The sequence below is a fragment of the Apteryx mantelli genome, chromosome Z (genome assembly GCF_036417845.1).
Source record: "Apteryx mantelli isolate bAptMan1 chromosome Z, bAptMan1.hap1, whole genome shotgun sequence".
In the NCBI taxonomy this organism is placed as follows: domain Eukaryota; kingdom Metazoa; phylum Chordata; class Aves; order Apterygiformes; family Apterygidae; genus Apteryx; species Apteryx mantelli.
The window spans coordinates 59,443,956-59,516,044 of record NC_090020.1 but is presented as its reverse complement, the minus strand read 5'-3'; the positions used below and the strand labels follow the sequence as shown (position 1 = coordinate 59,516,044).

The 72,089-nt window shown below is 41.9% G+C and overlaps 1 long non-coding RNA gene across 1 annotated transcript; it reads left to right on the top strand.

Moving 5' to 3' along the window:
• The first annotated feature begins 32,933 nt into the window (after nucleotides 1-32,933).
• On the top strand, nucleotides 32,934-67,970 carry LOC136995348 (uncharacterized). Its single transcript, XR_010886929.1, has 5 exons — nucleotides 32,934-33,227; nucleotides 61,307-61,426; nucleotides 64,032-64,121; nucleotides 65,671-65,974; nucleotides 67,375-67,970. It is a non-coding gene; the product is annotated as an uncharacterized lncRNA (long non-coding RNA).
• Nucleotides 67,971-72,089: the final 4,119 nt, after the last annotated feature.

The following is a 72,089-nucleotide window of genomic DNA, read 5'->3' as shown; positions in this document are numbered from 1 at the left end:
GTCATTTGCTATCGGCAGACTTTTCCCTTTTGAGTTGCTTTCAGATAGCAGATAGATTGAGTGTATCGGGTTTCCCACCACCAGGCATGTTTTATGGATCATCCATTCACTGAGTCATGTAGCTCTTTTGAACTATTCCCCATTTTTCAACAACAATTTTAAGTGGGAACACCAGATTTGGATATAGTATTGCATTTGTTCATGTCAAGTTATAACAGTAAGTGGGCTAGCTTGAGTGGCTTAGAGATAAAATATCTGTTTTTTCCATATGTTCATGTTCAGCCTAATCATCCTAATGACCCTGGCTGAAATAATAAGACTGTTACTGGTATTTAATTCATTTATTTTTATTTACCAAAGAACCCATCCAACTTTTAGACACCTGTATAAATAAGACTTGAGAAAAAAGATAAATGTTTTGGCTCCATTTGTTCTGGTTCAAAAAAGTTCATTCTCCATTGAGAAAAAAATGTAAATGTGTGTCTTAGTTTGCTCTGCAAGTCAAGAAATCTTAATTAGAAAGATGAGGTCCAAAATATTGGGCCTTCCACAGTGACTTTCCCTTTTAGTCCTGCTCGAAGGATTCTCTTTTCAAATGCAAGAAATTGCTAGCCCCAGAGATTTTTATCATCCTAAGCACCACAGCATTGCAAAAGAGAACTGCATGATCAGTTATGATCAGCAGAAGGGACAGAGCTGCCAGATGGCAAAGAATCACCTGAGTTTCCTATGTTGCTGGAGGAAGACTCATTAACATAATTATTGGAGACATTGAGCCCTGGAGGAAGACTTATACTGAGACATTTGACTTCTGGATCCTGTTGTTATAGTGTCTCACAGCACTTCATTCTTACGCAAACATACCACTCTGACTGGGGACAGGACAGGTCTGTTGCTTAGTATCTAAGAAAGTCAATATTCTACTGTGTAGGTGGTTTCTATTCACTTCTTGCCAAAAAAAATTATTAAAAAAAAAACTTCCTGGTTTTTTTTGGCAGTGCAGCAAGTCTGTTTCTCCCTATTTTCCATTGTTATGGCTTTTAAAGAGGAGGGTGGTAGAGGAATTTTGCATAGGGAGCGAGGTTTTCTGTGTGTGTTACCTATTATTAAGTCCCCAGCCAGCAACAATGGTGAGTATCTCGGTTCAGCAGGTACATTTTCCAGAAGTCAGCTGCAGATTGGGGGAACAAGTTTTGTCTCTGCAGGACTGTACACCTGCTTCTGCTCAGAGAATTGGTTGCATTTCTCCTCCTTTCTGTCCTTCCTATAACATCCCCCTCCTTGTAGCTAGTTCTCTATCTCTGATAGGTTAGAAGTAGCAAAAATCTAGATGATCACCTAGTCTATTATCCTGTCATTTAAAATTGCTTCCTCCAGCATATTTTCTCATGTTTTGTCTGTCTGGGGTCTCACAAACCTTGCAATTGGAGGCTAGAGATGATTGTGAAACCCCAGAGAGCAGCTTTCTCCCCTTTCATCTACTCCAGAAGTTCATCTGCTCTTAACCAAAAGATGTGTGTCTATAAATATATCTATGTGTGTGTGTGTGTGTGTGTGTGATATATATATTTGTATATTCTCTTTCAGGTTTCTCACACTTATTTCTAGGGGAAAAAAAGAGCCAAAGGCATAGTTCTTATAGATTTAATTAATAAAACATATGCCTGACAGAAGTTCACAAAAACATCTGTTATTTCATTTTGAGAAATGCCAAGTCTGCAGTATGAATGGCGTCCTGGCCTGCTTCCCGCCTGGATAATTGCATTCTTCCTACCTGTGAATGCTCCTGCCATTTCAGTTGGATGCAGCATTTCTTCCAACCTCCTTTGCCAAATTATTCTGTACTATTGCTGTGTATCCTTAAATGGCCACCATGTTTCAATCCAAGCATGACTTTCTGTCCACTCACAGCAGTATCTGATGCTTTGGCAGCTCCAGGGAAAATTCAGCCTGTTGCTGGAATCCATGCAGGTGAAAAGGGTGTCTTCGTCAAATCTTTGCTTTGGGACTGCAAGGTTGAAAAACTGAGAAGACTTGATAGGATCAGGTACAGACCAGGTACAGTCAGCGATGCTTCTGAGCTGGAAATTTCATTTTCAGAGATATTTAGAAACAGTGGCCATGGGAACATGCAGTAAGAAGTATGATATAAGGACAGTGCTAGGCTAACCTGGCTGCCTGGCTTCCAGGGCAGACACTGGCTTGGCCTCCCTGGCCTGGCACCTGGGCAGAAGTAACACCCACAGATCTGCGTGGGGCCATCACTAGGCTTGTCTGCCACAAAGCTTTCCATCAGGCCACCTCCTGCACAAGTGGGGAGACACAGGAACTGCGAGAATTTTTTTTTCCAGATTCCTGAAGGGCAAAATTTGACATCTAGGAAAAAGTGTTTTTTGCTGTAGTTATTGAAAAGATTGAGACTTCAAATGCAAATCAACAACTGAAAACATAAAAGGCCTTAACTCTTCCTCATACCATTCTGTTTGTTCAGGTTCCCAGCTCGCTGAGGGGCTAGTTCTGGAGCCTCTTCGCACTCTGTGGCCTGCATAACACATCCAAAGAGGCAAGAATGCTCTTTCACAGTAATTGGTTCTGACTTCTTTGTGAAAAGAGCAATGAGACTGATACCTGTGTAGAAGAGTGAGCTTACAGCCTAAACAATAGACCAAAAAAGATGGACGGCATGAAGAACCGGATCTGAGAACCTTTTTTACCGTAGATGTTCGCATAATGGTGGAGCTGCTCCGCAGCACACCCCCTGCACACCTCCAAGCCTCACTGGGCGAGCTGGCAAGAATGCAGAAATCTGCCCAGAGTTTGCTGGAGATCTGTTGGAGCTGCTCACAAAAGCTTGTCTTGTCAAAAGTTGTGCGTACTTGTCTTTGACTTCCCCTTTGCCCAGGGCTGAGTGACAGCAGTGTGTGCCAGAGTGCCGGAGTGGTGAATCAGGGCTTTTGAAAGCACTGGGGTAACTCCCCAGACTGTGGGCTTGCCTCTCCTCTGCCAGCAGAAGAGTGGGAATAGAGGGGGGGCTCTTTCAAAGTCTTTCCTTGGTCTCATTTTTTCAGGTATATTCATTCCAAGAAGCAGTAAGGGGCAACCGCTATTCCCATGGCTTATAAAAATACAAGGATTGCAAATATCAGCGTTTCAAGTAAGAATGCTAATCACAAAACTTATCTTCCCTGGAAAGCAGGGAAAATTTTCAAAAGTAATTGTGCTTATTCCAGAACAACATCTGAAGGAAAAAAAATCAACCTCAGTATTTCTCAGAATATAATTTATTTATATTCCATTGTTTTTTTCTCTGTAATACACAAAATTAAAAATTAGGTGGATATTTAGTGTTCTTTTCTTCTTAAATTGGTTATTAGAATGAAATAAAATGCAAAGGGCAACATCTACGTGGATTCCTTTTAGATTCCCAACATCAAATACAGAAACATGAATGATGATAAAGTGGCTCCTAATCAGTCACTAAGCAAGGTTTATTAATAGGCAAACTGTGGGAAAGGTAAACTTCAGAAAAGTTAAGTACCTGAGAAAGGAGGGCAGCTAGCAAACAGAATAAAATACAATTTCACAGTAAAGTGACAAGTTAGTCACTTAAATGACATGAAATTGATTTTTTTTTTCGCTGCAACTGTGCCTTGTTTTTTCTGACATAGATAATGAGGCCCTGAAACTTTATTTCTGCTTGGTTTTGACTGTTTTTTATGTGCTTGGCTTTTGTCTGAGAAATACTAAGAAAGTATTCCATTGTTTTCTGCTGAACTTTCAAGTGTGTGACCTAAATATTTAACAATGGTGCTCTCTCTTCAGAGGTACTCCTAAGTCACTGGTTGCTTCCTGTGTTTATGCATATATCTGTACATAGTGTTTTCCACAAGTGAAGGATATCATATCCAAAGCGCTTAAGTGACTTGAGTTACCTTTACACAGCCAGGTGTGCACAGACATGAGGTCTTCTGCCTCTACTCTGCGTTGGGCTGACAAGATTGTATAGCTGTGTTTGTGTGGTGTTAGCAGAGCTTTATCACTGCTGCTGCCCACATAGGCTGGTGACATCTTCTCTGGCATCTCTGCTCAGCCCTGCAGCAGGCGGTGAAAACAGGTCCTGAGTTCCCAAGACCTGTCAAAAATTAGATTTAGATTCTTAGCCAGCTAAACTTTAAAGACATTTCCCTGTAAACTTCTCTCCAGCTCTTTTTTCAGGCTTTGTAGTGTGCCTTCACTAACTTCAGCCTTCATAGAGTTTACACAGGAAAAGGAAATGTGAGTTTCTAACAAAGAAATTTTGCAACAAATTCCTTTCAGGCTTTCTTCATGCATCATAAATGAGAAAGATGAGGGAAACTGCCTTCTCCCCCTTAGAGCTGTGTTCAGGGCAGGCTAGGTGTTTTGGACACAGAGGAAGGGCAGAAGTAATGACACATAGTACTTCTTTTCTTTTTGCTTTTAATATTCTGTTTACCAACACACACTTCCCCCTCAAAATGCCTTGTAATTTGAATAAGGAAGAAGGGAAGCCAATGTGACTGCACTTTAAATAAAAGCTTCTCGTGGAACACCTGAAGTAAGTGCAAAAGTACACAAGGTTAGTTTAGCTTGAAACAGAGAAGGAACATTTGGAAATAACCCTTCAAGATAGCAAACATAATTTGGATTACCTTTTGTCTCCCTCCCTGTGTGCAAATGTGCACCTTTTAACGGCTGTTTTGCTTTGTTATAATCGGTGACAACATGGTCAACTGGACACTATCCTTTGCAAACCGGAGCCATTCTTTTACGAAGGAGTCTGGCTTCTCCCTTCTCTGCAATACCCTTTTGTCGTGCAATGGACACCTTGCAATGAGTTCTGAAAATGCATGCTCATCCACCTGCCACTGCACCCCAAAACCTCTGGGCCTGGGTGCACACAGGGCCAGTGCTGCAGAAGTAAGTACTATCGCGTGCAACTAGTTAAGGTTAAGCATGTGGTAAGGTCGAATGACTTGAATCTAGATACTGTAAACTGCTAGCATCAGGTCCCAGGAATCTCGTGCATGCCTTTAGATGCCCACTCAAGGGTGCAGTAATTTAACTGTTCAACATGCAGGTTATATAAATGAATACATACTAAGAAAAAAGGAAATCTGCCAGGAAATATTTATTCTGTTAACAAGAGAGTCAGATTTTCTTGCTTCCTGACACACAAGGAGATGTAACTGCAGACGACCACTTTTCTCCAGGATAAGAAAGCCAGGATGCGCTTTCTTTTCGAAGCCAGCGTAGGCCTGTTCCTGCTGCCTCCCCAGCTCGCAGCGCTCGCTCTCCCGCCTCTCCTCCCTTTGGCCTCCCGTGCTGGCGGGGCGACATCTGGGCAGGCCACATTCGGTATCGGGTCTCTGGGTAACCTTTCCTCTGCTGTTCGGGCCCTCTCTGGCCATCTCTTTATTTTGTCCAAACTCTGCATAACCATCTTGCACAAACCGTGCAGGCCTTGCGCAAGGTCATGAGCACAAACTAGGGCAGCTGGGTTAAAGAAAACATTCAGCCACCCTAATACTGGAAATCACTGTGTCATTGGCATTGTACCGCTGCAGCTTCTCCTGCCATCCATGCCCGGAGTGCTCTGCTTACCAGGCTCATGGCAGGGAGACTGATATATCAGACATGCCACAGCATTACTGCGGCTTAGCAGATAAGCGTGTGTCAGCTGAGCCACGGTAATGGGCTCTGCCTCCGAGCGTGCCTGTGTATGTGCATGCTCTCAGCACATGGTAAGCACAAGGTAAAATACATTAGTTTAACTCCCAATAAAAGAATTTTAAGCTAGTGAAATTCATCTCATGCCTGCAGCCAGCTAAGAGGGCAAAATATGCCTAGTTTAAGTATTTCACATGTTAAAATGTGTGTTTGGGCCTCAAATCTCTATATGACTCGGTCTTCAGGTTTCTCCTTTCCCCTCACAAATGCCCTGTGTTTTCCCCAGAGAAGGGATCTATCCACTTAGGATCTCAGCCTGGTCTTACAAATGCTTATAGGTTTTCAGAGGAGGCTAAGAAAAATCAGAGCCATCGTCACAGTGCCCTCTAGCCTAACAATTTTGTGTCCAAGTCGCATTAAATCAGAGCTGATTTAAGACTCTCCAGCAGCACAGGTAGGGGAGCTCAGAAAGCTAAAAGCAAACCGAAGCCATGCCAAGCGTGAGTGCCCCGTGGGCCGCCTCGCCACCCGGCCTTCCCTCCGGTGGCCTCGGCAGTGGCCGAGAGCCCTCGGGTCCTGGAGGGGAGGAAGGTGGGCGCCTGGGTGTAGCTCTGCCCCTGCTGTAGGGGAGAGGGCAGCCGGCACACAGGTTTTCGTCCACACGGCCGTTTGCAGGGCTGCCATGAACGTCCCAGCACGTGAGGCACACCATCAAAGCCCCTCCTTCTCTCGGCTTTTACCTTTCTTGTTTAGACTATGTAATAACCATGATGTCTTGCTGGGAACAGGAAATTATTACCCTTGCAGTTTCTGATCAAGCAAACCATAGGTTATGCAATGAGCGCTGAGGCCAAGTTTCAATTTTCTCTTCAATCATTCACATTTCGCAGTATTTAAAGGTAAAGTACATCATTTGCAGGACCAGATTTTTCCCATCCCTGCCAGTCAGTTAACAAATATTTTCTGTAACTAGTTCACTCAGTAGAAGAGCAAAGAGCCTTGCCTCCCTCTTTAGGTGAGGCTTTAGTGCAGTGTGTGCACTGGATAAATAGCTTCTTCATGGGGTGAAAATTATTATTGGAGGGTATTCTGGAGAAGCACTGCATGGGGGAGTCACCGTTTCCAGTATTCGATGTTACATCACGGCTGGGTCAGTGACCTTTTCAACTTGGCTGGGAATCCACTGAGAAACAGCTGGGGTGTTTTTTCTCTTGAAATGCAAAAAGGAAATTCCTTGCCTTAATGTCTAGCATTGTTAGCATCACTGCAGTAAACTTCTCAGGGATTTTGCAGAACATTCGGTGTTGTTTTTTAACTGTGAAATGCTGATTTGTTTGTCATTTATAGAGGTTACCCCAGGGTGAGCCAACACAGTTTAGTCTTGAGTTACTTTGGTCCTTGAGCCTGTAAAAATGTTGCAGACCTTTAAAATCACAATGGGAAACAGATTACACAGAGACATATTTTGCTCCCAGATGCTGAAGAGTTTTGTGCAGAGGCAACCAAACTCAGTATTTGGAGACTGCAATTTTTCTGTTCTCATTCTCGCTCTGATAAAACATTTGCTAAAGTCAGTCGCTGATATACCAGGGAAAAACCTGCTATTTTCAAGTAACAATATTACAATATATTTCAGAATACAAGAGGTCAAAATGTAAAATGTAAGAAACTGCTATGCGAAATAGCAGCGAAGTCTCCAGAGTGGGACTAGAGACATCCAAGAGCTTTGAAGAAATTAGGGAATGATGTGGCTGAACTTGTAGCAATAACAGATGCAATAGGTAGATTTTCAAAATGTTCAGTGATAGGCAAGTTTGCTCTGGTGAAGTCAAAAGGAGTTTCATTATTTACTCAGCAGGCAGAAATAGGTTGATGGTGTACAATTTGAAAAATCCTAACCGAGACTTCATTAAAGATGGCTGTTATCTGGAGGCCTGGATAGCGATGAATATTTTACTTGTCACATGGAATAAAATGGTTGGTCTTGTGTTGCCTGCCTTACATCTGCTCCTTACAACACCTGCACCAAGCCTTGCTCCTTACCTGCCCCTGTTGCCATGTGTCTTTGCTCCTGGCCAGTTCTGTTTGGGAATACCTGCACAGAGAGGTACCTGAGTTCTTGGGAGATGGAGGAAAAGGTCAGTGTGAGTATTCAGGGAGCATGGAAAGGAGCAAAGGAGCATGTGGGCAGCTGGAGCAAGAGCTGTATGAGGAGTGAGTTTGCTTAGAGTTTGCCTCCTCACTTGCTTTCTAGACTAAGGGAGAGAGCACTGGCTGTAGGATGGACTGTTTATATTGGGATGGACAAAGTCATTTTATCACTTATCATTTAGCCGAACTGGAATCAATGAAATGCAGGGAAACTCCAGTACCCAGTCCCAGCAGGGAGCTGTGCCTAGCTAGACCTGTAAACCACAGGTGAATGGCAGCCTCCCTGCCACTCTGGTTACTCTGCCCCTTGCTTAGCACCATGTGCAGGTTCGCTCTTGTTTCTGCAGCTCTGCCACTCAATATCTAAGTTTCTCTGATACTGGGATTCTTCTTCACACTTGCAAAACATAAGTGCCCTTAGATTTAATGCTTCCATGTTCCCAACAGTCCTGTGGATTTTGTATCTCTGAGAGTGACATCCGTTCAGAAAATCCTGTGTGAGGTTGTCTCCAGACCTCTGAGTCTCTCCCTCCTGTTGGGGGACAAAGATTTTCCCCCCTGTTTCAAGTTGGTGGAAAAATTCTCACCCTCAGGAGAAGACTGGCACCATCTTCTAAACCTCCATGGTCTGAAGTGAGATAAGGTTTGTCAATGTATCACAATTGCTGAATTTGTGCTGACTATTGTTTCTCTTTCATTCTACCTTTAGGTAAAAGGCTATCACACTAACTTACTCTGTCTGTGGCCCTGGAACAAGAGCTCCTGCTAATTCAGACAATTCCAAAGAAACAGTGTGAATATTAAATTAATCAATCACAAGCATACAGAAAAAAAGTGTCACAGCAGACATCTTAGTCAAACCATCTGCTCTGTGTGCATCAAAAGTGTTGGCAAACTGTTAGAATGTAGCAGGAAAAGGATAGAAAACAATAATGAAAATAACATAATATAATTAAATAAACCAGTGACATGTCCTCTCTGTTCATTCCTGGTCACCCAGCTTTAAAATATTAGTGCAAAAATAGTAAGAGCCCAGAGAAATACATGACAAAAATGCTTAGAGGAATGGAAATGTCTTTTGTGTAAGGAGAGCCTAGAAAGTTTATTGATGCTTAGATTAGAGAAGAAAGTAAGTGACAGCATGACAGAGGCATACAAAGTAATTAATTCTGTAAAGAAGGTAACCTTTCTCATGAAATAAAAGCATGGAGACATGAAACTGAATAACAAGACATTTAAAACTGATAAAACAATACTGTTCATATAATGAATAATGGATGAGTTAGGCATCTATACAATCAATGGGAACAGTTAGGTTCTGTTAGAAAAGGAAAGATATATAAAGGGGCTTAAATCTTTGTGATTCAAGGCATAGACCAACGATAAACTGAAAGTGTTAAGGAGAAATGTACCCATATGAGCAGGTTATACTCTTAATATCCTTTTTGAACAACTTTTCTGAGAAGAATTTGGGCACACTTTGAAGCAAGGTACCATAATGAATAGGCCACATCATACCTTGGATAGGCCTTCATCACTACTGAAGGTAGCTATGTCCACGTTGCCTGTTGTGGTGGGGAATAGCAAGACCTGAACCGTATATAAACAGAGTAACTGAGGCACTGGAAGTAGGTGAGGTACCAAGGTGCCATATCTAGGATTTCTGTGGCAGAAATACCTGTGGATATGCATGGTGAGCCAGTGATGCCAAGAGGTATTGGCCTTAATGTGCATGTTTCACCTGGGACAATGACTGATAGACGGGCTTTCCACACGGCATAGGCAGTAGATTCAATCTCTCCAAGATTTTCAGCTCTATGGTGGCCTCTGATCCAACCAGACAACCAGGAACCTAGAAAAAAACATCATTCTGGATGGAAAAAGGAGCCAAATCTGGGGAAGCTGAGATGCATGGTAGCCTTATCTAGACTTGGCTGCATAGAGTGTTGTGGGGGCTAAAGTACTCTACTGAGAGCAGACATCTGTGGAGATGCATTCTCAGATTTTTCTGTGTGAGTAAGGACAAAAATTTCTAACAGATGTAGCACAGCAAGTAATTGTTCAAGATCACTTTACCATGCCTGACATTCTTGTATAAACTACATGCACTTGTTTATATGAAAAACCTAGAAGCATTTCTTGACGACATGCTGGTGAAGTAATTTTGTTCAATAACTGGAAATGATGTGTACCTTTTGTCTTACTCCAGACAGGAAGTTGTACAGTTGCTTGTCAATCTTATCATCTCCTTTTCTGAGGTGCAGTTATATGTTAACTAGAACTGATTGGAACTTTTTTACCCCTGACAAAACGGTATTTTGGTAAGTGTTTCCATAAAACTTCTGCCTGGAAGATTTATGAAAAATCAGATGACATGCTTTCTACCTGCACTCTTCAGAGTATTGTTCTGGCCTATAGGAAACCCAAATTCCAAGTCCTTGATCTGCCTGAGAGGTATTGTTTCATTCTAAATGAAGTGGCTGGAGTGTTCCAATGTGAGTCAAGGGGTATCTCCTGTGCCTGCATCTCCTGTGTCTCTGATAGCCAGTGGTGCCACAGAACACCTGCACACACAGTCAGAAGTTTCATTTTCACTCCAGTATGAAAATCATATTTCAAGAATCATAAAAGTTGCCAAAGAAATGGAACAGTACTTCTCTGGGCACTCTGGATGATTTGTCACCATTTACCACTCACCTCAGTATAGTATAGATGGCATCTACATATCTGGTTCACCCAGCTTGACACCTGGCAGAACTCTTTTCCCAAATGTCAGCCTTTTACAAGAGAAATCCATGAGGTAGTTCCTTGGGCTCTTGGATGAGAGCTAGATCTCTCCAATTCTGCAAGCCCGGAGATGCCCTGGGTGTCATGGTGCAGCTACTGATTTTGCAAGGGTTCACAGAATCACTGAGTCTGAAGATCATCTAGTCCAATCCCTTGCTCAAACCAGGGTCACCTACAGCAGATTGCTCAGGACCATGCCCAGTCAGGTTTTGAATATCTCCAAGGTTGGAGACTCCACAACCTCTCTGGGCAACCTGTTCCGGTGTTCAACCACCCTTAGAATAAAAAATTTTTTTCTTATGTTAAAAAGGAGTTTCCTGCCTCTTGTCCTTTCACTGTGCACTACTGAGAGAGTCTGGCTTCATTTTCTTTGGTACAATCCCCCCTGAGCCTTCTCTTCTCCAGGCTGAAGAATTCCAGCTCTCTGAGCCTCTCCTCGGATGTCAGATGCTTCAATCCCTCAGTCACTTCTGTGGCCCTCTGCTGAACTCATTCCAGTATGTCCAAATCCTTCCTGTACTGGGGAGCCCAGAACTGGACACAGCATTCCACATGTGTCTCACCAGTGCTGAGTAGAGGGGAAGGATCACCTCCCTCAACCTGCTTGCAATGTTCTTCCTCATGCAGCCCCAGGATGCTGTTGGTCTTCTTTGCTGCAGGAGCACATTGCTGGCCCATATTCATCTTCCTGTCCACCAGGACCCCCAGCTCCTTGTCTGCCCAGCTGCTCTCCATCTGGTTGACCCCCAGTCTGTACTGGTGCCTGGGGTAATTCGTCCCTAGGTGCCGGACTTCACTCTTCCCTTTGTTGAACTTCATGAAGTTCCTGTCAGCCCATTTCTCCAGCCTGTTGAGGTCCCTCTGAATGGCAGCACAACCATCTAATATATCAACCACTCCTTCAGTTTTGTTGCAGCTATACTGGTGTCCTTGGGGCTTCTCAGGCAGGCCAAGGCCAGCCACACTACTCCACTGTCTAAGCGTTACACCTCTGGAATTAAGGGTGAAATCCTGAGGTTACTGAAATCAGAGAAGGTTTTACCATTGACCTCTACTAGGCCAGGTTTTTTGGTCTTCTTTTCAAAACTGTACTTGCTTTTTGCTTTCTTCACATGTATCTTAAATTCTTTTGTTTGACTGTTGGAGGCCTTTGGTCCCTGAGAAAAGGACACTGGGTCAAATCTCCATGGTTGCTGGGCACCTGGCTATAGTGCTGTTGAGTTCAATGGCTTTCTTCCAGCAATTCACCTATCCATTATGTTTTCCTCAGAGGATCTGAGGAATCGTCATTCCCACTTAGATTATCCATATATTTCCAGAATGCAGGTGAACTGCTTAATTAGAAACATCTTCTGTCTCCTAACAACACAAATTTCCCAGCTGGAAAAAAAGGGGTTTCTTTATCAATAACAAAGCAGATGATTGTTGCAATAGGGTTTGCTTTCATGTATTTTTAAATGAAGTTGTTTAGACTGTGGTCAATGAATATATTTCCTACAAAGCAGAAAGAGCACCAAATTAAAACTTTGTTCTGTGAAATGATTCCCCAAAATGTCTAGCTCTCTCCAGACTCCTTTAGCTATCAGATAATCTGGGCAAAAGCTTTGTCTGAAATCAAGAGAAAGCTGGACTTCTTACCTCTGTCACTCTCTCCCTCTCTCTGTCTACACACACAAAGAACAAAGTTTAATAGATAGCATATGCTGTTCGCTGAGCCTTTGTTCCTGCCCCAGCAGAGTCAATGCACTGCCAAGTCTCACTGAGTTTCAGTGTGTCTCCCCATTTTTGGCTTTGGTTTCCTGCAATCTGAAGCAGTCTCACATAAAACTCTGAAGATTCACAGTACATTTAAATGGAAAATTTGAACCATTGCTCAGGGAGTACATTTTTCAAATCTGACTCCTTTCAGTGACCAAAACTTGGCAGGTCTGCTTACAGTCTGATAAGGATGGATGAGAGAAAATTAAGTCTCCTTCTTGTCTCCATTCAAAACCCTAAGCAATGATCTTTGGAAAGTGACATATCTCATAAAATTAATGAGTAAGCTGTAAAGTTTTCTGCTTTTATTTTTTGCAGAGTTTTTTTTTTTTTTAACAATATTTCAGTATTGAAGACATTAGATCTGCTGTCAAGCTTAGGATATTAAAAGGGTGTCTAGTCTGTGGTCTTAGAAAGATCTTAGGTATGTGGAAAGATATGGTGTCTTTCCCTCAATGACTGTAATTCTTTAACCTGCCTCCTCCAGGGGAATTTCCCAGGTGAAAAAAAAAGTCTGATTCCTCTATATTTGGCCTGTTACAGTTTGTTATTCTGTCTCTTTCATTTGATTCTTGCTGATAAATTGTGGAAGAATTTCACAGACTTTTAGTTTTATGACTCTTATTAAAGGTCAGATTGATTAAGTCATAGTGTACTGATAAAACTTCATGAAATACTGTGCAAATGTGGAGGCTAGAGATTGTAAACTGAGTTGGGCTGGTCCTGAAAATCCCAAGCGTTTGCTTTTTTATCTCTTCAGGGTAGAGAATAAATATCTGTAACTGCATGGTTTGCTGATGAGTTTTTTTTATATCAGATGTTTTCTACCTGGTAGAGAACAATACTGCATGGTACGTGCTGTTTGTAAAGTCTACTTGAGACAGGCTGAGAATTTTTTTGCCTTGAATTTGACTAATGGAATATATTTGATAAGTCTCCAATAAACCTTTATCTTTGTGTATTGTAGCTGGCACATCAAATGGATGTGAACTTACACATGGATATGTCTAATGACTTGGGAAATGCCCTGCTAGACTAGTAGGATTTTTCAGTCAAATGAATTAAATACCCAAATTATCCTGAAATAATGTTAAGGAAACACAGTTGACAGAAGCTGACAAAAGCAGGGAGATTCAAGGTTGGGGCTGGCATTCCATCCCTCAGACATCACATTGCTCTATGAAGAATAACAAAAATGCAGTGATTCAAGTAAGGGAAGGTCAGTTTGTTAATATTGCATGTCCTGGACTTGGACTCTCAGCCACCTTGCTTTTACAAAACCAAAATTAAAGGCCAATTCAATGAAAGTTAGAAACTGTGCTTGCTGCCAAGGACTTTATTCCAAGATTCTTATTGCAGCAATGAACCTGGTCATGGAGTATCCCCATATAGTCATGGGTTACAGATACCAAGTAATTTCTAGGAGGCACAAATATTTCAGGAGGCCCATGAGAGAAGCTGAGTTTGTGACTCTTCAGTTATTAGGGTGGTTCATAATGTTCTGATCTGAGGTCCTCTAACCTCTCAGAAGAAGGTCTTGGGGTATACACTAGTCATTTCTGGCTCTTCCTCCTGGGAAGCTCCAGGTAACAGTCTCCTCCCCTCTTCTTCCCTCCCTGTGGGCTTGGATTGCTCCACCTGCCTTCATTTCCATCAGCGGGAGGTCTGTATACATCACCAGCACAGTGCAGTAGAAACTGCTGCTACAGGTAATGAATCTGCAGCATGGATCACAGAGCAGACTTGCTTAAGGTGTTAGACCCATACCCAGATAAAAATGTGATCCAAAGACAAGGTTGGGTTTCACTGCATCTTCTTCCCTACCACGACAAAACCAGACTCCTGGTAGCAATGCTGGTAGCCTCAGCAAGTAAAGTTTCTTCCTCTCCATGAACCAGAACACCACCTACACAAATACCCTCAGGTGTGGCCCTCCCTGGACACCTTCCTATGAGCAATGACACGTTCTGAGTTTTTCCTGCTGAGCAAGAATCAGAGCTTTGGTCCTTGGTGGATTGAGTAAGGTCCAGCTTTGTTATTGTGGCATAAGAATGATTCATTGCCTTTGTGCCACAGCAAGATGTGTGAGGAAACCTAATAAATATCCCTATTCAGCCAAAATAATGGGAAGAATGAAATTGGTTGGCACTTAGATCAAAGCTTGTTAGACTTGCATCTAACACTTGACAACCAGAGATAATATCTGAAAGGGGGGTTTCTTATGCCATTTTCTGCATGTGCTGCAGTGATTGTTCATGTGTAATGAGATCATATCTTAGCAGAGAATGAGAAATAGCATTTTTGCCGGTTGTCAAGACCTATCTGAACATAAAGTTTGTTTAAACACATTTTTTTGCTATGAGCTCATATTAAATCTCAGCAAGTTTATCCATCTCTAATTTAGTTATATGGTCATTACATGGAAAATCCACTTCAGATAAAGCAAAGCATTTTCATCCTCTGGTTACACAAGTATCAGGTCACAGCAATTACGTGCAAATATCAGATACTGCCTATGCCACTGCATGGTTAACTTGTACTTGTTCTGCACTAATAATGAGGAGCTTATTCTGCACAACAATGTAGTGAATGTGGCATTGCATCAACAGGATGAATGCAGCGGACAAGTCTAGTGAATGAGCTGAGCCTCTACACAGTGCTTGGTGAAGTGTGCCCAGTCTGGTATATATCTCAAATGACTCCTTCCCGGTGGCTGGCCTTCACAGACAGCAAAAGCAATAGCACAAAGCAATACAATGCTTACACTAGCAAGGGCTAGTGTAAGCCTCCCACAGTGTGTTTGACTGTCCTTACCCTACTGAGTTCATTCCTTTTCTGTGGACTCCCAACCCACCTCCTGTGTGCAGGATGGAGTACATGAGCCACACCTGCTACAGCATTTCAGCCATCTAGCCTTGCCTCACACACACTTAATCACGTCCCTCCTCAGCTACTGCTGTCTTCGTTGCAGGGCTGCTTTCTCCCTTCACTGGGGATGTTGCTGCCAAAGTCATCTTTCTTATTCTGGCCATGACATCTGCCTCTCTGGATGTTGGCCTGTTTCCTTATTGCTGTCTAAAGAAGTCTAATGTCCTAGTCTGGAAGACCTTCTGTTGTGCAGTTCCTCTCCCAAAATCTAACCTGGTTTCTCTACCTTGTTATTTCCACTCAGTCATGCTGGTGGTCTCCCTTTTCCCACAAAAGTCTGCGTCCCCTCTTCCCCTTCTTTTGCTGTCCTCACCGCCTCCTGGCATTTTGGCATTTTGCCCACAAAAAGGGATTGAAGAAAAACAGCAAAAAGAGCCATCCATATGTCTGTGTGCACCTTACTGATACCACATGTTCTTGCTGTTGTCACCTTTGTGCTTTCCCTTCCCCATCTAGCCTGCCTGTCTGTGACCTGCACTGTGTTGCGTGTGTTAGACATATTCATTCTTCGGAGGAGATAGGCTATATTCTCTAGTGCACCAAGCTGACTGGCCAGACATGCCCACGGGAGAATTCATGTCATATAACAATATACTCCTATGGTACAGAGCTGCAGTAGACAAGCAATTCAGTTATGATGAGAAATGACCAGATATATTCAGGAGGTACTTTTTAAACTGCTATATTAGAGTCATGCTAACTGAAAAACTAAAGGAAATGGTAAGGCAAACAAATTTAAAGCAAATCAAATTTTGTAATAACATTGGAGCAGCAAATATCATCCTTTGAAACTATACAAATTAACCTTGACTTTTTTTTCTGGAACAATTGAAAAATAAATGGTAAAATAAATACTGCCATCTGGGCCCACCATGTGAGCATGTATTTTGAACTCCGGTAAAGTTGGGTCCTGACAGAAGAATTTGACAGTGCAAATGCCAGCTGACCATTAGCTAAAGCAGCCTGATCACAATTCTTTTGTTGTTTGTCTCCGTGGCCCTGTTCAGAAAATAGCACAAGCAGTGCCAGACAGAAAGAGAGGCAATAGCAAGCTTCAGTCTGCAGTCACAGCAAAAGCCAGTGTTCGCACTATGCTGACCATAATCAAGGCCATCAATCACTTCTCTAATGTATTCTTCCTGGCTCCAGCCACATCCATATTTACCAGATCAATCAAAATCTGCCTTTTGTTTCCTTTTTCCCCTCAGTGGCTTGAAGAAAACAAAACCCAAAACAGTCAAAATCTAATCATTTATAAGATGTATTATTCACTCCATACAATCAGCTCGCTCTGAGAGAGCTGTTCCAGTCTCCTGGCTGAAGATCCCAGGGAAGAAGTGGGCAGTAGCTCAGGCTCTTCATGTTTTGGACTGTACGTTTCCTTTTAAGTACATCCATTTTATCACTTTTGTGTGTGTGCATGTGTCTGTATGAGCCATAGAAAAAACTCACACAGCAACGCTTTTACATGGTCCCCACCTGACAGCCTTACCCATAATCTTACCCTGTGTCTGTGAGGCAGGGAGATGAGCTTATTCCTGTTTGTACATGTAGGCACCTGCATTTGGTGCATAATCTCTCTCAACATCTTTTTTGGTCAGTGTTTCTAAATCACAAGCCTGTCCGTTACTTGATATAGAAAAGCAACTTAAGGAAATGCAGAGAACCCCAGAGAAAGACGCACCAGATGTCCTGTGTTATAATCATGGCATCCCTGCCATGAAGGCCATCATCTATCACAAAAGGACTGAAATTCAGTGAAGATGCCAAAGAAGGTGTCTTATGAGCTGGAAGGTGGACAGTCTTCCTCCCTAAACAGAGGACCACATCCTCGCAGGGAGGGAACAAACACACACAACCCATATGCTCTTGCCAGAGTCTTTCCTCTCCTTCAACATCAGTCTTACCTGAACTGAGCAAAACCCTGAGATCCCAGCTTAAATAGGAGGTCACAAAGCCCAAGTCTACTGACTGCAGTGATCACCATCAGCATCCTGGCAAGGTCAGGCTTCTTGGAGGCATCATGGGTCTCTATATCCAGACACTTACCTCTGAAAGGTCCACATGCTGAAAGAGTGTCTCTGCAGTTAACACCTCATATTCACTGCCCCTAAATACTTCCAGCAACATAAAAATCATATTCCTATAATATTTTTTCACGGTAAGGACATATTTATATATTTTTCAGCCTTTTTAATTATACATATTGAAACTAGTTTTCCATCTCAGACCCACATTTCCCAAAACAGCCCTCCTACCTTATGTTGTCTCTTCCTACCCCACCAAATATTTTTTGTATATGACCGTCTTCTGAGTGGCCTTGGATGATCCATTTTTTCTTTGTATAAATCTGCTTCTCCATGTCTAAGTAGGATTAATAATATTTACCTGCTCCACTGTGGTTCCTTTTCATAGAACACTTCAGAGATATACAGAACTATGGAAAAGTTTAATGCCACTACTTTTACACAAGTTGCATTTTTCAAAATTCTGTCAGCAGGGCTGATTTTAGAGGGACTCTCAAAATGGAACCTAAACCTTTTCAAACGCCTTCAGATTATTTCTATTTTTATGCAGTATATATATTATTTTCCATTAGAAATAAGTTCTAAAACAGAGCTATCCACATGGTGGTGGTTGGCAGGAGCTCAGCGTTCCAATGTAAAGTGATCTTTTTTTGTCTGCCAATAATGCAATGTTAACAAATTTGTCTTCATATTTATCTGTTGTTTTGTCTGTTTTTAGACTGTATGAAGAAAACAAAACTTGGAACACTGCAGCAACCATAATTTTATGATATCTGATATGGCACTGAAGACCTTCCTTCAGCAACTACCAGTTTGAGGCAATGCAAAATCATATCAAGTAAGTTCCCTTGCATGTTTTCCATCATTGGCCATTTCAAGATGCACCTTCTTTCACTGTCCCAAGAGCTCAGATTTTATTCCTGTTGGCTGGAAACTTAGGTTTGTTCCCTTTCTTATTATTTCTTCTAGCTTCAACATAAAATGCAGGGGCAGCTGAACCCGCTGTGAAGAAATATACATCTTCTCACATCCAGTGTTTTAATTTTCACAGTAAGAATATTTGGTTCTTGTCATTCTAGTGCTTGCAATATCCAAGTCACCATATATTAGTGCTGGACAAAAAGTGCAAAGAAATGGCATGGTTACTGTTTGGTTTGTCAAAACTTTGTGGTTAGAACTAAAAAAGATCCCAGACAGAGATTTGAATTGCCAGTAAGGACTTAGCTTAGGATACAATGAAACTGATTAAAATCATCATTGAATTTGCACAGTTAAAACACAGCTAATTTGACAAAGCAAAAGCTTCTGCAGTTTTGAGTTAGATGACAACCTATACACATTCTAAAAATGCAGACTAGCCATTATCAGCCTGATAATTAAGGTCTTTTGATAAATAAAAAGCAGCTTAGTTGAAAGAAGAGGCTTCAAAGAAATTTCTTGAACTAGAATTTCAGAATTCAGTATTCTTCTCAAATACTCAAATGCTCACTGCTAGAGCAATTCCAGCTCTCTTTCTTGCCTTCTTGTTCTACTGCCAGGTATCTGTTTGGAATAGGATCCTGCATAGATTCCAAAAACAATTGAAGCACAAAGAAAAGCACACAAAGCAAGAGGCTGACATAGCATCAATTTATTACTCACAACTCGATCAGATCAGCAGGCTGGAACTGAAAAGAAATTGTGATTTTTATCCAGATTGATGACTATTTTTATTGTAATATTGATGATCAGCAGAGACTTAGTAATAGTTGTAACAGATGTGGCCTTCCTAACACTGCACATAGGAGTCTTCTTGCCTAAGAGGGAATAGTAATTATCCAGTGTTTTTCAAAACCTCCAGCCTGCAATTGAGTTGTCACAGCCTCCTAGACACTGCTCCAGGCACCACAGATGGTACCACCTGACACACTTGGGGCATATCATTATGAGCATGTGTAAAGCACATGGTCTCAACTAGTTTCCTGATACCTAATGCATGACAGTGTCTCAGGGAGAAATGTCTTTCAGGAGGCAATATGGGCTTCGCGAAGCGGCGATATGATTGAGGAGAATGTTCAAGAGAGGACACATCTGAAAGAAATTGTTAGGATGAATTGCAGCAGGGAACGATCAGCTTCTGTAACAAAATGCTTGTTTCCAGCCTGAAGTATCCAAATTGTTTTTTACGAGACCCAAGTCAATGCTATAGAAGGCCTTTTCTGCTTATTTTTAATGCTTCATCTATTGGATTTGCTGAAGATCATTGTTTAAGCTGAGGGTGAATGCATTAACAAATACATTTAGCAGCCCATTACAAATGATTTGTGTGCCAGGGGAAAAATAGGTTTGTGCAGCTAATAAAAAGAAAACAATTGCAAACGTTCACTTGGAATTTACAACACTTTGTTTTTAGATATTCAGTTTGAGGCAATTGGTTTCCTAAGTCTGACAGTAACATAAATCACCGCTTGAAGCTCACTGGAAGTAAAATTAAGTCAGCCTAGTGAGAAATGGAAAATACAATAAGTATCATAGCATACAATCTTTTAGAAAAACACTTTCAAAGTAATTTGCACTAGTTAGAAATTAGCATTCAGTGCTTGCCTCTCTGATAGCAGCTATGCAGTACTACATGAAGTGGAGCAGAATGCAAAAATGGTTTCACAAAAATGTATTTCACCTCCCTTTCTGTCCACAAACTATTTGCAAGCCATATCAAATTCAGCCATTTTTTGAAATTATTCACACTTCTCTTGGCAAATTGGTTTTCCTATGCAAACATCATATGGACAGTTCACTGCAAAAAAATGGATATTCAGAATGTGAAAAATATGCTGTGATGGTTTCTTGTACTATGAGTTGTTTGGAAAAGTGACTGCTTGGTAAAGGCATATAAGTAGTACCTGGCAAACTGGGTCCAGGTCCTGACATTACTGTGATATAAATGATGTGTAAATAAACTAGGTACATGCATCTTGTGGTTTCTGTGAACTGAAGGACTCAGATACAAGCAATAAACAAAGGTTAGTGTTATACCCATACATAAACTTGATATTCATTGTCTTGTAAATCTTTAAGAGTACAAGATTAGAAATAATATTTGCAAATACCCCTCCTCATGGTGTTTTACTGCTTAAAAATTCTGAGAAAAGCAAAGTTGGAAAGAATATGACCTTGGCCAAGTTAGCTTTCACTTCTATGTCCCACCAGTTGCTTGTCTGTTTTTTTCCCCATTTTCATTCCTACCTAAGCCTGAGTCCATGTGACTAATACATTCCTAGAGTATCCTCCATGCCATCTACGTGAGCAAGTGCATGGCCTGCTAAATTTCATGAAAATTCAAGAAGGCTTGTAAGAAGGGCTGTAAAAGACACATTGGGCCACATTCTAGGTCATTTTATGTTCCAGCTAATCCTATATAAATTAAAGGGATTTCCTGTATATGAAATCTGCGTTAGATTAGTTGCTCATACAAATTGATTAGAAAAAGGATGTCAGTAGTAAATTAGTGTAACTGGCATGAGCATGAATCAGACACTACATAACTGACAAAACTCTAAGATAAACTGGGGGCCTCTTTGATTAATTTGACCCATTTCTTTTTGTTGTGACAGCTTGAAGCTCCAGCTTCTACTTCCAGCTAGAGTGTAAGAGATCTTGGAGTCAAACACCCACCCAGAACTAGGGTCCAGGTATCCCATCGCTCAGGAGGCCATGCCTTGGGCCAGGGGGTCCTGGAGGGGCTGATCCCATGATCTTTTCTGTTGGAATGGTTCTGCTCTGCGTAAAGAAATACTCACTCATGGGAAAAGGGACTTATTTCTGTAGAGTGCTCCAGCCGCTGGATCACAGGCAGTGTCAGCACAGATATTCAGAAAACACTTTAACAAAATAGATTTTCCACTCTCACCATATTCTCATGAATTTGACTCCATTGTAAGATTATCTTGTATGTTAGATCTATAGATCAACGTATCATCACAGTATTATGTTACCATACTCCTCAGTTCCAAAACATATATTTGAAGTAATTCAGTCCTATTGGTCAAGATAGATCTAACCCTGAAAAGGCTTAAATATCAGTATGGCAGCTTCCAATTACTGATTATTTTGAACTTCTTATTTGTGCATGGTAAATTGACATCCATTTCTTCTTCAGATATCAGCTGTCCCTCAAAGGCGTTGGTTACAACTTGTTTGTAAACAGACTGCTGTCAACAGCATGAGGGTTTTCTATGAAAGAGGTAGGCATCTGGAAAGAGCTATGGGAATACTGCAGCTTTCATTTCTGACTGAGCAGTCCATTGCTCTGTGACCCCTGGCTCTTTAGATTCAGATAGGGGACTGACTGTCTCAGAATCTAGTTATTATTTTGGTGTTTCAGATTTTCTGTTTGAGCATGAAAAAAAAATTGTGGAGGGTAGCCAATGTGAAGTAGAGCACTCTTTGAACAACAGAGGACAGTACTCTGGGATGAAATTCAAATAAGATTATTTTCTACTTCTTAGTCTCTATCTCAAAATGAAACTGAAGTTTTGTAAAGAGTTAAAACAGACCACTGAACATTTTTACCACCTGTTTTGCAGTGTTATGTCTCTTGGCACTTATGAGTTATGACCAGAAGTAGCTGTGCTATGAAATGAGCTATCATTATTTCTGGATTTACTGGACATAAGGAGCAAAGTTTTCAGAAGGTTTATGGCACTATTTTATACAGGCTGGACAGGCTAGGGAATTTTAAAAAATGTCATACATATGCAAAGCTTTCATCTGAATCTGAAGGAAGGTTTCCTGAATTTTGGGAAACTTTTTCTTCCTTGTGTTGCAGTCTGATCTTATCACTTTTAATTAGACCATTTACAGCTTGACCATTTCTAAAATTCTTGTTGTTCTTCAACATCTCCTATTTGTGATTTGGGCTGATTTGATGATCTGGGTTAAAAAGAATCAAGATCCAAATTATTCCCAGTTCCAAAGTGTTAAGACACTAATTCTTGCCAAACTACCACACTGGCTTGCTCAATCTATTATAAAATTAAAACCTTGTAGCTGAGCCACCTTTAACTTTGATTCATCATCTATAGTGAATTTCAGCTCTGAAACTTCCCCGGTTTGAGGTTTGAACAAATATAAAGCCAGAAATCTTAATCCCATGTGAAGGGTCATACTTAGAACAATAAATTCTTTCTCTTTATTCTTTTCTAATATGTTGAGAAGTCGTATTGATGTGAGACAAAAATATATCCAAGACCTCCATTTGAAGTTGCAGTGGGAATTTTAGGCAGTCAGAAGTGAATCTCTCAAGCTGATAGCAGGGTTTTGGCTCAGCCAGGCTCTACATATGATAGATCACTGAGAGACTCTTAATGATCACGAGTTCCCAAATCTCAGCTTCAGTCTCCAATGAAAGTCTATCTCTTTCAAAATACAAAGACTTAACAACATTTCCTTACTGCTCATATGGAAAAAATCTGGCACTCTAATCCATGTGTGTGCCTAGTTTGAATCCTGCTATAGTACATCACTTTTAAATGACTTTGTTTCTAGGCAAATCATTTATCCATGCCTGTACGTCTGGAGAATCCTATCTTTCCATAGGACTGTGAGGACACACATGCATATAACCCTTTCCTGCACTATATACCTTGTTCCTTCACACTCAGGCAAGACAATATGATGAAATGCCAAATGATAAATAATAGCACAGTTATATGTGAAACTTGAATCTTCAGTTCCATATTTTATTTTGCCAGACAATCCTGATGCAACCAATTCTCAGCAAGAGAGCCAAAGACCGTAGTTTCCATTTTCAAACTTTTTGTGGTAGGCTTAAATCTCAGCATGATGTTGAAGTCATTTTGCATTTCAGATGAAACTTTAATGCTTATTTTTCACTCTTTTCTTCATGTTGCATATTTTGTAGTTGCAGGAGCTCTTCCACAGATACACTATTGGAATTAGACAGCACTGAAAAAATTGTTCCTGGAAGCAATAATTAAGCAGTGAATTCTGTTGCCCTGCAGTGAACAAGGTAGAGCAAAATCTTCAGAGAATTTTGGTGGGATGAACCGGGGAGCTAGGAACTCCCAGCCCAGAGGCACAGCTCCTGAGAGCTCTTCCTACCAGGAGGTGTGACTAAAATACAGAGATTCACCTAATTAGAATAGTCAGAGGGAGAGCAGAAAAAAGAAATCAGAGCTTCTATTGGAAATGAGCCTGACATCTTCACTCAAAACAGAAAATAACACTTCCTAAAAAGTGCATTGTCAGCAATGCAACACTGTCAAATAAGGACAGGCTTTTGCTCAAAAGAAAAAGGGAAACTAAAAGAATCAGCTTAGAGATTCTTTATCTATCTCAGTTGAGGTGGCTGGATGAGAAAGAGATCAGGATGTGAAGACATTCAGTCTAGTATGATGCATCAGGCAGATTTATGTACCTACTGCAGTGCTTAAATTCAGGACAACAATGAGCAGTTCAGACCTCATACCCTCCAGGACTGCCAGACCCTGATTTTTTATACAGTCAGGGAGAGAAGCAAGTCTTTTGTAGGAATGCAAAAGATTTTCTCAGTTTCTGAAAAGCAGAGTGGCTGCATTTGGGAGTATTTATATTAATTTTCTTTGTGATATTATGGTATTAATTGTGCAAGTAATTAAATTAATCTTGAGATGAGTTTTCAGGAAGGACTTGCGTAGGATCCAGGTAGAGCTCTCATGATTTAGCTCACAGTGCATATGGGAACGAGTTGTTTGGGCAAGGATAATGTTTTAAGTAACTTTTAGCAAGTTACTTGGTCACTCTAATCCATGTTCTTGTTTTAAAGAAGAACAAATTTTCTGTCTCATGACTGAATGTTATTTTAAGGGCCTGCTGAGCTTTTGTAGATCATGTGATACATGTTAAAGATGAAATATAACACATGAGAAATTTCTGCGTAAGACTTCCTCACTGCTAATTTTTGGATTTCACATCAGCCTATTTCCAGTGTCCTGCGATGACATGATGAGTCCACCTTGGCCCTCTGTATTTGATAGCATCGTACAACAATTCATGTGACTTGAGACTTAGCGTAAATCAGTCATACTTTCCTTGTTTGGATTATGTCATTTTAATTTAAGCTAATATATACTTAACTCCAAATGAAAAAGTAAAAGCATCCTTTGGGATGTGCTTACCCACGGAGAAGCTGTGAGTTTAGCTGTTGCTCAGCAAAGGAGGAAGAGCCTGTGTTTCAGCACAAAGTGTTCACTCACAGGGAAATATTTGCTGTTACAGCTTTTTTTCCCTTCATTTTGCAATCGGAGGAAAGGGAAAAGACAGGTGAGAGAGCAGCTGGGCAATGAGGGCTGGGGCTGTACCCAAAAAGCAGTCAAATAGATTGAGTCAGGAACAGGGAGTGCTCTTTGCTGTCATCGTGGTTCCCTGCCAGCCAGCACTGCTCCCTAGGAAGCTGGTGGACAAAGCCTGAAAGGGCCGGCAGAAAGCACAGCTCCCACCTGATCCCCTCTCCCAGGCCATGGAAACTCTCGGCCTGTTGAGAAAGAAAGTTTCTTTGCTTGCTCAAGGGGCTCTAGCCTCTGTCCTCTGGGGACCCAAAATGAATTTGCCTGACCAGCATTTCCCAGTTCTTGGGGTGCCCAGTAGGACACTGTCTATAAATGACTTCTTTAATTAGTATCTCCAGGACTCCCCTACACCATTAATGCCCAGTTAATGGATTAGTTAATTCAGAAGAACCTGAGCAGGGAAAAAACCTGGAAATTGTAACTTTGCAGTATACATGACAAGATTATCTTGAAGGCTCAGCACAAGGATATGGCTAGATTGTGGCTACAGCCACTTGAACAGGTTGGAGGGGGTAAAAAGTCACTGCATGAACAGTGCATCAGAACATGCCACACTAACTGCCAGTGCGGGGGCCTTTATCCCATGGTAAGAGGCAGGTAACTGCAGGTTTCTTATCTGTCAGTGAAAGAGGATGTACCCTCACATTTTTCCTGGAGTAGGAGCTGATGCACAAGCAATTACAGCAGGTCAGCAGATACACTCTAAGTTCACCTTCTAATTCGTCCTGTAGTGAGTCATTCATGTGTCCACACCTTGTGCTTTTACAAGAAGCACTTGAGTGCTTTAGCTCCTGTGTTTGGATTCCTGCTAACATTAAAGGCTGTTTCCCATGTGTTGGCTGTGTATCAGCAGCGCCTAGCTGCTGTAGAGCTCCACTACTGTAGCCCTTGGCAGTGTCAGCTGGGAGCGAACTCCACTGAGACCAGCCAGATGACATATGAGACCTCGGTGGGGATGACCAGTAAATGGGATTGGTGATTTTCAATTTTATAAAGTATTTCATTTTCCTCTTTTGTAATTTCCCCTATTAATTTATCCCTGCACTGCCTAAAGAAGAAAGTCAAGAATTCTTCTTACTCTTTATGTCCTGCTAGAACACCTTGGAGCAATTGTCTGTTGAACTTACTCTTGCAGATCAGGCAAGACTTCTTGTTTGCATACTGACTTGAGTGTTGGGAGTACAGTGCTCTGATTAGATAGCGACAAATTGCTCAGATGGCATCCAAGATCCAATTGCTGTTAAATAGATGGCGCTGTAAATTAGATAAACACGGAACATAAAGATCAGAATACAAGGCCATATCTCTTGAAATAGTTTCTAAGCACCTGCTGAAATAAGGACTGTATCACATTTTTATCATTTACTCCCAAATCTAACTACCAGCTGTAGCTGAAGGTTTGTTCAGGTACTGCATAATATTTTATTTTCTAAAAGAGTTTCAATAAGCAAAAAGTAATGGAAAAGGGAAATCATATGTGATCTGCCCATTCCACCTGGATCCAATTGCATCTAATCAATTGTTTTGGATGGAAATTGCTGAGTTATGGGCATTTGGTATGAGATGACTAATGTCCTTTAGGTGGACTTAAGTTCTGACTCTGGGGGACAGAGATCTGTTAAAGTAAGATCTGACATTTTGCCCTAAAAGTGTAAAAGAGTATTTGAGATTACAAAAGCTTTTACTTGAAACATTCTCAGCTTCCTCAGAACAGATGGGTCTCACTAAGAAAAGAGGCCAAAGCAGTCTGTTAGTGTAACTCATGTTTCTGAATGCAGAGGCAGGTGACTTTTCATTTTCTCTTCACTCACTAAGTTTTCTGCTGGCCAGCACGGTTTCTGCAGTTATCTGGTGTGGCTGTAGAAGTAACTGAGTGAACCTTACCCAGTGCTGTGTTTTGCTCATTAGTGCATTTTCTTTATTTTATTTATTTATTTAATTATAGTGTTTACAGACAATATCCTTCTGAACAGCTGAACTCCATCAGGAATCAAACAGAAGGCCAAGAAAGGCTTGGAGTCAAAGGGCTTTCAGTGCTGAATTCACAACTTTGCCCCAGACTCTGCTCTGACCTGCTGTAATTGCCAGGGAGTCAGGGGGGAGCATGTCCCAGAGAGCGCAGGAAGGCAGAGCTTCTGCTGACCTGTGTCACCATGCTCACAGTGAAAGAGAAGAGAGGAGGTGAGCTTTGCTCTGCTAGGTATGTAACTCTGATGAAACCTCTACTGAGGGCACTGAATGCAACAGCATACAGTGCTCAGTGAAACTTAAAAGGTTTTCTTGTTCAGCTTGACTGCTTTTCTGATGTGCAGCCAAATTATAAGTATCTTAATTGTGTGCATACAGTCCTACTTCTATAAGGCTTTTACCTTCTGTTGGAAATGGAAACATCACAGTAATAACCTTGTGGTGGTGTGTCTGGGTTTCCAATTTCATTTGTAGCCAGTATGAAGAAAAAGATAACTAAGATTTGTTTATTTTTAACCCCTCTGCCTCCAAAGTGTTTGCTTGAATTTTTTTGTGAAGGTCTCCCTCCTTTTTTAACTTTATTCGAGTCATTTCACCCTTCTCTAGGGAATAGGAAACTTCAGCATAGGCTTGACTCCATTCTTGCTGGCATTCAGTGCTCTGTGCACTGTGACTGCATCCTGCTGATGACTGGCTCACCACAGTGCACCTTGGCTGCTCACGCAGGTCTTGGTATACTTTACCTGCCTTTTGGTGGCTTCATATAGAACACTCTGAATTGTACCATTGTGCTGGCAGATGTTTCAGGTTTATGATACAATGTTTTAGTAAATATTCTTACAATATTCTAGTAAAGGACTTTAAGTTCCTGAGAGCTCTTCATCTCGGGCTGTGGTCACACAGTCTCTTTCCACAGCAGCTGTGTTGCCTGAACCAGACTGCCATTTGTACCTACTTGCTGCTCTTTCCCAGACCAGCTCGAAGTTACTGGCCCCTCGTGCCTGTCAAATGAGCTGATAGCATTAGGCCATCTGTGAACATTTCAGTCAAAATAGGCTGGATTAGCACAAGGCTGTTATTTGCACTGTGTAAGTCCATGTGATGGGAACACGCAAGCAGGGCTTACACTTGCAGCCTGCCCGGCTGCATGGAGGAGGTGAGGAGAAGTGGGGGGCGGCAGGCTCTGCAGCTGCCGTGCTGCAGCCCTGCAAATGCCGCCTCCTGGTCATCTGTGCTGCCCCTCGAGGGATGCCCATTTTCAAGTCTTGGCATCTGTACAAATGCTTAGCATGTGTGGGCTTGTGTAGGTAAGGGGAGAGTTTAAATAACAAACAAATTAGCCCTTCTCTATTTTCTTTCTTAATAGTATTCTTTCACATGGAAACTAAAGAAGAGTGCATATAGACTGAAGTCAAAATAGCAGTGAAGACTGCCCTTGTACTAATGTCAATCCCTTTTTGCACAGCCTTTTCAGGTTTTTCTTGCATCCTCTGTGTAACTTTTCGGTGCCCAGACTCACCACTACTGTTTTTCATATGCTATGGAGCAGTCATAACCTTTAATAATTACAGATGCACGAGCATTTTTCCCTAAGGCCAGCAGAAAACAAGGATGGCAATTCACCAGCCAAGGCATTCTGTGTGAAAGAATTTTATATACTGTGTGAAATACATTAGACAGCTCAGAGCTGCAGCTAGAGAGAGATTTCCTTTACATTGGAGAACCATTATATCCTCATGAAATGCACATAATGCATGATGGTTTATGTACCTGGCAACTCCAAATATTTGTAAATATGGACAGATGCATATTCATAATGCTAGAAATATTCATAATGCACCTGTCATCAAAGCAGTTTCGAGTAAATACATAGCACAAAAGTACCACTGGGACTGACTGACTGTGATGTCTCAGCCCTCCTCATCATTGAGTGCACACAGACTTGGGGATGTTCTCCCCAGACAGTAGTGCTTCACAAGGGAGGTTTTGTGTTGTGGTAATGCTGTATGGGTAGGGCACACAGCAATCTCTTGAGCTCATGTAAACTTGCATTGTTTGACTGGGGCATTAGAGAAAACTAGGTTTCTATTAATTTATATCAGCTGAGGATCTGGGCCACTTATTTCATGCTGGATTTTCATTATATTTACTGTAGTATTGCTCTGAAATGTGCAGTTAACTACACAACTTCCTGTTTTAAATTCCATAGTAACTATTTTCCTGCCAGAAGTGGATTGCTCTTAAGAGGATCGTGTCCCTCTGTGGCAATATGCAGTTATGTATGCTCCATTCCCATCCTTATTATTCATGTTTGGTATCAAGAGAGTACAAACTCAAGGGGGGAAATTCTGCTGCTGATAAAGCCAGCAGCAGGCCTTTCAGGCATTCAGGAAAGCCAGGTTCCCATCAGGGTTTTGCATTCCCACCACACCCTTTTGCTTGTCAAGCTAATGAAGCATCTCCACTAATTGCACTGGAGGGGAAAGCACTGGTCTGTCTATAGCCCTAAAGCGCAGTCACATCATTTTTCCTCAAAGCAAGTAGGTCTGGCTATATCCTTTGAATCTCACAGTCACTCCTGCACTTTTAACCCCTGGCTGTAGATATGTAGACTCTATCAGGAGATGCGCCCCTCCTAGGACAGCTCTGGAGCAACCAACAACCCCCCACCCACCACTGCCTAAACATACAGCAGATGAACAGAGCATCTCCTGAGGAAAACGTGAAAGACACAGATCTGTCATCACAGACTTCACCATCACCTCCCCCCCCCCCCCGCCTTTGCTCTTATGCTGAATAGTTCCCTTTGACACGAGGGTAATGCCTGTGGGTGCGATCTGGCAACCTTGCAGATTCAAAGTAGTCTGTGAATCATTTTTATTCTGGGTTAATATTCTTTATTTTCCTTTATTTAATGTGCTTTTATAGTGAATTTCACTTTGCTTTTGTGGCAAGCATAGTCACTACCATGAATAAAACTAAATGCAGACTTATTTCTTTGTGAAATGGAATAAATATAAATGTAGAAAGACAAGCACTTATATGCCTGTATATATACATATATACATACATATGCATACATACAGAAACATGTTTATATATAATATGAGAAAGTATATTCTACTTATCATAGATATCTAGTAAGATAAGATTGTAATATTTAAAGGTAGCTGATTTACCTGTATAAGTATAGTCACTGCTAACAAATCTTTGTGTTCACACATTAGACCTTGCTCATGAAAATATTGTTGGAAGAATTCACTACCAGGGAAATACTTGGTGCAGAACTCTTCAACAAGAAGATTTTTGTAGCTTGATGATACAAAACCTGTAAATGCCTGATATCCTTCCAGTGAAGAGCCTTTCCAGGAGGAGGGGAAAAAAAAAAGGAAATGGCATTTTTTGTGTATTTTCATACAAAATGTTGTATACTATAGACTTGATACACCATACTTGAGATGGATTCTCCTGCAGGGCATATGCATCTCCTCCTTCATAATTGATACCACTAGTCAAACAGCAAGACATCTTATATATGCCTGAGTTATTAGTAAAGCCAGCATGATCCATTAAAGGGTGGGGAATCCACTGTGGAGCTTTAATAGATAAGGAGAAAAAGGTCAAGATGGAAACGTTCAGTAGTAGTCAATAGGGCTACTGGAGAAAGAGGTTCAGAAATGTCCTAGAAAGGCAAAGAGATCACATCATTATACCAGACGATGTGACAGCCTATCCTAAACTGTAGTTTTTTCAGATAGGTGCCCCTAGGCAATGTGGCTGTCTCTTAAGGCATTCCTTTGCAAAGTTTTGTACCAACAAACTATTGTGAGTACTTCCCATTGACCACCAGGGCTCTTCATAAACCTTGAGCCGAAGATGTTTAGAACTGAAAAGGAAATCCCTCTGCAGACCACTTACAGTGGCCCTGAGGGCTGCTAACACCCACATTGCACAGCAGGGGAATTGCTGCCCTGGGGGAAGAGATGGTACAGCAACCACCTCTGACTCACCTGACTACAGAAAAAAGGAAAATGAAGTCTCCTAACTCCCATTCTCAGTGTGAATCTGCAGTTATCTTGCCTACACTGGGCCACGGAGAAAATATGCTGGAGCATTAGTAAAAATCCTATCAAACCTACTGTGCCTATTTTTGCATCCTCGAAGTGCAACAAACCTCACAGCAGCGTTGTGCTAAAGTGGGGAAACATCACCTCCGTCTGCTCCCTCCTGTATTTGTGTAGGAAGGGAGGTGGCAAGGGCTGGTTATTGCTAGACAAAGCTTGACTTGTTTACACTGAAACCTTCAACATACTGCTCATTCCAGTATAAGAGGATCAAAGTAAAGGCATTATTACGTATTTGTGTAGGCCCAACAGTGTGTTAGGCACTTAATTTGCCATCTCGGCCTGTTCCTTTTGCTGTGATATTTCAGGCAGGGATTCCCATTCATCAAGTTGATCCCAGTGTGGGACTGGAGCACAAGGTCAGCTATCACTGGCTCTGTCATGCTCAAAGGCTTCAGTGTTCTGGTAATTAAGACCGTTAGATGGGAGGGTCTCTTTTCCTGCTATTTGATGTAGAGTAGGTGCAGATGAAAGATTTATAGTTTTAATTCAAATAAGGGATTTGTCTTTGACAACTTAATTGTGTTTGCAGAGAAGTTCTGGACCCTTTCTCTTGCCAAGTCATTACGGAAAGGCCTCACATCTTGGATCTACCAGGAAGCTGTTTGGATTAAAGAAATAACCAAAGAGACTCCACATCAGTGCTGACAGAAGCAATAAACATTTGCTTGTCCTCCTTGCGCTTGTAGTAAATATGTTCATGTTGGCTTTAGATGGTAAATTTTCATACTTCAAGACCAAACTAACTTTTTTCTAACTTTTTGCTGTGTCTGTACTCATCTCTATAAATAAAATTTTTTTTTTAGAGATCCTTTATTCAAATCAGTTAATGAGGCTGGTAAAATGAAAGGCTAGACTGAACAGGATACTAAAACCAGGTGCTCATTTATTTAATAAAAATGTAATTATAAATAATAAAACCTGGTTTAATTCTACAAACAGAATTGCTTTTATCTTTAATAATATAAAATTATTGAATACTTCAGTTATTCAGATTTCCTTGTACCTATCTAGTAGGAGCTAAACATCAAAATTGCAAAATGAATTACCTAAAAGCTAGGAATCATTCAAACCGTCTGGCTTGTACACCATATTTCTCAAAGGTCAGTATGTAGTGTTTGACTTCCTGCTAATTTCCCTGGTCACCAGTGTTTGCTCCTGTCAGTAGCTTCTGGGAAAGGTAGGCTGTTACATGCTGAGTGGACAGAGGGAGGAAGATGATGCACTTTTTGTCAGCAGATTATGGAATAACTGCAGATGGTGAGAAACACTAGGTATTGCAGTACCTGGGTGCTGTGCCTGGCTCTGGCAGCTATGACGTATGGTCAGATGGGTGGAGACGACATACCTTGCATGTTAGGTGGCTCATTTATTCTGAAATGGGGTCTGCAAAGGTGCTGGAGCGTCTCAGGTTTGAGATCTGGACACTAGCCCCTGTTCTGTTTGGGATAATCCCTCAGCCCTTTACACAAATCAGCCCTTTTACAGCAAGGAAATGCAACATGGTCCATGGCAAAAAAAGTACTTCCTACCTTTCTCACCCCTCTCCACAGACTCATGCTCAGTAATGTAAGGGAAACAAAGCTAGACTGCTCCTACTTACAAGGCCCTCATTACAGACTGAGGTTTTACAACCGTTGCTGCATTTGTCCTCATAAAAGGAACCAAAGCACAGAGACTTAAAGGCTAACCTTTAAAAAGGCATTTCAGCCCCTCAAGTGACTGATAGTTTCCTGGTGAGATTATCCGGAAGACCCCAACCAGGCATTTTTCTCAGTGCAGATGTGTATCTTCAAGCTCAGAAAAGCCATTTGATAACTGGCCCAGAGTCACACAAGAAGCCTGTAGCAGAGCAAGAACTTTAACCCCAATCTCCCAAGTTCCCAAAATCCAGTATTTCTCCTACATACACAACCTTCTGCCAGCAAAGTACAGCTCAGGGCATACAGTTTGCTCCCTTGCAGCTCTTCTCCAAAGGGAGAGTGGAGGCAGGGAGCTTGTGTATACCGGTGGGAAGAAGCACAAGTGGTATCAGCAGGGACATATTTGCAGGGGAGGAAGGGAGGAGAGGGAACGTAGCCTCTCCAGTACATCCGGTTCTAGCTGTATCTGCTACAATGCAACTTCCCATTCAAAAACAGTAACCCAGGGACAGTGGAGAACAACAGGCCCCATTTAAACAATGGGAGGGAATGCATGAGGGGAAGGAAAGACAGGCACTGGGCCCAAACATCTAAAAAAATAAAAATAATTGCATTTATGTTGGGTGGGGGAGAGAGGGAAGAGTTTTTTGTTTTCATTTGAGCCTGGTTTCCAATTTCTGCCTTACAGAAGAGAAAAGCTAGCTTCCAAGGAATCTGAAGGCATATAAAATGTTTGATGAATGCACTGGGACCCTCCCCATGCAAGCAGCTTTGGCTGTGGCTCACTGGCCTCCCACCAAAGAGCACCAGGACATGTCTGCCGCGGTGAGTTATGATGAGAGAGGCTGACCTGAGGCGGTCCCTGTGAGCTCGCGGGGGAGATGGCCTCGGTCTTCCTGTGGAGCTGGTTTCCTTCTGCTGCCACGTGGGCCGGCTGCACCCGGCCAGAGCACCGGGAAGCCGTGCCGTCGGGGTCGGGTGTTTGGTCTGGGGTGGAAAGAGAAACAGCCTTTTGGGGGGTCGGGCGGCAGGAGGGGGCTGCTTCTGAGAGCCCTTCAGATGCTGTTACTACCATCATTGCTTTAACTAATTGCACACAGATCACTTATAGCACAGTCATTATATAAATCCTCTGAAAGCTGTCACACAGGTTCAACTTGCTCTGTACAGGCGTAGGAAGCAGAAGACTAGTGGGAGTGGGAGAAAGATGACTTTTCAGTCCTTCCCAGATGAGTTCAAATATAAATTTCAAGTATTGTGCATATCCTCTAAGCGCTACTCTCACCAGCTTTCTTTTTCTTTTTCTTTTTCTTTTTCTTTTCCTTTTCCTTTTCCTTTTTTTTTCTTTTTCTGCTGAAATCTTGTACAAAGGAATAAGTATCAAACAAGGGTAATGACCTTCAAAGACTCTCGCATACACACAGACAAAAGTAAAGAAAATTGAAGCGTAAGACAGGGGCACAGGTGCTCAGTCCATAGCAACCTCTTCACCCAGAAGGTGATGTAGCAGTGGTGGCTCCTTTTTCGGGGGTTAGCAGAAGTGACTAGGGAAGCAGAGCAATTTCACAGTATCAGGATGTGACTTTCTATGAAGTAAATTAACCTTCCAGTCTCTTGTTTGTATAAATTCTGCAACTAACCCCTCCTAGTAGCTTATGTTAAGAATAAGTTTCTTAGTTTTACATGGATAATGGTACCAACTACTTTGTATGTGTTATAATCTAGATTCAGCCCATGTATCAACATAACGAAAGGGGTCCCTTCAGTCAAGAAGTGGTTTTCCCTCATGCTCAAGCATTTACCAGCCTGGTTGCAGTGTGACCTCTGCAGGACACAGCTTAAGATAAAGACTTGTCTACCTTTTGCAAAAAAAAGCAGATCTTCAAATAAAGATCTTTCCTCCTCAGTGTGATCTGGAGCCAAGGCCTCCCAGCAGTGTTTACATTCAACAAAAACACTGGGTCTGTGTTCACATGTTTTTTTACCTCAGAATGTCTTTTTAATTTATACATCCATGGATCTTATTCATCTCCCAGCTGGGTCCAAAATCCAACTTTCCTTTGCTTTTGCTTAGTGTTCCTAACAATCTGGCAGCACACACTAATTGTACACACATGGTTATAGGATACAGCTCTATAACCTAGGGAGTTTTACAGCCTGCAATTTTACAATATCTCATCGCATCATTTGGTGGTAGAGCAGAACATGTGTCATGAAGTGATAATGCTCCCATTTAGGAAAACACTACAGAAGCAATGAGAATGCATCCGAGGACAAAGTTGGCTCAAGTGTTTAGAAAGGACTTGAGTTATTTGTACAAGCAGATGTTGACAGAATTTTGAGGCTTGTTATCAGTGTAAGAGAGAGAAAACTTCTGCAGGAGATGAAAGCTTTGAAGTTTTGGAAAGTTTTCTGTCTAGGCTGGTTGTGCTTGATACAGAAAAAAAAAGGTCTTGAGAAAAGGCAACTTTTCACCACCACTGAAAACCTTAACAATTTTTCTCTAAATACCTGAAGGTAGATTTAGGAGCATACTATTAAACATCAAGCTTTGTAAGTACTGGCCAGTAATAATGACAAATTTTCCCAACTGCATCTTAAATCCATTGCTTCTTGTTATAACCTCATTAAGTGAGAAACATGATAGATATTTCTTTAGCGCATCCCTTTATGTTTCTGTAGTCAGTTGTCATCTATCTGTTATTTTCCACATCATTTATTGTATGTGTTACTCTCTCCTGAATTCTAGAGGAGGCCCCAGACAGTTCTAGCACTGCAGATGTGTGATTTTGGCAGGACTGCTCAGTTGCTGTTCCTTAGAGATAATCCTGCCTTGGTGTAGGGCCGGAACTGCTGCAGCAGAGCCTAATTACCTACGAATGCTGAAGGGAGAAGTGCCTCCCCAATGTTGCAGTTGCACTGCTAGATTCTGCTCTTCTGGAAGTTGGCGGGAAAGCTCCCATTGGTCAAAATGATACTAAATCAGATGCAAATCATTTGGAGAGCCTTTTGGAATGTAAATATAATGATTATTAAGCATCTTGATTGCTCTTTAGCAGGGTAAATTAGCCTGCACTGAGGTCTGAGCTGCCATGACAAGGCTATTATCAGTTGCAAACTAATTAATTTAAAGTTAGTTCAGACCCTCTGCATTGTCCCTCTCTTCCTGCAAGACAGTATAGACGTCACACTCTCGCATTCTCTGTCTGGGTTTTAATCAAATGCATGCCTGAAAATGCCACAGTTTATTACAACCCTCAAAGCTGTTTAGCTGTTTTCTTAAATAATCAGAATACCTGGAGCCCTGGATGGTTGCAAACAGCAGGTAACCGTGGACTAAATCTGTGCATATGTTTCTGACAGTAATGCATGTAGAGAGTCACAGCATGTAGATGCCTGCATATCTTTCTGTATTTCCCACACCTTTAAAATCAGGCCAGCCATTTACATCTTGCAAGTATAGAGAAGATGTGCCAGATGACAAAATGAAAGGATATAATAACGTTGTAGACAGGAATATATATATATTGGATTTTCTCTCATATAGATCTGACTGTTATTTATATGGACAACATATTTCTTTATTGGAGAAATAGCAATTCTCACATTACAGAGTGCCATCTTTTAAAATACAGTTTTGATTAATATCACTCAAAAGTTAAACATCAGTTCAGTTCCTTCGAAGGAGGAAATTCAAATCCACTGGGGAAGTCACATACAACATGTGTAAACTCTTTTGCGGATGGAAAATGATGAAACATCCCAGAGCATCATTATTCCTCCCTACTTCCTGAAATCTGTTCCTCAAATCCCCCAAACAACCCAATGGATATATGATTTACAGAGAGGTCCATGGGTTTCTCAGACCATTCACCCAGCTTTGTGAGGAAGTGAGGGATTGCAGCAAACTACGCAAGCAGGTCAGCCAAGGTTCACATCTTGACTTAACTGTAAGTTGATGGTGACATTTTCCAGATATTTATGGAGAGTTCATCTTGGGAGATGCTCATTTTATAGACACAGGGTGGAATTTCCTGAAGCAGGTATTTCCAGTGCCATGTACATTCTTGCAGAGTAGTGAACACTTACATCTCACTTTTTCAAGGAAATTTGAAACATGACAGAACGGCACCATGTTCAATAAGTGGGAGAGGAGAAGGCTAAGACTTTTACTTTATCCCCATCAACAGCTCATCCCCATTCACCACTCTCACATGCATCTTGTGTTAGATAGGCTCCCGAAATGATGCAAGAAGGAGGTGGAAGTGTAGTTCCTTCCTCTCCACACCAGGAAGATGCTGGGATCCTTCCTAGCAAGGGATGGACAATGTCTCTGTAGAGTTAATCCTGAGACAACGGAGCCCTAAGCCGTAGCATGTTCCATAAGGGAGGTCTGTGTCTCCACAGCAGGCTGGCACAAGTCCACCTAAAGCTCTGTAAAGCACCGATAACTGCCTTCTGCTGTGAAATACTGTCACTGTAAATTTTAAGGTTGGTATCAGCAGCAGTTCAGGCAGGAAACTGCCTAAAAGCAAATGGTGTACTTCCAACTCTAAATCTCTTGCTACTCTTTAAAATGCCAGATGGTCTGTTTATCCAGTGGTCTAACTGTGGCTGATAAAAAGCCAGAGGTGTGCATGTTGCTTTGCAGATAATTTAAAAAGAGCAGATCTGAACCATGGATGGCTTCCAGTCTGAATCAGATGTAACTCAACACAGGATGGGAATAACCCAGTTGTGAGTGAAGGCTGGAGAAGGTGAGCACTGAAAGAATGAGAGATCACTTGAGACCCTTCTGGATAAGATTTCCCTAACAATGCGGGTTGTCTCCTTTTTGAGGAGACATTTTGACTGGTACTTTGAACAGAGATGATTTTAAACAGGTCAGGGCTCTGTGGGCATTAACTGGGCCCCCTAAAACACTAGTCCATCACTAGCTGGAAAATGATGGTCATCATTGCAGGTCCTTGACTTCAGTGCATTTGGAAATAATACTTGTTGAAAGATGGGAGCAGTTTTCCCTTGAAGAATATGTTACTGCTGCTTGCTGCAACTGTTTATAAGTGTTTCCAAAAATGATCACCACTCTCACCAGCCCTCTTTTTAAAATCATTCTCTTTCATGATGCTTAAAAAAATTATGGAGGCAGCTTTTCAGATTGTCGTTGCTCTGCTTCCCCCTAGTCTGCACCTACTGAGGATCTGCCTCTCTTGTGTGTTAGTCGACAGTAAATTCTTCTAGAAAGCAGCACAGATGTTGTTGGTAAACCTTGGAGCACACTGGGGTCAGCCTCAATTGACACTGTAGGATGCCACTACAATATATAACAAGATATGGCCTTTTAGGTTTCTATGAAATCTATTAAGGTATTTATAGGAATATTCTTGTAATCTAAACATAAAATCTATTGAGTGACTGATGCTAAAAGTAGCCCATACTTGTAGATTGTTAAGAACAAGGAAGACTGTGTACCAGACACAAGGGCAGGATGTTTCCCATTAGCACCCGCTGACTTGCCCAGGAGCAGTTTGCAATCAGCAAAACTCAGAGCAACGATGCAGCATAAAGATTACCATTCAGCACAGTGAGGGCCAGTGTATGTAGGAAGAAATGTTGTTGTGTGACATTAATGCATTAGCTAGAAAAACCTGCAGCAGGAATAAATTCTTCTTCTCTTTAGGACATCTTTTTTCTTTTTTTCTTTTTTCTTTTCACATGTTGTCACAGGGGTGAAGGGGGGGGGAGAAGGTTATTGTTTATTAGTTAACAGATTTATTGAAGATGGCCATACAGTGTAGTCATAGCAAGCAAATCTTACTGCACATTTGTTAGTGCCCGAGTCTCGGTTTCTTACAACTCCAACGGTTTCTTGTCAGAGGTTCTCTTAACTCCAGGAGAGTAACCTTGAGAGGCATCCCAGCTCAAGGGGAGATCCACTCAAGGGGAGAGCCTGCTGCCGTGCAGGAGAGCTCAATGGGTTCTAGGCTGCAGCGCTATTTATGGGCACGGAGTTTGACTCATGGTCATACAATATTTGGTGTGGAGATGTACCTTTTTTGCTGATCTCATGCTGTATTGGGGAAAATATACCTTTTTGCTGACCTCATGCCGCGTTGGGGAAAATACACCTTTTTGCTAATCTCATGCCCATTTCTGGCCTCACCAGTTGCAACCAGTAACACCTAGTTCCTCCTGGTCAGCCCTGGGCGCAGTCAGTTATTTGCGGTCAGCTGGGGCCTGAGATAAGGTGTTTGTGTGTGTGGGGGGGGATAGCTGTACTTCACCATGCTTTGGGCCCGAGATGTGTCGGGGGGGGGGGGGGTTGGTGCATTCTGCCACACATGTATTTGGCAATCTGGTGCCCATGCAACTTTATAGCTTTGACAAAGGGAACTGAAAGTTTTAATTTAAATAAAATCCTCTGGAAAGAGAAGTGAAGGATTTGAATTCTTCTGACTTTAGCCTGCTGTTGCATTGATGTCACTTTAACTGATGATGAAACTCAATTATTTTGCCTCAACAAAGCCTGAGTGTAATTTACTGGGCATAGTCTTCTGTGTAGAAGAGAAAGAGCACAAATCCCATTATGTGTAAACAAGATTTGTGCACCTACCTGCCATACAGAGTTTTGGAAAATATATTCCCATATGCCTCTGCCCAGAGAGCTCAGTTGTGTTGCTGGTTTTAAAACCAATTTAAAGGCAAAAGCATAAATCTAAAAATGTGAATGTTAGCACTGGGATGTGCAAGCCCTGAATCAGGGGCAACAATGTTTTAGAAAAGAACAAAAGGGATTAACAAAAGGAATTCATGTAGGAATGCCACTGGCTTAAATTACATTACCTCTTTAATTGAATTAGCTGTACTGAAAACTTTTAAACTTTGGAAATCACCATCAAGAATGCATTACTGTATTCAGGGTGACCATAATAGGTTTTGGACCCCTTTCCCTAACAACTTTTTCTCTTCCTTTCTCCTTCTGGATGGGTAAAAAAGGTAGAAGCAGCATCCCTAAGCCATTCTCTGACAAGTCATCCAGGCTGGGAATGAGGGGTGCCTCCCCACTCTTTTCTACCTGCATGCATTCACTGCCTGGATATCTGCTCTCTGTTTTCTCTGAGGACAAGATAGCATGCTGGATGAAAGCATCCTCTGAACTGGATCTGACCTGCAGGCCGCTGACTGGAATACACCATAGCATCAATGTACAAAGCTGTGACCCTTCTCTATACACAGAGATGGCGAAGGCTGTAGCTGTAAAATGCAAATGATGGGCCTTCATTACACATACCAAGATGTAGTATTCTAGTTCCCTTTATAGTATATTCATCTCGGCTTCTCTCTTACACAAACTCAACATTGTGTTATGCTGTCAACAAGCTCTAGATAGTCTGCAGAAACAAACTGCAATGATTTCCAGTGGACAGTGCTTTTAGGAAAGCACATGATTATCCTGTTCGCCCCTCCTTCTGTCTGTGAGCATTCACATCCTAAGCCAGAGGGGTCTGTTAGAAGGTAAGGTGGGAATCTCTGGGGAGTTAAGTACCGCAGTGCTAGTGCACTGAGAAGGATGGATGTACCCAGTGAGTCTGTTTGTCACAGACAGATCCTGCCTCTGAACACAAGTACCGTGCAGTGCTCCACAAGCAGCCTTCTCCCATGGCAGGTAGCAAGAGCCACTCCTACATTTCTCCTGTAGAATGGAGAATTCTGTAACCAGTAGCTGTGGTGGGGATCACCTGGATGCAGTTCATTTCATATTGATGCCTCCAACTGCAGAGATCTGTATCTGAGCTAGGATCCCTTGGGGGATCTGAGGATTCATTTAGAGTCAGTGGAAATCTAGTGGATACAATCAGCCGAGTCTAAAGTCCTTATTGACTTTACTTAAACTAGATGTCTAAACTGAATCAGTATAATTTAACTTCTCTATATGTAGGGATATGATTAGCTAAGAGTATAAAGAGTTTTAGTAATGAAAGATCCAGGAGGAAGACATTTCCAGACTTAGTAATGATGGAGCAGCAATAAGAGTAATTAATTAATAAGAGCAATTTCTTATGTGCCATCATCCCTTTGGGTCCACATCAAGTGGCACTGAGGCCTAAATACCTTCTCACTTGAATTTGGCCAGAATTCAAATACATTTTCAAGTTTGCTGGTGCACAGAAGGGGCATTCACAAAATGGGTGATTGGATGTGTACCCCTTCACCTGCTTGACTGCAAAGAAAATTGGCGGACACAAGTGTTTTCTTTACTGGTTGGTCTTTTGCAAGTGTCAGCTAGTCATTGGCTTTTTCCAAACACCTTTTGTCATAACTGACACTACATCTCATCATGAAATATAGTTCCAAGAGCAGATTTAATTGATGAGGGATTTGTAAAATGGGTTTATTTAATACACTTTGCAGTTTAATCATGGCAAGAAATGCTTCTTTCTTCATGAGCATTTGGCTCTCTGGGCTGAGTGTAGCAAGAACCTTTTATTTCTTTTAGACTATCGGCATTCCTCCCATCTGGCAATCAGGAAAACACAAAATAAAAGGGTGTTTCCAACAAACTCCAGCTTCAGCAAAAGCTTTTTGAAGGTTTTCAACCAACTTTGGGTCTGCATCGTAAAGCAAAAGGAATGGGACAGGAAGTGAAGAGCTGTGCTGTGTAAACAGATTGCTGTTGATGTGTGTTCCACAGCTGGACTTATGGCTACGGTAACTTGTTCTGATGTGATAAAAGTTTAACATCCAGACTTCATGTGCCAGCTGATAAATGACAAGGGACAAATTAAAGACAGTTTTGTTAGCATGAAAGAACACTCTGTATCAGGAGTCTGTCAATTAGGTGCTAGCACAGAGCATTGTCATTATACAAGTGCCTTTTGCCTATAAATGACTGTCCAGCACCTCTATTAGAAACCTGGGTCTTGAGGCTTGATAGTAGGAGGCTCATTTCAAAGTTCATTAGGCTAAAACTTGGCAGATTGGTTGTCAGGCCAGATGTGTATTTCTTTATTTTTCAAAAAATTATATAAAGCAGTTCAGGCACTTTTGATCTAGAATTTGGCAAATAGCACACAATTCCCATGGTTTTATATGGGTGTTTTTATTCCAGTTAGGTTAACAATAGTCTCCTTAAAAAAAAGTGCCTTGTAAGCAGCTAACCATTCAAGCTAGCTATATTGGCCTCCTGCATTTTCCCCTTCCCCCTTCTCAAATACTGCTTGGAAATGGCTGATAACAAAAATACATGAACATGCCTTGTGGCCTTGTTGCCATGCTTCAGTGCCAAACTGAAACCATGCCACCCCATAACAAACCTTGACCTGCAGTGTAATTGCTCTATTTTTCATGGTTTCCTATTCTATCTTGGCCATTTCAAATTGCATTGGCCTGCCACCCACTATCCCAGAGAAGTTACCAGCCAGGTGTCCGTTTTTTAAATGAAACAGGGTTTTAACTCCAAAATGGCATGAGAAATTTAACTGCTTCAAGATGTATCATGTATTGCTAACCAAAGCCTGGAGTACTACCTAATATATGACATCCCCATGGTAATGTCAGCAAATGCTACTGCAGTGCAGAAATAGCTGAAGCTGCTTACAGTAAACGGAATGAGAGGGAAGATTATAGCTGTACGGGTGAATTTCACCTCTGGAAGTTTTCAAAATAAATCTTCAATTAGAGCTAAATTTTTGCTGAAACATGTCAGAGATTTCCAGAGGATTTTGTAGACTGAACAATATAATCTGTGATACAATGAAAAAAGATGTTGGATGGTTAAAATGTATTTTCAGTGGACTACTAGTCTTTTAAAGCAGTGGTGAGTAAGCCTCAGTAGAGTCAGAGTTTCATACTGACATCTAAAAACACAGATTTTCTCCTGATACTTTTGAAGGTCTCTCTTTATGCTTAGACTCAGGTTAAAATACAGGCACTATAAATGCTCTTTCAATGGTCCCAGCTTCTTCAGCTGCAAAATGAGGGTATAGTTTTTAGCTTTCATTAATTTTTAAAATATAATATCTGCTTCTAGCCTACCTTGGTACAAAGCACACCTTGAAAATCTAATTGTCCTCCTTTGACTGCTGGCAGCCTGAAACCAGAATTTGTGCGGTATCAGCCATCTGTGCGTCTTAATCACTAGAATATTGGACTCCATCAGCGTACCAGTAACAGAGGACTTCTGTGGCTGTGCAAAACGCTGGTTGGCCTGAAACACCCTCTGAGGCAAACACAGCACATGCTTAGCCAGACTTAGCACAAACCAGACATATGGTCTGGTCTTAGAAGAGTAAGCCAGGGGCCTCCTCGGAGCAGGCAATGCTTTAAGCTAGTGCTGTGGGCAACAAGAAAGTGTCAGGGGCTCTCCAGCTCTCCGAGCAGTGCAGCTCCCCCAGTTTCTTGTGCTACCCTATGGCAGAAGGCAGAGAAAAGGCATCATTTTGAGGGAGAAGAACCTTTTTCTCCCAGATGAAGGCTGCTTGGCCCAGCAGGGACTCTTTCAGCTACAAAGAGGGGCCTTGCGTTTGCTTGCTATCAGGTTCTTCAGTGTTGTTTCTTGATGTATGGTATTAATAAGGCAGGTGTTTTACCCAGTCCAACTGGTGTTTTTTTCCCTGGAGGCATGTAATTCAGGGGTGTGGGAGAAGGATGTTCATGCAGTAAATTTTTTATTATTTAAATAGGAAACATTTTTTATGGGGGATATGAGCAGTGTTTAAAAGCTGCAGAGCTAGACACTCCAGGGATCCGCTGTAAATGGCGGTTAAGCCTTGTGAAGGCTCCTACCTTGGCTTTTTTATTGGGATTGCTATTGTGACTGAGGCCTTGATGTTTTATTACCCTGGCCATATGGTTGTGTGGTTTTGGAGAAGGAGGTTTGGCGAGGGGCAGGGGAAAGGGGGGAAGGGAGGTTGTTGTTATTGCTGCAGTGGAACAAGTATATTCAATTTTCCCATTCTTGTGTGTCCTAACTTACAGCATATGGACACCAATTCCACATTCTTTATGGGGAAATCACATGGGTATTGTTAAATCATTTAGCCTAAACTTTGAAAGAGAAAAATAATAAGGTGATTAAAGACAACCTGAAGCTACTTGATAATGTGATGCTGATGGGATGGAATTGTCTTTCATTACTGTGCTAGGATGAACACTAGTTGCTGAGTGCAGGGAAGAGGTAGGTGGTGGATTTTTCTGACTTTTTTTTCAGATGGCAGCTGCTTATGTTCTTTCCATTAGAAGAGAGACAGACGCACAGAGCGCGAGCTTCAGTGTCTTCTGCAGAGAGCCCTATTAGTTCTGAGCTGAAACTGAACCATGCTAATTTTAAAGCACTGCAATATAGCCATTTTATTTCTTCCAGCTGTGGGTCTTGACTTCCAGCTAGAAAGAGGGGACAAAAAGATAGAGCGAAAGGAGGACTGGAAAAAATAAAACCGCTGGATGTCTGTCAATACCTGCTCTTAAGTTAGGAGACTCTGAACAGGACTAGAATTGAAAGAAGTCATTAAAGTACTGCCTTCCACTGAAAACGAGCACAATCCTCATTCTTCTCTAAATATTCAGGATGTACAATTCAAAGATACAGACTCAAAACTCCAGAATTCATTTTCCACTTGAAGTCCTTCTTAGGATGTTAAAGATAACTGGGAGCACATAGAGTATCCTAACAGAGTGCATGTGATAAGGCCTGCTATCTCAGTTCTTTTCATCAAAGAGGCATCAGTGAGACAAAAGTGAATTGGGTGCTTATCTCCTACTGAGCGCCTAATTCCCCACTATGCCACTGCCATCCTTAGAGGAATAAGCAATGAACTCTGAAGAACCCATTTCCAGATGTGAATTTATGAATTTATGATACTGGAAATTCTCAACAGTGAAAAAGTGCTGAATTTATAGTTCATGTTTGGATTCTTTCAAAGAGGCTCACTAACTAGAGTTTTGTTGGAGGTTTCCCTAATAACCAGTATAAAAGTTAAGATGATTAGAAACATGAAGGAGTGAGCAGCAGATGCCCACAGGTTTGCAGGAATTTGCATTGGTGACATTTATGAAATGTTAGAGAAGTTGAGTGTTACACTTTGCAAGATGTCTGAGTGATTTCATTCTACAGAGAAAACAAAAAGAATCTGTTTCTTTAAATCTTTAACGAGATGTGGCACATGCTGCACCAAAATTTTAAAAGCCAAGTGCACTTTAGGACCTGCTTTATCTCTCTGTTCTTTGACCATTTACAGTAAATTAATGTAGTTTAACACATTGTGCTCAAATTACATCATTATTCATCCCATTATTTTTTGAGATGGTGTAGCTAAGTCACTGGACACTGCACTCTGGTAGCGTGCAGTTTAGGCAGCACAAGGGGTGCTTCACAATTTGAAAGTGACTGAGCATGAGTGGTAACATTGCGAAACTGCACTGTGAGTGGTAGTGCTCTAGCGTTGCCTGAGCTGTTACTTTGCAACTGCGCGCTAACTGCAAAGCAATAAGAAATGACAAACATTACTGGATGAGAATAACTCCTGGTAGTGCCAGGAGGGTGGCCTACTGTCCCTCACCAAAAGGAGAGGGGAGGGACAATTGCCTTGCCTTCTTGGGGCCAGAACTATGGCACTTCTCTGAGACCTGCAAATTTGTTCCAGGCAGTCTATGATATTGCAGTACCAAACCACTAGCAACTACTTACATTCCTACTAGCAAAGCCTGGCTCTGGCAACTCAGTGTTTTAGTGGCCAATATTTAGGTATTATCCTAGGTAAAACTATTTGTAATACATGAGTGCCAGACATATTTACAATCTTGTTAAGAAGTTAAAAAAAAAAAAAAAAAGGAGGGATAGGCAAAAGGTGAATTCAGGCTGACATCCAACAAAGCGCATAAATGCATATGTGCTTTCAAACATGTGAAATATCTCATTGCTTTTAAAAGGACAAGCATATGTCTTTGCATTTAGTTTACCACTTTATTCACAGTTGTTGTTTTTTGCCTTGAGTGTTATGAAAGTACTTGATCATCAGGCCTAGATTCTCCTGTCTTGGAGAGATGCTAAATCCAAAGCAGGCTCTTTCTTCCTGTGAACGGCCAGGAAGGCTGATGGGGCAATATGCATGCTTTTATGCCCTCTGTCTGGAAGCATGAGTGGACAGGACCAAAGGCAGAACACAGACTTGCTAGGACATGGCCACTGAGTCTGCCTGTTTAATGTAACCTCTGGGCAGAGAAGGAAATATGAAGCTTTAGCTACTCGTTTCATCAAGTGCCCTAGAGCTGCTACTACATGGCTGCAACTGGAGGTGACAATGCTGGGCCAGGCTTACAAAGCCCAGAGTTAAGTCTCATAGAGGTAGGCTGCAAAATAAGTATCCAGACTTGTCAAAGGATTGTGCAGGCCTAGCTGTCACTAGTTCCGCTGGAGATTTACAACAGATGAGGATGCAGTCTTATGAAGTGAAAGGTGATCATCACTTGCCTCCAAAAACCACTTATCTTCCCACTGGAGAGCTTCAGCATCTGGTCCTAGCAACTTGGCTGCTCTTTGGAGCGGTACACTCTTCAGAAGAGAAAAGAGGTAATGTGTAGAGTTGCACTCCTTATTCATTCCTTTCTCTGTGGTGCTTTTTACCGAAGGAGTTTCAAAAAGAAAATTTAGTCTGGACTCCCAGGTTCTGATCCAGGGCTTGATAAGTGTTTTAGCGGCTTCCAGGAGCTTTAGAGCAGATCTCTGTGTTGTAAACTTGCTGTGACAGGCATATATCCACTACTGAGTAAACTCTACCTGTAGCACAACATGGAACACATTGGCAGCAGTGCATGCAGGCGGGACTCAAACATGCATGGAAAATTAAATTAGACACTTTGGTCTGAATTCAAAGGTGAGCAGAAGCTAAACCTTCTGGCTGCTAGTAAAGAAACACTTGATCCTAGAACTCAGTAACCCATACAGTTTGGTTAGGCAGGCGCTAACTTGTTGCCATATCAAATGCTTCTCATCCTGCTACCACCACAGGAGTATTTGTGCCTGGCATAAATACTTTTCAAATAATGTCTAATTTGCTTTGTATTATGCCAAAATACTTGTTCTCTGTGGAAGGCCCCTGTAGCGCACCTGCAGGCTGCAGACTTCCGTTCAGCCACCACACTGCAATTGTTTGAACTTACTCTGATCTGAACTCTGAGAGAGACCCAGAGAACTTGAATTAGTGAAAGTCTACTGTCATAGTAACTGCTAATTATTTTTAAATAAGCCTCTCTTCACCCAAACAATAATTAGTAGTTCCTTATTATGGATCTTCACAGATCTCTCAAATCCTTGCTCCTCATGGGGCTGGAATAGTTCCTTGTATGTCATGAAAACACATCAGGAGAAACATAAACCAAAATCTTCTGGTCAAGTGGAGAAGGATCAGGTTCACTCCTGTGCACCTTTTTTTTAATCCTTGTCACTGCCCATATTGCGTAAACCATTTTCAAGCAGAAATACCCCATTACTTTGATTAGTAGTTCCACTTTAAAATCAATGACATAATATATCCTTTGGGAAGGAAACAATTTCTGAGAATAAATGAAGGCCTAGCTTTCTGGATCTTGTAAAATACAAACCAGCTGTTTAAGAAGCTCCTAAGAGGCTTCTAAGAGAGAGAAGAGATTTGACAACTGATTGGACACTTTCTTAGCCCGCTAATTTCCCCCAGTTTTCATTTTGTACTATTAACCTGCAGGAGACAAACACAGTATGTTAGCTAAGCACCAAATGGATGACAAGGAGCGGACTGATGTGACACATTTCGTAAACAATACATTTTCTCAAGAGGTTTTATAAAGGGCAAGAAATAGCTTTTGTTCTGTTCATCCAAATGCATTTGTGCAAGAGCTCTCTGGGTTATGCTTAGCACCCTGAAGCTGCCCTTCCAAATCAGTGTGCTTCTGGGTTTTAATCACTTCAAGTAAATGAGCTATTCCAGTTACCAACAGGGAAACAGTTGCCAATCATAGTAGAGAAGAAAGCAGACCTACTGCAGGGCATGAAATTAAATTTTCCAGGTAGTAGCAAGTAATTGATACCACAATATGACCTTTGCCTAAAGCAGCCAATTTAGAGCCGTATGGAACAGCAATTGGGGCAGGCCAAAGTCTGTGACCACCAACAAGTTTGCTCAGGAAAGAAATTACTCTAACAGTGCTTTCTATGCAAATTTGCATACAAATAACAGTTCTTCTGTTGTTTGTAGGCAATGACAATTTCCAGAGCTGATAGCTCAAAAATTACTAAAGAGTTTGTTTGAGTAATCCTCATTGTACCCTTCTACAGAAATCATGCATAGCTTCTTCCAGAAGGACACTGAACATCTCTTTTAAATTGCCAAAGTCCCTGAACCCCTACTGACCCAACTGCAAGTGAAGTTGCTGAATTGCATGCAAGATCCACTCACAGCCTGGAGCTGTCCTGATAAACAGAGGTGCCTGGGGAAGGCACACAGTCTGCCCAGACATCCCAGCAGTGAGGAGAGACAAGCAGTGACCGAAGGGGTGTGATCTCAACTGCAGCCTTCATTGGCCTGCAGAGGTGCCCATCTCACCAGCTCCATTGCTCAGAGACAAAGTCAAGAGTGGCTAAACCCCCCAAATAGACACCTCAGTTAAATGACTGAAGCAAAAGAGGATTAGTCTTGGTCCACCAGCTGAAGCCAATAAAACCGTTTTCCCAAGAACTTTGGATCAGGACCTAAACTCTCATCCTCTATCATTAAAATCAAGAGGAGCTTTGTCCCCAGCATGACTCTGTCCAGAATCAGGCTATAAAACTCCAGCCATGCAGAAGGGAGCCTTTGCAACGTGACTGCCTTTTACACCTTACAAAATCCATCAGCTGCTTAAAAATGAGTCCTCAGACTCCTGAAGGCCTTTCTATGTATTTTCTCCAGCATATTTTCCATAATTTTAGTGGGACTACTTGTGTGCCTAAAATTAGGCAGGAGACCAAGTGATTCACTGAATCAGTGCCTGGAACAAACCCAGTGTCTCTGGGGCTTCCACACCAAGTACAGTTTATAGTACTGAATATCAAACCCATTGCTGACATTTTTATTGCTCTGCTGTAGGAACAGTAACACATTCTCTCAGGCCGCTAGCATTTAAAGCTGTGCACTGAATACAAATCTAATAGAGCCAAGAAATGCTGAAAATGCTATCAACTGGGAGAAATTAGATACATATCATTTAGAAATGCTCCTCCAACCCCAGTTGTTTCCCAGATTATTTCTTCTTACAAATATGCATCCATAATCAGACATGAAATTCTAGCTATTTGATTAGAAATGCCTCCTGAGTTTGGGCTTATTAGAATACAAAAGCAAGTGCAGAAGCAGGAAGAGATTTTTTTTAAAAAAACACACATTTAGATTTAGCTCTCTCAGCCATGTAATTTTATGATTGCAGAAAACTGGAAAGTCACAGCTCCTCTATTCAATTTAGATTGCAATCAGATTCTAATTCAGATTTCAATTAATATTTTAATTTTAGAAAAATTGCCACAATAGTAAAGAGAAAAATGAGCTGCAGGGACTCTCCATACAAAATGAAATGAAAGTCAAAGTTCAAAAATATAAGGTTGAATAGAAAATCCGTGTTGTTCATTATGACCACTGCATACTAGGGAAGGGCAACAAAGTAGGAGCTGTCCTTTTCTCTTTTGCTTAGATAGCTACAAAAATAACTCATCTCACCTTCCTGCCAATGAGACCAATATAAACTCCTCAGCTGTGGGTAGCACCTACAAAAGAAAGATGACCCTCAACTGTCCTGCTGTCATAGCTAGACCTCACCCTCATCCTGTTGTCACTGAATTATATTTCACTGGAAGTGGCAGGGATGGCTTGAGTGTCTCAGAAGCACAGAAAAAAATAAATTTTGCTGCCCCAGGACGAGGACAAAACAACTTCCTGGCACAGGACGTGTGACCTGTTCTCTCCTGTCCCTGCGTGCACACAGGGCCCTTGTTCCCTTCCTTGGCACCGAGCAAATCCTTCCCTTCTGCCTTGGCCCCCTCCACTGGCACAGGGCACCTTCCCCTTGCGGGGAAGAGGAGCCCCCAGCGCGCTCCCCCGAGGGACCCTCCTTGCAGCCCCCTGGCCCCACAGCCAGGGCGGGGGCACCTCACCGGGCTTCGCGGCCCCTCCGTCAGCTGCTTGGAGCGGCGCCTGCCCCGCGGCTGCCCTGGCCGGCTCTGCCGCCCCGAGGCAGTCCCCTGGAGCCCCTCGCAGGCAGAAACCACTGCCATTCCCTGCATTGGCATTTTTGCCCTGGCGAAATAAAGCCTACCTCACCCACGGCCCCTTCCCAAGCTGCCTCAGAGACCATTAAGACCAGGCAGGGCTGCTCAAACCTTTTCACCTAGCTTCCTGCAAAACAGCCTATAGATTTTACCCAGTATTGGCTTAGTAAGCCCTGGCTGAGCTGGGGAATGTCTTTCCAGAAGGGAAGCTGGTCTTTGTTAAAAGCCTGATTGAAAACATCTCCAAGGAAAAGGCAGCAAATAGCCAGATCCATGGAAAAGGGCTGCCAACAGCAAGTGTCAGCAGGAGTGCCTGCAGGTGTGGAGTGGTGTCAGGCCTCGCTGGGATCCAGCTCACAGTACTGCTCGCCGCACATTGGTTTCCAACTTGAAATGATGAGATTATCCACAGGTTTACTGAGGATCCTTCTGGCCAGTCAACCACTGCTCAGCCGGTTCTTTCTTAATTAACCTTTGTCCTGCAGACTGTGTAATTAAATAGGCAGCTGCTTCTGCTTGGCTTTCAAGTTACCTGTGGTCTTCAGCTCATTCAGAAAGCTTCACCACACGGTAGAAACCAATCCATGCTGGTAATGGAAAAGTAGAGGACTGAGAATATGTGCAAAGAAATAAACATTTCCCCCTCATTTAACAATGTAAAGGTCAAAATAAGTTTTCTGTGAGGTAATCTGACGGTTGGATATGCTACTGAAATCCTTCCATGGCTAGAATGGGAATTACTTCTGAAGAAGCTGTTTGAAATTGTAATCTGGAACACACACTGGATGCTACACACACGCTGAGACATAAAGCATAGCATGTTTTTTAACTGACAGTTTAATATTGATAGTGGGTGGTCCTGAAGCCAAAAAAATTTTGACATAACACTCTGCTATTTGCCATAGATTACTTGTATTGATGTTCAGTGTAAAACAGGTGAAAATACCCCTGGGTAAACACGATAATTGCTGCCCCACGAGGCGCTCAAAGCCGGTGTTTTCCAGCAGGGAGAGCAGAGGCCAGGTGCTGGGGCGCCTCGGCCAGGCTGGGCAGAGGGGAGCGCAGGCAGACACCTGCACCACAAGCAGAGGTGCCGGGGCTGCTTGCCCAAAGGCCAGCTTGGGTGAGGAGGCTGTTAGCCCAGCAATGGCCCACACCAATAAAGCCTGCAAGAAATTAGGGCTTATTAGCTTGAGATTAATTCCAGACCGAGAAAGCTAGAGCGCAGCAGGCCCCGGAGAGGCGAGCCTGCACTGCGCTTGCTGCGCTGGGCGCCCCCAGCTCTCTCTGCCGGCTCAGTTCTGCCGTGTCCCGTCTCACGGGGTGGCCATGCCCGGTGCTCGACACGTCTCTGGCCAAGCGCACCCGAGGGCCGGGGGGACCATCAGCAGGGCTCAGCCCACTGCGGAGAGGCCACTGTGGCTGGGGAGAAGGTGTGAGCTGAGGGTGCGAAGAGGTATGAGGACAGCAAAACCCAGCTAATGAGTTTCTCCGTTCTCTTTCAGTGTTTTCTGCCTTCGCCTGTTCTAGCCAGTCTCTCTCTCTCTCTCTCTCTTTTTTGTCAAGCCATGAAATTTCAATGCTAATCCCTATGAGAGGTTAGAACAGACAGCCTGTCTCCTGCATTTACTCCTGAATCATCAGCTAGATAACTACCTCATGAAAAGAAATTCAGCAAACGTATTATGTTTGTCCTAATGAAGTGCTCTTTCAGTTCAGTGCAGGGCTCTATGTCCTCAGCCAGCCCTTGGTAATTCTGACCTTTTCTGATGTGCAGTGTCTTGGAGATTGGCAGCTAGCCTGGGGCAAAAGCGCTCCTAACAGAGCCCAACGGAGACCTAGGCAAACCAACACAATAAGGATTTCAGTAGGCAATCAATAAGACAGCCATCAAAATTAACATTAAGGGTGTCTTGTAGGGAATATAACTAATTTTATGATAACATCTCTGAACTAATGTTTGAGTGTCATTAAGAGACTACATTGCTCTCAGAGCTTTTGACTAAAACAGTTATCTAGCTGTGTGCAAGTTATTGTTCTGCCTAAATCAAAAGTTGTGGGAAACAATGTGTAAAAAGAGCCAGAGTTATTTATAAACAGCAATATAGGCTGTGCCACAACTCACTGATTATATTTGTGTAGCCATCAGAAGCTTAGTGTTAATTTTTTGAGACCTTCCTCTATAATCTTATCTCCACAGCAACCAGCAACACCCTTGTTCAGTTCACTGTTACATGCACTATCCTGACAGCTATATTTAAAAGTTTTGCTGTAAAAAGGTCAATATTTAAAAAGTGCTATAAACAGACTTAATTTACCTAGAAATTATGGCTGAAATTAATATTCTATATGAAATGCTATTAATGTCTGTATGTCTATTTGTATTATTCTTTATATGTATAAATATGCATAAACACGTGCACTTCTATATGCACACAGCATTTTGTACTATTATAGGCAATTTTTATTAAAAAGAAACAACTTTTTAATCTCAAAAAATGTTCTGATCCATAACTATAGATCTACACTAGCCAGAAGAAGTTTAATTTGGGGGAAATCCAGATACAGTTCTGAAGTGCATAGTTGTCACAGTTTTCTTTTAAAAAGCAAATCCAAAATTCCAGATTTTAAATGCTCTTTCCATACGATTTCCCTCCACAACAATATGCCTGGATCAGAGTCAGAAATTCCTGACTTTATGGCTTCAGTTTAATCTTTTTGCTTGACTCTTATTTAGATACAGATCAAAATGGAAGAAAGCATAAGAGATTTTCTGCTTCTCAAGATGGCAGGGGTCTCACGAGATCAATGATTTTCCTGGTGTTTTTATTTTTGGATGAAATCTGACAGTACAGATTTTGGAATTTTGCCAGTACTAAATCCTAATCTCAGTCCAGCCTCAGATCTGAACTCTAAGCTACACCTTGCGCAAAGTCTCATCCAAATGTTGCCTAATGTTGAAGAAGAACAGAAATGTTTTCCAGTCTTATTTAAGACATCGCTCCATCCTGTCTCACAGCCTTTTGTTGTGATATTGATTAATGATTAATGTCTCTCTATGCATCTCTCTCAGCCACTGCAAAATGTGAAATGGCTTTCCTTTTCCCATCATAATGATGGCACAACTGATTTCTCTTTATCTTACTGGTGACAGGAAGTGGCAGTCTTTTATTAATGATGTTTTTGTGTCATGCTGGTCTTTTTAATAATCTTTTTACCTGTCAATGGGCAAAAGTAACACACAATGTATGATATTTGAGTTGATATCCTCTGATTAGAAAGAATTCATTTTTGACCCGCAATATGCGGAGAATAAATGGAAACGTTAGCAGAAGCAAAAAGAATTTTGTATTGCTGGGAAAAGTTTTACCAAAAAAAGCCTATAGCAGTATTCATAGGATTATAATTTGTTGTTTGTCTGTAACTTTTCATGAGAGCATCTGGAAATAGAAAGGGGTCATATATGGACAGTGTGTAGGCTTGAATTCCTGGAAGGTTTTGATGAACCTTAGGAGAACTGAAATCTGTAGGGCACTATCTGTACAATTTCTGTTGTTCATCTGCTGAGAATCTTAAAGCAGCCTTTTTACAAAGAACCACTATGCTGTCTTAATTACAAGTTTAGGAAAAAAAGCCAAAGAAAATTTCTGGCAGCACCCAAACTGACAGGAAATTCAAACATCTTCAAGTATATAAGCCAGCGAAGCTGCTGAAACTGAACCTATTTGCAAGGGGATTTTGTTTTGATGTGTGCGAGGTGAGCCTGAGGCTGGAGGTGACTGTGTCAAACGGAATGAAGGAGCAGGAACAGGGGGAGGAGGGAGAGGATGAGTACGGCACCAAAACATGCTTTTTCAATGAGTGTTTGGTGCGTATTACCATGCCCAGTCCAGCACAGCCTGCTGCCTCGGTGCCTCCCGCACAGCACAGTTTGCCCTGGGCGCGATTCCAGCCGTAGCAGAGTAGCTGGGACTTGCAGGGCAGGAAATCAGCATTTCCTGATGCCCTTTGGGCAGACTGTGCCCACAAGGCTGGCATAAATTCTCCTCCTAACATGTGCCAACTACTTACAGAGATTGACGCTGTAATTTTATTCCCTTTCCACATTTCCTCTGCTTGACACATGATGTGCCATCTCCTCAAATTTTAATCATCAGTATAAATTCCCTCTGGCTTCTTCTGAGTTGTTTTCAAAAAGATCCAGTATTTTTTGATCTGGCTGTATATCTGTTCCTCTTGATCTCGTTTACATTCATGCACATACACACAGGCACATCCATTTTACAATCACTATTAGCATCTGCTTAAGGTGAACTCTGGCAGTCAGACAAAACACAGCCCATTTTGATCTGCCAGGCTTAAATGAGTAGAATCTATTGAACTAAAAGCAGTGGCAGCAAGATAACACAGCACATTGGGAACAAAACCTTTCACATATTGGGGAAGTTAAGATTATTGGGGCCCAATATACTTGGCAAATGAAAATGTACAGAAATCCAATTTACTTTCCTGAGGAAAAAAATAAAACAGCTGATTTCCCCATTAGTCAGCTATTCAGTCCTTTATTTGCATTCAGTAATTTGGCTCAGGTATACAGCATTTCACTTCCTATAGCCATTGTGTCCTTGATACTGCATTTACATGCTCTGCTCTCTGTTCTGAGTGAGTTGTTCTTCACAGCTCAAACAAACAGCTGTGAGAAAGAAAGAAATCCCTTTTCGCTCCAAAAAGATTTCTATCATCTTGGCTATCACCAAGCAATTTCCTTCCTTGCTCATACAGCAGCTACATAGTTCTTTTCTGCCTGAAATAGAATGTCATCTGAAGAACTATTGGAGCTAAATTAATAAGCTCAGCTAGTGACTCACTGTAAAGTAAGGAAGGATTTGCACAAGCCAGCTCCCCACACAGTGCTTCCTGCATAAGAACTGGCAATGGTGTCCTCCTTCCCCAAGCTCCCCACATGCTGTCGGCGCTAAATAAAAAAAACATTCTGGAAGGGACACAGTTGCAATGACCTATGGGCCATTCCTGCTGCTAAACAACTAGTAAAGCCGGCAAGATGCAAAAAGGACTGCACCCCGAAATGTAGTTCACCTGGCACATGCTGACCCTTCGCTCTTGGGAACTTTGGAGGAACACTCAACTCCTGTAGCAGTGTGCTTGCTTGGGGCCTTGCAGCTGCAGGGGCTGAAGGTGCCATTCCTTTTAAGAGACAGTTGAGCTCCTGCTAATGAATGCGTTCCACAGAATTTGGCATTGTAAAATATTACTGGCAAAACTATGCAAAGTGATGCTGTGGTGTCCCTGCATATTGCATGTATAGACATCATTGAAATGCTGTCATAACATTAGTTTCAGGAAAATCATCATTGCAAATCATTGCACAATCAGATCCTAGAGGACTAGGAAAGATTAACATCTAATTTCCGTGCTCTCCAAATGCACAAATCAGTTCCTCATGTTGTAGGGAACAACCACTGTTCTTGATTGGGCTGAAAGCGATGAGTTTGCACTTCTGTAGCTTAGAAAGAAATATGATCCTTGATCATTTTTTCTTCATAGAGCCAAATGCTGTTCTAATACATTCTGCCACTTGCTTTTGTGGGTGCTTTCCTTTAGCCTTGAGAGAGCTGGGCTGACCCTATGGTGGCAGTGATAAACCTAAAATTCAGGTAAGAACAGGCTCCTTTACCTCAGTTGCCCTTTTCCACCCCAAACTGCCTCCACCTTGCCTCAGCCTTCCTTGGGGGAGCAATCAGCCCTCAACACTGCAACTGACTGGCAGTCCTCACTATTCCCCAGCCTTCATGCCTTCTTTCCCACCTTCTGCTAATGGCTCTCTTTCCCAAGCTTTTCAAAAGGAGAGTATTACATGCTTTGCAATTTGGTTTGTAAATGTCTTTAATTAAATCTTCCTGTTCTACTGAACTAATCTCACACTTTCTGTGCCCTGCAGATTAGTTTGCTGTTCATTTCCACAGCTCTCTGATGAGATAGGGTTTTTTTTTTCATGTCTGTGATATTGCTTTCATGGCTAATTTGCTTTCCTCTGTTAGAATAGGAATTTGGTGAACCTACCAGCATTGCAAATCCTCTTCAACATGTTCTTAAGGATTTCCAAAATTAAAAAAAAAATAAAACTGTTTCTCTCACTCACTCAGTTTCATAAAGATTACAATCTGCCATAGCGTATTTTACAGTGCGCATATGTAGGAATATCTATGGTAATATGTATTTATAGGACACTAATAATTCTATAACTTTGCAGCATTAGCCAGAGAATGAGTCTGGGGAAAATAAGGATGTGAATATTCATCTACTTCTTAGATTACTCTTCACAGTTTATAAAACACTTGGTGTCCAGACCATAACTTAGGTGGAAGCAGAGGGTCAGATCTGCAGCCAATGAAAGCAAGGAGAGTTCTAACAATTCCAGTCCTTTTATCTGTATACAGTAGTTGAGACTCATTTACAAGTTAGAAATATTTGGCATCCTTAAAAAGAGTGAAAATCTTGCTCTAAAAGTGTCATTCCATTTTATGTTTTCCAAAACACATGAGCAAAAAAGAGGGGTGCAAGGTTCAGCCTGAATCCCCGACCTGGCTTGGAGCAAAGTCACACAGTTTCATTGGCCCTGCAGAGAATGTGACCAGGTGTTATTTAGGGATCGCAATGGGTGAGTGGAGGCAGGGAAAGGTGGACATCTCTTAAATCAGCTTGCTGTAACCAGGAGCTGCACCAGGAGCCAGAAGAAGAAGTACTTACACTGAGCAACTTCTCTGCTATAGTAAGGGCTGATGACTCTAGCTCAAATACATACAGGGAAGGCAGTTGTGACTTCCATAGCATGAAGGGGAGATTCAATTCAGATCTTGCCATCCTTTCCTAAAATTGTAACAAAAATCCCTTTTATCTCATATTTTGGGCATATGTTTGGGAGTCAATGGGAAACCTCTCCCAAAAGTCGACGCCTTTGGGAAAATCAGTTTTCAGATATGGGACAGGGAAACCAACAATTTGGCAGGATGTGGACATTCTTCTAGTGGCATTTTACTATCTTTTAAAATTCCTTATTTTAAAAAAAATCCGAAGGTTTGTTCAAAGTGGTGGTGAGAGTGGGGTCAACAGTCCACAGCAAGTTCTGCTGAGCTTAGAAATTTTGCAGGAAAGCCAGTGTAGGTATGAGGAGAGGGTGTCAAAGGGAGGAGGAACATGGAGACACAAGTGAAGGCTCAACAAAGGAGAGAAGCTGATCCCTGTGGGGGAGGCTGAGGAGTACGGGTCCCCCTGAAGCTTAGGAGTACAGTGGTGCAGAAGAGCAGGACCGACTTATTCAGTGTCCTAAGACCTGTCAGCGATGCAGGTTAAGAGCTGCAGTCGACAGCCATCTACCTGCTCTGCAGTGAGGCAAAGCAGCAGTTGTGAGCGATGCCTGGGTGGCCAAAACCTTCTGAGCACTCACGGCTCTGCAGATGCTGTGCTTTCTGCTGGGATCTTCTCCCCTCCAGCTGCCTGTGGCACCACCCAGTGCAGGGAATGGCTTTACAGTGGAACAGTTGACATTGTTTTCCAGGATATAATGCTATTCGTGCATTGACAGCTAGTGTGCCTATCCCTCTTTCTCTATTGCTTTGAAACACCAAGTATTCACTTTCTTGCAGTAGCAGCTATAGTCCTTGATGTAACACTATGCTCCATATAAAAGCTAGGGAAGGTGTCAGTGCAGCAGGCCCAGGATAAAACCCAACACTTCTCTGGGGATGAGGGAATTATAGTGCCCTAGTAACCCAGTTTCCCCGGATACTGGCTTCAGGGGCCCCTCTCACCTACCTGGGGGCAGGCCCTTTTTTAGGAAGTTGACATCAGCCTGTGCCAGTGGGCAGCTGTTCAGAGCACCACGCTTACGTGCTCCCCCGGCTCTGCAAGGCTATTATTCTTGTTAAAGAAGCAGCCTTTATTTAGCTGCAAGATTCATCTCTGTTCTTAGCTACAGGCACTCCCCCTTGGCAGTTCTTATTTATGGGCTGAGGTGCTGCTGAAGCCATGAACATGGAAGGGTTAGGACGCTTTGTTTGTCTGAAGTGAGAATGAGGTGGCAGCTTTTGCAGCCTGATTCTGGCCATTTCCCTCCTGTCAGGGTGCAAATGCCAGCTGAGGTCTGACACCTTGCTTTATTGTGTGAAGGCTGGGAAGAGTTTTCTCAATTAGCTTTAAATTAACTGCCTCTTGTCATTATGAGCTCCCCAAGGATCAGTGTGAGGGTGCCCTTGAAAAGGTCGTTAGGCAGCCTGCCTCTATGTCTACTATCGGGGCATCAAGCAGACTGTGCCTGCCGCTTCTCATCCCCAAGTTTAAAGCTTTAATTAGGAACCTCCTGTATGGCCAGTCTTCACAAGCACCATCTGGCACACCACAGAAAATATGCTCCGTTTTCATTATAGGCAAATCCTAGGAAAGTCGTCTGTGTGTGTTAGAGGCAGGGACCAGAGGGACAGTGGATGGCGGTGAAAACTTCCAAAGCCTTTCAAAGTGGAAAGAATCTAAGGGGAAAATGAAATCTGCATCCAAACCTGGTTTTACACTCAGAATATTTATGATTATGATGTTTTACACAAACATTTTCATTGTCAAGACTTCTGCATATGGACTGAGCTGCAGCATGCTGGCACATGACCATGGTTACTACTTCCAAAGCCAGACTTGGAAAATATGAGCCTTTTTTGTACTAGGCTTTGCTTTTCAGTGCGCATCATCACCAAGACTGAACAGTTTGTTTCGTCAAGATTCATAGCCACACAGAAAGCTTTGTTACAAACTAGAGAGCATTTGGTTAAATGCAAATCCTTGAACTGACTCTGCTGCAATTTTGTAATAATCTGCACTCAGAAATGTCTGTAACTTTTTTGTATTAATATACATATCTATGTTCTTAGTAGGTTGCTAAGTTGTAGAGCATAATTCTAAATACCCACTGTAGCTACTGAGACACAACTCTAATTAACAAAACTGGGAATAAAGAGCAGACGCCAGACTGACCGAAATTTTTAAAGCCTTTTAGAAGGCGATCGCCTGTGGTCTTTGTGCAATATCTGTTAGTCTAAGAGAGAATGAGGAAATTATCCAAGGCACATCTTGCAAACATTAGAGAAGGGAAAGCACATGAACTATGATTTGTATTTGTTATGCCTCTTCCTTTAATAGCCTGCCGTTGGGCTGAGCTGTAATTGCTCCAGCCCTGCATGCCATCCAAAAAGCACACAAAGACTGTATCTCGTCCAGAGCTGGCTGATGTGGGGCTGACCAGTTTTATCCATGGCAAGCTCAGAGAAAGCAAGCAGCATGATGAAAGAAACCAGTGAACAGATCTTTCTTTCATGCTGCAAATTACATAAGAAGAAGTTTTAACAATTCACGTCTCCTTCAGCAAGAGAAGCATGAGCCCAGCTAGCAGAGTAAAGAAAATATGAAGAGGAGAGGTGAAGTTTAATGTGTCTGTACCAATTGTCATTTTAAGATATGGATATAGTGATAGAGCCTTACAGAAATAAGCAGCATGTTTAAGGAACAGTGGCAAATACATAGGTATTTGGGAGACTTCATGATGATTAGGTTTCTTACTGCAGGAAATAGTTTGATAGGTGTCTCTTCTTTAAGCTTAGACTGGACCGTTATATCTGCATAGGGCTAGTGAAGACAACTTTTGGATATGTCAGCTTTCACTAAATGTAACATGAATGTTTTATTTACTTCTAGTGACTTTGCGTGATACCTTCAGTGCAAATGGAAGTTCTCAGGCTAAACTATAACTGAGCACCAGTTTCTTTCAATCTTTCTTTTCCTTTGTGTCCAAGACTGTTTTTCCTAAAATCTGATATAGCATTGCTGTAGTGCCATATTTTACCCTGGAACTGGATGCATTTTCATGATGAAATTTATTTTATACATTGGAGTACTTCAGGCTCATTAGCCTAATGTATGCTAAAATATTACTAAAGTTCAATTTGGTTTGAATTTTGGATGCAAATTCCATTCAGTGCTTATTTCATGGGAACTGTTGGCCTTAACCCTCAGGGTTTAAATCCCCAGATGATAGGAAATGCCACATAACCTTTAACATTCAGGAAATTGAAACATACTGGGCCATTATGCTTTGCGGTTGCACACACAGAGGAAGGATCTACTCTTTTCTCATCCTTAATTTGGTTTCCCCGGATCCCCTGGGGAGCTCCCCAGGGGCCACTGCAAGCACATGTGAGAACGACAGTCTAGCTGTAGGTCTCCAAATTCACCTTGAATGCCTATTCTCAAAAGCAGGTGGAGGGACACTTTTCACAAGTGCTCTGCTCCCACTGAGAGCAATGGGGTGCTGGTGGGTGCCAGCAGCTCTTTTGAAAATCCTAATTGTGGGCACTGAATGCTCCAGCAAATCTGCTCCCCTCTCCTCCCTTGGAAGCTCTCACGATTTGAACTCTCTGGACACAATTACGGGTCAAAGTCTTTGTGGCCAGTTCTGACATTTCAGTTTAAATGACACTTTGCCTAGAGGCTTTAACATGTCCTTCTCTCAAGTTGAGCTGAGAGGACCTTTATTAGCTCGTAACTGTTGTTTTGTTAATCTAATGAATGGCTCTTTAGGAAACAACAGAGAAAATGCTTATTAATGGTGAAAGCTTCATCCATTATAAAGCACCCTGCCCGGAAGAGGTCAGCAAATGATGGCATGTAGAAGAAAATCCTACTTTAACCATGCCCACCAGTCTTAATTATTTACTGTATCTTACAGAGTTGTCACAAATTTTGTCTGATCCTTAGAGAAGGTAAAGGCCTGCTTCTCACAGGTCCCTAGTAAAAACCACTAAAACACAGAGACAGCAGAATGGTTATTGAAATGAAGGTTTTTATCAGCGAAATAACATTTGCTGCTGTGTTTGGCTAGAATACTGCACCTCAAAGATAAATTGCTCCAAGTGAAAAATGGGCAGAAAACTGGGTTTCATGCTACTGATGCTCTGAGAAGATGTCTTAATCATATTTTAAAAGATCTTAAATGTATTAATCTCATCTGAAAAAACTTTTTTGTTTTTGTAGTGTGAGCCATTAACTCAGGCACCACTTATAGTGGCATTAGCTGTTCTAACAGGAGCAAATAAAAGTAAAATTATCCCTTACCCCCAAACCCAGTGTATAATTTTGCACAAGAATATCTGATTTGATCATCGCCTGACATAATGACTCAGCTGCATTTCTTTCATATTTTGTTCTCTGCACCCTCAAGAGAAAGAGGAAGTAATGCACTTGCTGTGTAGAGACCTCTTTCAAATACAGCCTCACAACAATTAACGTTACCTCATTAGCTTTTGTGGTTCCTTGAAAGCAAAAAAATCCGGATTTTTTTCTTCTCTCCATCTGCCACTATTATTTAGCACAAACGGTTGGGGGAGAAGTTGCTTTAATTTGAACAAAATCTTCAGGGCAGAAACCCATGACTGAGAAAATGAACGTCCAGAGTATTCCGTTGCTCCCAGACTGATGAACTTGGAAGCTAAAATCCATTTAAACACTGTTAAAAAGACAAAGGACTATTTATTTCTCTTTCTTACTCTCTCTCTTTTTTTTTTTTTTTTTTTTACAGTGGCATAAGTAAAACGCTTGTGTAAAACCCCAGCAGAGTCAAGGCACAGCTTGTACCACAGATGGCTGGCAGGATGCATTGCATTCCTCCTACCCTTGAATCCTGAGCTGCAGGCCTTTGGTAGGTTGAAATGGAGACAGAGAGAGTCTGCAGGAGCCCCAGAAGAAAATCTGAGATTATGATCCTGTCTATATTTACATCATGGGTTATAGTGAATCGGGGACCTCTAAGTGTTCTGAACTGCATGGTCTGCCTGGCCAGGGCCTGGACTGAAATGGGAGGTGTAGCGGGTCCAGGCGCCAGCTGAAGGAGTGGCCAGGCATCAGGCAGTGCCTCCTGACCATTGCAGGACATGTAGGACATGTCTGCACTGCACTGGGAGGTGTGACTGCAGCACTCAGGGCCTTCCAGTTCCAGGGCTGCTCTATCCTGGCAGCACAAATGACATTTAACAGACACTGGCTGTGTCCTAGCCAGCCCTTCAAGGTAAGCTTTTGTGTGGGGCTTTTGCTCTCATGGGACTTCAGCACATTATATATCTACGAGGTTGCTGTAAATGAAACCACAAAGCACTATAATATATTTTTCCCTCCATCTCCACATTTCTTGAATTACACCGAATTCACTCCAAGTAAGGTATTGCAGCACCAGGAGTTAGGAAAACATTCAGCATATACATTCCTAAATATATTTATTATCAACACTCTCAGTGATCTCAGTGTAAGTCTCTACAACCTTGTCTGGAATTTTTCTCCAGAACATCAAGGAAAATGATACTACTGCTCCTCAAAGGAGACATCCCATTACCAGTGAAGTTTGTGCCTTTCAAACCTTTGTATTTACTGGGCACAGCAGTTTCGAGTAACTGTTGTATGTTCTGTGATCCTTCCTTCCAAGTAGACGAATACAGCAAACATCCCAGTAGTGGTAAATGACCCTCGTACAGTAAGGATCAATACTTTACTCTTAAGAGCCAGTTTCTAGTGGGGGGGGGGCCTCGGTGGTGTCACCAAAATTGGGATGAACAGCTGTCCTCCACTTAACTGCTCCGTACTCCTCAAAATTTGCCTGAGAACTCCACAACCACCTTTTTCCTCCAATAGAAGATTTCTAACCATCTTCAATCTTATTGAGGACCTGCTTCAGTAAAGTATATAAGCAACTACTTAATTTAAAGCAGATATGTATTACCATTGTTAGGGAGTTGGAGTAGAAGTCAGCCAAACAGGCCTAGTAAAAATACTTCTTTGAAGCTACAACAGAACAGTTATTTCAGAAGTGATTTAAGCAGTCTAGAAACTCATTGAACAGACAAAAAGGGAAAAGTATATCTATTTTTACCGCTTAAAAATATTTGCTGGAATTACAGCTAATTTCCAGAATTTCTTGAGTAAAGAAATGTATCTGTTGTCATTGTTTGGAGAAGATTAGACTCATATCTAGCAGAACAGTACCATGGTGACAGCTACTAAAGGAAATACTGTAAGAAACAGCTAGATAATTTTGAAGAAGTGGACAAAATTTAACCTTGCTGGAAGAAGGCATAACCATAGTGACTTAAATAAATTGCTGCTGTTTTTCAAGGCTGTAAGTTTGACCTAGTAAGTGTAAACGGTGTCAGAGTCTGAATGCCCTCTTGCCACTTGTCCTCCATGACTCGACTGGCTGTCTGAAAGGCAAGGATGGTGCTCTCTCACCCTTACAGGGTGTTGAGAAAAATCTCTAGGGTTGCTATAACCATACTGAACTCCTTCTGTGACATTGCTCTTTACACCATAACTATGGAAATTGCAACTGAAATGACTCCAGAGCCCTTCCAGGGTCTTTCCCAACTGCAGTTTTCTGGATGTAGACAGTATCTTTTAGTCATCTGTCCAATCACAACTTCTCACTTTTCTGATAAGTGGAGTGGGAGACTAGTTATCAGTTTGACAGAACTAGCACAGCTTGTGGATATCACGTTTGTTTTGTTTACCCAATTGAAAGATCAGGTGTGAGTAAAAAATTCTCAGAAACCTCAACAGCAGCATTGCACTGCATATGACGGAGGAAATGCAATTAGTATGTCTGTCTGGAAGCTAAGAGGATATCAGTGATTGCGATCAAAACCAGAATTCACATGGAGATCATTACAATTCAAACAGCTATTTGACCTGACTTTCAAAAGACCAGAATAAAGTAGCCTGATTGGATTCCCCAGGGAATCTGGTGTTCAGCTGGGAGAGGCTTTAGCTTTGTTAACTGTCTAAGCACTGGCAAGTGTTTAAACTGGAATAATAAGGTTTAAATTCCCAGGGTCAGCAGGCCAGTGCAGAGAGTGTATTTTTAAAAGAAAAGCATTCTTTATAAAGCAATCAATAAAAGTCAGACCCTAAGGTGGCATCTGTTCCATTTATTTCAAGAAAGGCAATGCAGAATATCAGCAAATTGCTTTTTTTCTTTGCTTGAGTTCATTTGAAAATGTATCTAATTGTAAAAGACTCCCCAGAGGACTGCCATTAGGTATAGAAGTCATATGTAATTCCCCAGGGTTCAACTTTGTGTAAGAAACCGTAAGGCATTTCACTGAAATTGAAAACCAAACCTGTTATATAAAGGTGACAGCTGTGCATTCTCACTTTCAGGTAGGTTGGTATTACCAAAGAAAACAAGCCATTGTACAGTGCTAATTGCTAAAAAGAACCACTAAACCTTATTTTATTTTCCTTTTTCTTTCATTTTTTAGTTATGTTAATCCAGTAAGTGAGCAGAGATTAAATATCACTGAAGATGCTATTTTGGGATGTCTCAGTCTGGCAAGAATCATGATTAAATGGTCGTTACATTCTCTTAATCAGCTACGTCTTTTCCTTCTGTTTGAAACATTAATCTCTACCTTGTTTCAGTATGAGTTACACTATAACTTTTATACAACAACCTTTGGTCTGATCATATAGATCTACTGTAAATCAATGGTAGTTTTAGGTAACCATGGAGCAAGCCTTGTCTTCTTACGTGTGCTGTAAATGCAACATAACTCCTATAAATCAAATAAACTACTTGACATCGGCAAGATTTTGGCTTTGTGCTCCTGCTCTCATTATTCCAGGCTTGCAAAGAATATTTCAGTCTCAAGAACCCAGCCAGCACTTAAAATAAACAAGTGTTAGGAATTCATTACAAATCTGTAATGGAAAATAAAAAGCAAAATAAATATACACTTTTCAGTTTAGAAAACATTGATTTAAATTTTCCAGCAGTGTCTGATACAGTGTGATTACTTATGTCAGTCATTTCAGGCTCTGATGCAGGTTTAGCTGCACTGCAGACTGTGCACATAAATGATCTACATGGATTTGCAATCTGACCTCTCCACCAGAGCTGCAATGCATTAATAGGTGAGGAGCAGGCGTGCAGGATCTAAGGGTCCTGTGCAAAATGAAAATCAAAGAACATTTTCAGAAGTACTCCATATGTTGCCCACAGGATCTGTTTTAAAAATAGACATAGCTACTTCTATCCTGTTGAACTCAGTGTAACAAGGTACCAGAGTATCTCTTCACAAGCTGCCTAGTTCTTGTGAGGGTATATGCAGTGTAAGAACACAATATAAGACAATGCATTTGAACTGGTAATAATTTAGGTTTTTACCTGAGTTTACAAGAACAGAATCAGATCCTTAATGGGGCACATGCACAACTGGAAAATGTTACAATGTTCAACCAAAATTTCTGTTCAATAATTTATGCTAATTATTCTGCAGTGAAAGTGCATCAAGATATGGAACAAACTATGCTTGAAAAAACAAATCTAAAAGACCTTCATTTTGAGTTATTCTCTAGATTATAACTAGAATTTAAAAAGTAAAAGGTTGTTTTTCAAAGCAGTCTTAAGCATGCTCCTCCAGCAAAAGTGCTGTTCAGTGCCTCAAGACAGTGCTCTTCCTTGTCTATCCTTTGAAGATAACTTCTACCAATCTTTGAAACAGGTCCACCTTGGGGATTATGATAGTTCAGATGTGTGTGAGCCTGCTTGGGAGCTGCAATATTTACCTGCTAGTCATAACAGTCTTGCAAAGAGCTGAAACTGAATACCCAAATAGTAGAAAGAATTTTGATTGCATTTTTTGGAGGTGAGATAAATTAAATCCAACATAAATAAGAGGCACAGGTTTTCCGTGGCTAACTCACTTTGTATACTTTGTATCGATAGTTAATTCTTTTGAAAATTGCATAGAGAGGGTTTGGCCTTGTTTAGCTATTTTTAAAGGCTCTCTCTAGGTTTAATTGACCAAAGTTGTCTCTCGATTAAGCTCTGTGTTCATAAGTATGTACAGAATTGCTTGCTGTCATAATACATAAAGTACTCGGTGTTTCTCATCCTAGGGGAAACAAACAGCTTATTCCTTTATGGCAACCTGAAGCCCAAGGCAGGAAAGCTGAATTTGCCTCCATGTACTGAATGTGCTTTGGCAACATCTTCCATGTATTCCAGAGGCAGGAGGACAGAGATGGTTCAGATTTAGTTGTCAGAGCAGAAGGCTTCTCTCCTTTTTGTCTTCTCAACCAAACAGTCATGAGGACGTAAAGTGGAAGGCGTTGGCTTAACATGAAGAGCTATGATTTTCTTTGTTATCTTCAAAGCAGGCAGCATCTCGTCACCTGCTGTCTGTTTTACCTGCCAATTAAGGTAAGACACCTTCACTTTGATGTTTAAGGTTGGCCAGCAGCATAGCTTTTTCCTGACACTGCTGCACAGTATGAAGAAACATTTAATTCAAAGCTATTCAGTGTTTATTAATAGAACAAAGGAAAACACACCCATGTCTCACTTCTCCGTGTATCTAAAGCGCACATTACCATGGCATTGCTGACCTGTAAATTGGCCTGTAAATAGTATCAGTCACCTGACTTTTGGGATGGGGAAACACCACTGAGACTATCTATCTATCCTATCTCCTGACACCAAATGTGAAGCTTGTCATTTCTAGCACCATGAAGAAGATGAGCTTTCTGAGTTTGTCTACATACTGACCCAGAGTGGAAGAGCCCCTAGTACAGTTTGTCCTTGTGTACTTTCCCTGTAGCATTGCAGCTGGAAGGTTATGATTGACTTTGCACTACAGATTATGCCATTCATTCCCTGTCAGCTGCTGGTTGCTCAGCAGTTTCCCAAACTGGGCAAATTAGACAGCCATACAGGGATTTAGGATGGCAAGTTAAAATGAAAATTTCCAGGTACACTGGTAATACAACTTAATAGTTGGAACCTTATTTATACTGGCTTCAGCAAAATAACTGTATCCAAATATGGAATCCTTTGATGAAGACCTAGTGTCTTCCCTCAAGACATGGCCCTACATAGAAATAGGAGCTTGCATAGGATCCGCACCACTCCCACAGGATTGAAAGATGACATTGCTAATGCAGTATTAAATGAGCTTCTGAACCATCTTTTAGATAGTACCATTTCCACTAACCACATCCTACAGTCAATGCAGAAAAGGCTGGGCTATGGTACAGATTTGGGTGTTTAGAGAATCCTAAGGGCCAGCAGTGTTCAAACCTTGGGGATACCAAAGATTCAGCTGTGGTCAGCCACTATGGATATAAATGCAAGGACAACATTTTTTCTGTGTTTGCCTGCTCCTGCACACAAAAGGCAAAAGTTAGTCAATCCTGACCCTAAGTGATTAGCTGGTTGTTGAGAAAAGTTAAGAACAAGGTAAATCTTTACATCCCAGTCTCACTGTAATTACAGCTTTTAAGACAGCAATTAGCCATCCTTTCCTGTGTCCCATCTGGGAAAAAGAAATACCATGTTACCTTCTGGAATGAAGCCTCCCTTACGTGTTTTAACCTCTCTAGGAAAGTTCATGCTGGGATATTTACAACCTTTGAGCCACTGCAATAACTTTTCCTTTGAAATCTTCAAATTAAGGGAAAGAGATTGATATTTCATGCCCTTCAGCTCTAAACAGAGGATTTAGAAAATGAGTTCCAGTAAAGTTGCCTTATAGAAAGAATTTTACAGCATTTGCTATTTTTGCTATATTCTGATTATCCTAATTTGATATGTTTGACTTGCAGTGGTCCATAGGGAGCCATACAAGGAGAAGGCACCCTAGCTGGACTCTTTGGCACTCTGAGGTACAGCGCAAGGATGTTTGCTGCTCCAAGTGATCTATAATCTTAGTGTTTCAGAAAATAGTATAAATCGTGCTTCTCAAAATAATGGTGGGAAATCAATACCTACTGTGTTCCACAGCACACAATATCTGTAAAGAAAGGTTACACTGGCTCTGTACTTGCTCCATTTGTACTCCCTGTTCTGTTTTTTTACAGTTCCCATTCTGAGGTTATGGACCCTCAGAGAATGTAGCATAGTTATTCATGAACCTTAACTCACCTTTTGCATTATACTATATATTAAGCTCTACCATTAAAAATATTGTCAGAATCTATCCTGTGTAACAAATAATGGTAGTAATCAAATATTTCATATGTGCACATAGCACCTCAGTTTCCAATGTGCTGTACAATGTAAGAATGAATGAATCTTTACAACACTCATGAGATAAGTACACTCTACAGTGGGCAAACATTGTCCTTTATTCAAATAACGAAGTAGAAACAAAGATTTTTCCATGCTGTAGAGTTAACAAAAATAGTTACCAAAACATGGACTTGAGGAAAGCCATATGTGGTCTGCAGCTGGTTCACAGAACTGTGGCTTTTGCAGTTTAGCGATAAAAAAGTTCAGTAACGTTGGAAGAATCTTGGTCCTTGGTCCAGAAAGTTTGGGAACCACTGATCTATATTAAATATCACAATACAGTAATTTGACACTGTCCTGAAATTTGTGTTACCTTGCATTGAAGAAAATTAATTGTGATGTTTGTGAAAAAGATCTGATTTTATTCAAAAAGAGTTTAGAGAAAAGACAACCAATGTTAAACTGCTGTAGCCAGTGCCACAAAGCAATAATGTGATTGGGTTTCTTCCCTCTGTTCTGTCACTGATTTGTGATGGCCTTTCCTGGGATCTCCTCAGGACGGGAAGCAGATCTCCCTCTAGGTATTTGCTGGGCCTTTTCTAATAATGTAGGCAAAGAATATATTTCCTAATAGTATAGGAAAAGAATAGATATTTCACGAAGTGAAAACTATGGCATTAGTGCCAGAAATTACTTCATTATTATCTCTACAGCCAATCATAGTAGATATCTTTAAAGTCCCATCTTTATCTGCATACCTGCAGAGCACTGTATGTTTTAATTTTAGGAAGAAATCAAGTTTACTGCAAATAGTTTGGATGACGAATTTGGCTTTTTAAATGTCATTCCATTTATAAAAGTGCCAGTGTTGCTTTTATTATCACTCATATTAGCTAGAAAGACTCTTAACAGTAGCAAAACCAAATAGCTGAGAGAGACCCTGGGAACCTCCCTGCCAGTGAACTGACTGACAAAGCAGGACTTTCTGCAACGTCCTTCTGGACATCCAGGTTGCACGTGGGAGGGTGAAAATGCTGGATGGGAATGTGCTGCCTCAGAGCCCCTTCAGGTTAGTCAAAAGAAACCCTTAAATCAGTTGTGCTAAAGGCAAAACTTCTCTCAGTAGCATATCAGGTCACTAGACTCATAGCCAGCAAATTTTCCAGATTTAAAACAGGTATTATAAAAATCCTGAATAATGAAAGCCGAATTCTGCAAATGAATGCAACACTTCCTCTAGGAGCCATAGAAGGTATTTGTCTGAATATAAGGATGGAGATGGGGTACAAAGGGATTGCCCACCTCCCTGGCAGCTAGTCATCCTTTCCCTTCCTAATTTTTTTGTTTTTAAAAATCACCTTTTGATCTCCTTTTGAGGGATCATCAAGTGCAGCGAAAGCCCTTTCAGTGGCCTAATATTTCAGGCTGGAGACAGTAGGAGTAAATCAATACCTTGTGCTTGAATCATTTACACAGTGCCAGGCTTCAAGGAAATGTGCCAAAGTGACAGCCAGCCCAGCAATCCCTCCTTGTGGCAAAACCTGGAAATGGAAAAATTGGGGAAGGCAGGTAGGTGCCAATGCCGTGGGGTGCCGTGCAGCCCAGGGGCCCGGCTGCCAGCCGCCCACAGCCCGGCGGGTGCCCCGCACGCGCGGCCGCCAGCCCCAGCACCGCACCGTACACGGCGGTGCCCTGTGCCTGCCCCAGGTGTGTTGGTGAGGCTTGGTTACGGCCTGGGGATCAGCACGACGATTTTGTTCCTCAGTGAGAAAATACAAGGACCTTGACAGTATACTTTGGAAAAAAAAAAACTGCTTTTAGCATGTATCACGCTACTGGACTGAAATAAAGAGCACTGGTATTAATTCCAGAGAGAGCACAGTGGAAGCAGATAATTACGTGTAAAGGACAGTCTTTGCCCCCAGCAAAGCCTAGGGAAAAGAACGGGTATTAAAACAGCTCTTTATAGCCACGTGACTCTCAAAACAGGCTGTTTTGGCCTGAGCCCTGGAGAGTCCTAGAACGATCTCGAAGCTGCTCTACTGCCTATCAGCTGCCAGTGTTGAGGGAAAAGCTGTTTGTGGCGAGGCAGAGACTGGAGCACATGGTGTTGCTAACAGCTTTCCTGGTTGCATGATATCTGCGAGCTTCCTCAGAGGGCCATTGCGGCCCCGACGGGAGGGCGGACGGGACGTGGAGGACGCCGTTGTGTCTTGTTTACATTGGCCCCGGCCATCTCATGATGGAGAGGTACTTAGCATCTCGTTTGCTTGAGTTTCTGGGGAGAAGAAATGAGAAAAAAATATGGACAAAGGTCTCCCCAAATCTCCCAGCTGTCAAACCTGAAATCACAGCTAAGGAAAGGGGCAAGAACAATCTGGCACTGGGAACTCCTAAAGCAGAATTTTAAAATGTCCTGAAAACATGCTGGCGTGGCCTGCCGTGTCCCTGCCTCCTACACGAGGTGAAACGGAGGGTGTGTGACACCTGCCAAGAGGTGTCCATCCTAGAACAGGGTGCGGGGGATTCAAGATTAGCTAGTCAGAAACGGATGGGAAGGTTTTTGACTGTCCTTGACCAGCTGGTTTTTAAAGCGGCTGTTCAGACAGCGCCGTGCTGACCTCTGCGTGCTGGGTCCCAGGCTTCGCTGCTGTGCCTTGGATCCTCACCCGCGTGTTCTGGTGCGACACATTTTCTCCCCCTCCTCTGACAATCCATGTATGAATAAAATATGAAAAGATGCTGCTCATTTTCACATTCAATGTCTTTGCTTTAACTAGATATTTTGGCACATGTCCAGCATTTGGTCAGGGTTGTCGGGCTGTCTGAAAGAACAACCCAGAAGGAAGGATATGGGAACCATAGAGCAATGATACTTTGCATTTCTAGAGCCCTTCGTGTCAATGGCTGTCAGCGTGTGGCTGCGCGCTGCCGCGTACCCCCTGTCCTGCCAGCCAGCACTATGCTCTTGTCAATACTCTGCAGGCACCTGCCCTCGGCTCTTGTGCGTGTGGCTGCACTGAACACCACCACTCCCTTCCCTGGGTATCGCTGGAGTCACACGTAATTATGCAAAGCAAACGTGCCAGCTCCTACAGCAGCAATCTTTGAAAAATGAAATCCCTGCATTTGCCTCTTAGCAGGAGGAAGATCACAACTCTTTGGCGTTTGATTCTCATCTCACTCTTGTTCCCTGCTAATGGAATTGCCTTGACTTCAAAGGAGACATCATTTACACCGGAGTGAGATCTTCATACAGCCCTGTGAGTGTAAACTGCTCTCAGATGATCACACATGTTCTCTAATTGTCCAGCAGAGCAGTAATCACTCTGGGGCTCAATTCTTCCACTCCTGCCATAGCTGAGATCTCACTTAAGTCTTATTAACAACACTGAGTAAATGTGAATCCTTCATTTACCAGCGTCTGACATCGCATCAGCAGCAGTGGGATTAATCAGCAGGGGCCAATCACAGCAAAAAGTACCGTGATGTCAGATGTCAAACCTGACCTCAATGCCATGAGCTCAATGCTCATTTTGGGTGGTGGGGTGAGGGTACTAACAAATGACACAGTCTTAGCTGCAGTTGTAATGCAGCCGTAGTAGCTGCAGTTTCCAGTTCAGGAACTATGGATCTATATAGGCATTATCATGTGCTTGTGGGGGGGGGGGGGGAAAGGAGGCATGAATTAATAATGGTATCAAAGAAATAAAAAACATGCACAATTTCCTTTCCAGTTACATTGTTTGTGATGCTGACAGACACTGTTCTGCTGAAAGAGTCAAAATTTTCCAAGGGTTTATCCTTAAAGAGAAATCTTTTATCACTGTATCTCAGACCTAAGAATGAAGACAGAGCCATTAAGGAAATACAGGGAAAGCTGGTTTGCTGTTGGCTTGTGGAAACACAGATATTGTGTTTCCTACAGTGAGAACAGGCACATGTCAAATTTTACAGAACCCATAATACCATTTCTTGAGAGGAAGGAAGACCTAAAATATCAAGTCAAATTTTTAACTGATAAATTGTTCTACAAGTGTGTGAATGCCTGCATCTAAATATTTGTTCTTAAGGAAGCCCCTCTAGCTATACTGCAATAGAAGCTGATTAAAGGAAATGCTGGAATATCAGTTTGAGACAACAGTCAAGATCTGTCCTGATAACTGCAAATTTCCACAATGAAATTCACACCGATACAACACATGTCAAAAGCAGCGTGTTGCCAACACAGCAAACTACAGGAAAAGGACAATAAAGGATATCAGACACTGATCGCAAGGCTTCACACTGCAAGCGCCACCAGATGAGC